The sequence below is a fragment of the Gymnogyps californianus genome, chromosome 3 (genome assembly GCF_018139145.2).
Source record: "Gymnogyps californianus isolate 813 chromosome 3, ASM1813914v2, whole genome shotgun sequence".
Lineage (NCBI taxonomy): Eukaryota > Metazoa > Chordata > Aves > Accipitriformes > Cathartidae > Gymnogyps > Gymnogyps californianus.
In genome coordinates this window covers 73,139,862-73,211,950 of record NC_059473.1, presented here as the reverse complement: position 1 = coordinate 73,211,950, position 72,089 = coordinate 73,139,862, and the positions used below count along the sequence as shown (strand labels likewise).

The following is a 72,089-nucleotide window of genomic DNA, read 5'->3' as shown; positions in this document are numbered from 1 at the left end:
GTTTGTTTCACTTGCCTTCTTTCTTTCCATGTGGTTTTCTCACTCCTGGGTCAGGGCATATAGTAAACAGCTGTCTGCATTTTCTTTAATGTATCTGATCACATGCATTTATGAGCAAATAATGACAGCAGTTTATTCTGCTTCTGCACTGACTCACAAAAATTCCAGTTATTCCAAAGGTTTTCCTCTTGACTTATAGCAACGTAAGGGTAATCAAACTCTGGCCCTGAGTTATGAGACATTCACCTGCAAATATTCATTTACTCATTCCTTTCCATCCAGGTAATGTACCTTAAAGCCTGGCTCCATGGACTCTGGTGTTTCTTTTTCCCTGACTTTGCATATAACTTTGCATATGAACCTCCTGCCAAATGATACTTTATGTTGTTAAATCATAAGATTGGAGCTAGTAATTTCCTTAAGAAAGCCACAAGAATATTCAGCCGTATGCTTCTAGTATAAAATGTAACTTTTAAGGACCTAACACTAAGTATTGCATTAGGGATTCAATGGAAATACAGTACTGATAATTTGAAACTGTAAATTTGTTGTAATTTATGATTAGAAGCAGAAAAGAAACTCTACTCTGGCCAGTCTCTAAGAAGCTATTAATTTCTATAGAAGAGGATTTTACCTACAAACAAAAATCCTTACTTGGTCACTTTGGAAAGTGGAAGTTGACAAAATAAACATCACATATAATTGGTGCATAATTTCGTGTTATTTATAAAAATGCCACAAAATGAGGTGTGCTTCAAATTCAACTACATTGAGTTTACATCACAGTATAGAGTATTTTCACAGGGAAGGGTTTTTATTATTATTGTTTGCTTTCAAGACCTATATCTCATAATTACTGCTAGTGATGAGAAGCACTTAGAAGTGTTACTGAGATAGCTCAGCCTAATCTAGTACTGCAGAATTAACTGGAAGTGTTTGCAAATACCTTTTTTCATTGACACTTAAGTACCAATAGAAACAAATGTATAGTACAAAATGTTCTTTGCTTAAAATTTAGTGACATATTATTGTAACATCGCTAGACTTTCACAGTTATCTGCACAGGTGTATTTCCTGGAAGGTAGAATCAAGCATAAGATTCAGGGGAAGTCTTGAGATACCATCATGTCTAGAAAGCAGCCTTCAATGGATTATGCAAAGGCAGAAAACAGAACCTACCAAACCCGGAGCTACTCTGAGAGCCACAGATGAATTCTAAGAGGCTTTGGGGGATCTGGTGGGAGATGGAGATACTCTGGTAGTATCTGTGTATATTCCAAAGTTACCTGCTGCCGTACCAAAATGGCTACTTCTTCCACCTGGGCTTCAGCTTCCCTTTGAGAAGGACCAGAATAGCTGGGTTTTGGAAGAGGGCCCTGTCAAGCTCAGCACTAATCCTGCAGGTGACTTCTTGTAAATTTACAGTTATGGCAACAGTGCCACACCTATTGAAAGGCTCCACAATCCAAAATGGGTAAAAGAAGCCAAGGGAACTTTGGATATTCTCACTGTTATTCAAAAGAGTGGGATAACACCTCCTCACTCACGACAGGACCTACCCTGACATGAGGGAGATCGCCCTGTTTGGAGAACCCAGCAGCATTCAGATAAAATCCTGTCAGTGTAGCGAAGCTGATGCTTGTGTAAGCTAAGAGTGACCACCCCTTCTCGGATTGTTCCTGGGGAAGACATGAGCCACAAAGAAAGGAAGACGAGCCATAATTTTAAAGCCCTGAACTGAGTGGTTTGTTCCCAGTTCTAGCACTGACTTCTTATGCCTGATCTGCACAGACTTCTGCCATGACTTCCCAACCCTAGTCAGTTGTTCACAGTCAGGTTTCTGAAAGGCTCCTTCCTCCCTCAAATGAAGTAGCACCAAAATGCCTTGAAACTCTAGACGTAACCTTCTTCTGATTCATATATGTGCAAAATAGAGAATAATATTGCCTTTCCATCCAGATCATAAGCTCTTTAGAATAACTACTGTCCTTCACTCATGGTGAACCCCCAGATTGTATAGGGTATTTTGATACAAGTAATAAATAACATAACAACAAGGCAGAAGAAAACAAGCTAAACTAAGCCAAGTCCAAGTCCAAATCAGTGCTGCAATAGAGACACATGCCTTAGTCATGTTTTACTGTAAAGAAGCTGTGTGTTTTCCCATCAGCCTTCATGTTTTGCCTTGTATGAGGTGTCTATTTTAAAAAGTATTACTTTTCACATGACAGCCTGGCAGTACTGTAGAACACCATGGTTGCAGAAGCCTTAACCCACCAGGGAGCTGTTCAGTAGAAATGCCTGTGTCTGCTGCCATCTCCCTTCTACTCAATAGCAGATAGGGTGTCCCATTGCTTTGGCCAACAAGCCACCTCTTGGTTTGCCTTTGTTTTGGGGCAGTAACCAGCATGCTTGAAAGGCTGCCAGGTAGCCCAGCTGCTCCCTCATGGTCTTACTGAAGTCTGTGGGAGCTGCTGTGCCTCACAACCAAGGTTGAAAGGCCAGTTGAAGGCTGATCTACTGAAAAGAAAACCAGGGAGTCAAAGTGTGAAGCTCAGTATATGTTGACTGTAAGCAGAGTTTGGGAATGCTTCAAAACCCAGAAATACCAAGGAAAACACGTGTGGAACTGCTTTCTAAAATCACCACTAAAAAAACCTGTGCAACTGGAAGCAACCATTGTTTCCAGCAGGGAAGCCATTACAAATGTGTACGCTAACATCTTCCAGGCCAGTAAGAACGACTTGTCCCTTGTGAAATCATTTTGTTTTCCATGCAATCAGTTTATGGAGCCATTTCCTTTCGGTAAGATAGACTGCATCTATACTAATAAAGACAGTAGATAGTGCTGAGGTCAAAACATTAAGAAGAGTAAACATTGGTTAAAATTGCCAGCTTTCTAGACCAATAGAACCACTGTATTTAACCCAATGATTTTGGATAACTCAGTTTCTTTTAAGGAAGTAAAAAAAATGGAGCAAAAAAAAAAGAAGCAGGTATTGCATTACTTAATTATCTTTTCAAAAATTCTTCTATTTACTGGGACCCTACATAGCTTAATGTTAAATATTAAAATTAAAGAATGGGAAGGAGAATATCCTTTATTTTGGTTTGTAGTCTGTTATAAAAAAAAACTTAAAAATTAAAAACACATCAACAGTGAAATGGAATTTGAATGGAAGCCAAGCAGTCACATTAATTCCTGAGAAACAAACTAACTTAATTTTCAAGTTCATTGGGTTTGTCCTCTAGAGTGTGTCAGCTGAGCTGCATGATGGGGAGGACGAGTCCTGTTTTTCTCTATCAGGTCACAATATTATAAAGTGTCCCCTAATGTTCTCTGAAAGTTGAATTTTCCCCTGATGCAAATGGCCTTGTTGGAGTACTTCTGGTAGAAAACTGAGGTGCTGGAACATCTGCCTAGAGGAGGGCTGTGACAGTGCCTTCAGCCTCCTGCCTGGACTATCAGGGCAGTCCTGGGCAGCCCCACAGTAATTTCTTTGTCAGAAACTCTTTTAGTCAATAGTCAGTGTTGTGCATGTTCAGTGCACCTCTGCTGTTTATGCTACAATAGTTCTATAAGAAATTAAAGCAGAGTTGTGAAGGGGGAATACAACTAATTTCTACTTGTTTTTTTTTTAGTTCAGAGTAGAAGTTTTTGTTTAATTTATCTTCTCTAATATTTTAATAGATTAAACTTCAAGTCAAATATAATTTTGAAATTAAAGATCAAATGGACTTGACTTTTCTGATGTTGAGGACAAGTATTTTTAGCCATTTTAGCCATATTGTCCTGATTTCATACAAGTCCCTGTCTTGTCACTGTCTTGAAACCACATATCTGAGCAAGTACCTATGTGTTTACCTTCTCCCTAAACACTGATTTATTGAACACAGATAAAGATAATTTGGGGTTGGACTAGATGCTCTCCAGAGGTCCCTTCCAACCTCAACTATTGTGTGATTCTGTGATAATGCTACTTCCAGCGGTGTTTTGTAGGAACGGCTGGTGTCCATAGGTACCAAACTGTAGAAGATCTGAGTGGGATTTGAGGCTCCTCTCAGCACTGGCTACTGTGGACCAGAGTTCTGAGCTCAGTCAGCTGGTCTTGGGGGGACCCTGTTTTCAGGAACCTAAATCTCCTTCAGTTTGTACAGGAGGTAAGCTGCTAGGAGCTCCTTACTTAGCTGTAAGGAGGTCTGCAGGCAAGGGCCAAGATTCCTGAAGGCAGATGATAGGTTTTATGCCTTAGTTAACTCAGTTCAGGTTTGATGCTTAAATATGTTTAACATTGACTCTCAAACTTTCTCAACCCTATGACTCCAGCTCTCAACTGATTTTGTCTTTTTTTTTGAGAATTGATTCAAGGATGTCATTGTCACCCTTATTCTGGACTTTTTTTATTTATTTTGTTTTTCTTTTGAGATCTTAAAAGATCTCAGCTCACCTTACAAGGTTTAACTGATTGTGTTATAAAAGTAAACATACATGTGCAAAGAGAGTACAGGCAGAACAGGTGACACTCATAAAAATTCCTTTCAGATAAGGAAAAGAACCCCAAACAGCAAATCTGCAGGAGTCACTCTGGAGACTGACTTCAATCTTCAGAGTTAAAGACTGAGGAAAAAAAAAGTTCCACAAATTAAAACCATTGGGAATGGTTCCTGCTAAAAAGTTCACTCTTAAAATTTTGTAGAGTAGCATATCACTCTACACACTTCCTACAGAATATTGTGCACTGTTGGTTAAAGAGACCTTACATACACACAAATACTGCACTTTGGCTAATGAGAAAATAGGAAGCAAGACTTTGCTTTAAGTCATTTGTGCTCCCTGACAAGAAATTGTCTTTGAAGACATACCGCAAGAATGGATAAAATCATTAATCTGCAGTTACATGCCCAAGCGTTCTGCTTATCCACATCTTTTAGAAATACAATACAAAGTAGTTAACAGTACATTAAACCATGATTGATCTTAAGTTTGATATTAAATCTCTTTGCAATCACCCAGCCTTTAAAGCTGAGGGTGGTAGAACAACTATAATTACCTTCATTAATTGGAAGAAGAAACAAGTTATGATGTCAGCAGCTGTCCAAAAGACAGTGAGAATTTACTAGAATCGACTAAGGACAGAAAGAAAAAGGCATTAGCTATGTGAATTTTTCAGCTTTTTATTTTACATCTCTCCAGAGTAGATTTTCAGGCATTCAATTTCCTGCAGTTTTCAGGTACTGCCATTGTGACCTATGTTGATGAAATTGTTATTGCCACACTGCAAGACAGAAATTGTGTGATTTCATAGAAAAGCAATGAATTTCTATTTGAAAAAGAAAAAAAAGTTAGCGTTTTCCTAGAGGTATATTTAAATAACTGTATTTTTAAAAGATTACTTCTTTTACCAGTGTTTTCTGTTAGATGGACCCACTTTAAAATCTGAAAGGATAAGCATAAAACCTTGTACTACAAGTTGCTGTGAAGATTTCTCTTGCTTCAACAGCAAAAGGGTTTTATATCATCAGCTTTATAATCCAGAGGGACAGAGAGAAAAAAGAGCTTCAGGAGTTTGAGGCCAGTGCATGTAGTGTTCTCCCATCTGTTGTTTTTTTTTTTTTTTAAATCAGCATGGTTTCCTTCTTTTCACACATCAACTTGTTTACATAGATTTCCATCATTCCCTGGGGAAGTCCTGTTTTCACTTTATTCCTAGTGATAAGAAAAATCATATTTGTGAGGCACCTCAGAAAACCAAAACATAAAAAAAGTCTTGATTTAAAGGAAACTACAGCTGTGATCTCATAACCAATGGCTGCCAAAGTTGTACTATGAACTAACAATAACTTTAATATCCATGCTGGTTAAAATCCTTCATCTACCTCAAATACATTGAAATGCAAATATTACTTTCTCTAAAACTATCGAATAAATGTTCTTGTTTACATGGATGCAGAATTCTTTAACATATATTTTTCTAAGAAGTTGTATGTGGGCAGCAGATTCTTAGACTCATAGAATCTTAGACTCAGCCAGTTTGGGCTGGAAGGAACATTTAAAGATCATCTAGCTCAACCCCCCTGCCATGGGCAGGGACATCTTTCACTAGATCAGATTGCTCAAAGTCCAATCCAACCTGGCCTTGAACACTTCCAGGGATGGGGCATCCACAGCTTCTCTGGGCAACCTGTTCCAGTCTCTCACCACCCTCATCGTAAAAAATTTCTTCCATGTATCCAATCTAAATCTACCCTCTTTCAATTTAAAACCATTTCCCCTTGTCCTGTCACTACAGGCCTTGGTAAAAATTCTTTCTCCATCTTTCTTGTAAGCCCCCTTTATATATTGAAAAGCCACAAAAATGTTCTCATTGTTCTTGAGACAATGTTTTGTTTTTAAAAGGTAATGTCATTATTTCCACATACAAGCATTCATAAATCATCAACCAGGCACAATAAAAACATGATGATGATGATGATGATGGTTGGTAGCATTTCCATTTGTTCTCATTAAAGTCTATGAATATATCTATAGCTTAATGAAAGGTGATTCATAATTACATGATTCCAAGAAGAGAGGCAGTAAGAAAGGTCTCTGCACAGGTACCACATCTAGTCCTATCTCATTAGTGAGAAATTAGGAAACAGAAAACTAAATTCTTTTCTGAATTACACCAGAGTAATTCACAGCTTAATTCTGCAGAGGTGTTTTGGCTACACTAGGCTGGTCTGTACTCTCCAGGACTGAACTATGACAGGTCTCCAGATTAATTGTGAGACTATTACATTTAGGAATGCACCAACATACCTTCACATTCAAAACACAGTGCAATCTGTTAACTACCAAGGTCTTTGAAGACAGCATTTTTAATACATGGCAATGTAACATATGCATTGCATTATTAAGACATAAATGTTAATGGAAGAACGAAAGAAAAGAAATGGAAATAGCTCATCTGCAAGAAATGCTAGCTTTGTATATGTATCCAAGTATCAAGCAAAAGCAAGCAGCTAGAACAAGGAAAACAATTATAGAATTATTTTGTCATGAGTATGACTGTCTATTATATTTTAGTGTTCCTGACACATCATTCAGTATATGTACGTCAAACAGTTCCTTACCCCTCCCATCCTCTGTCGTTGCACAGATCATGCATTTTGATCACAGACTAATGTTGAATGCTTGCTGGCGGACTGATTTAAAACATAAAGTAGTAGAGCAGTAGACAATGAGATGTCAAGTTTGAATGCCAGTGAAAGACTACCTTGTTGTATTTAAATATTCCAAGACTACGATGGCACCATTATTGTTTCTCATGCACGGAAAATCCAAATCCAAAACAACAAAACAATTCAACTATAATCGCAAGTGAATCTTCTTAGTAGTAATTATTATACAGCCTTTATTTTGATACCTAAATGACTAGTCCACTGTTAAACAACAGGCAAAACAAATCCCCTTCCCTACCAGTACTGACAAGAAGTGCTTTAAGAATTAAATGGACTTGTTAATGACAGAACTTTTTTAAAAAGTGCAGTCTCTGAAGGGAGGCAGAAGGAAGAGATGGATGAACATGTAAATTTGATCTAATTTTTTCCTAGTTGCCCAACATGACACTAGATACCACTGAGCCAGACAATGATTGTTGTATCACCTGTCCTACCTCTTATCAACAACAGCAAAATTCCTTCATAATAGGATAAGAACAAGGTGCGCTTATCTTGGGCCTGTTCACCTCTGGACAGTGATCTATGCTAAGAAGAGTGGAATTCTCTATAGCAGTTTTGCACAGAAAATCCCAAACTCTGGCCCCCAGAGGTTACCCATAGTCATGCTTCTCTAGGCTTGGAGTCATCATGCATTTTCTGGTGTAGTAACCACACAGTAATCAGAAAATACAAATTGAAGAGACATTAAAAATTAAAGGGGATCTATTCAAACACATATACTCAGTTTAAAAATAATTTTATTCTGTGAGATAAGTAAAGAGGATAAAAGGAAAATATCTCTGGTTTGTGTTCCCTAATTGGAAAATTATGTTTCAGAAGATTTAACGCAGATGCACCATCACTGGCAATCTCTCTCCTAACCCTGTTTGCACATAAGTACACAGCTTCCTCTATGCTCACATTCCAGATAATATCCTTGTTTGAAGACTAACTCAGGCACAGAAATTTTAAAAGTACTTCTTCAAACTGCCTTTCCAGGACTACATTAATAGAGGGTTTGAGGAAGTTGCTGCTGTTTCAGTAGCCAGTAATGTGCCTGTTGTGAGCTATATGAAATACCAGAGAAAAAAAATCATTCTTAAATGCATATGTAGGTGTTCAACAAAAGTTTCGTATGTGAATTTTAGCATTAGAATTGTTTGATCCCACCAATCCAACACAAAATGTTTTGAAGAAACATAATCTCCAGAGTTTCTCATCATGAATTTCATTCCCATGAGAGCTCTCCTGTTTTCACCAGGTCTAGCCCTTATTCAGTCTGTTTTATTTATATTATTTCCCATTTGTAAACAGTGCTTGTCCAAGTAAGTGCCTTGTTTTTAATGAAGTGTAGCAGTAGCATTTGATTGGAATTTAGATAAACAAGCATATAAATCCGTGTCTGTTTTCTGCAAGTTTATATGCATATATACGAAAAGGTAAAAATGTAGCTAGATAAATACCAAAGGCTGGGGTTTTTTTACCACGTCTTATCATTTTTTACCTCAAAATAGAAAGTATTATTGGATCAACAAAGTTGATTTATAGAATTCCCCTTACTGTTGAAATTGACGTATTATAAGATAATCTTTTGTGGAGTCCTTATAAAGAATAGTAGGAGAGTTGCATGGAAAACTCAGAAAAAACTATGCCTATAAAAACTAAGAACTTCTTTGTCCTCTGCAAGATAATTGTAATGGCCCTTTTCATAAACATCAGCATATACTCTTACTGGTGATATTTCAATAGTTTGAGATTATAAGCATATATAGCATACTAGGCACCACACATAATAAGAAACAGTTCTTCCCCCAAAAGATTTACAAGCTAACTGAACCCAAGGAACCATCTAACTTTATTTTACAGATAAAGCAGGTGACTTTTCCAAGGGCAAATCAGACATGCTGGAAGCAAGCAATAAGACCTGTCTCTTATAGCACCCTTTACCAAGTACCATCGTAATAACCCACCCATCACTTCAGTACGCCATTAACTGGAGTACGTATTAGTTCAGATTGCAGTGGGATGTACTGCTAAATCCTGCACAAATGTTCTGTTTTCTTATTCTGTTGATAAGAAACACAGCAAAGACCTTCCTGATGTTTTCAAAACATGTAGCAGGTTGAACAGGTGGTGTTGAAGGTGTTCTGGGTGAAGGAAAGGACTAGCTGAGGCTGGCTGGGGCTGAGGAGGTACTCAGTCTCCTTCGGGTTGGTGTGTTAGAGTAGGAAATAAGCAAGCTTGCTTATTTAATGCCAGTGGTTTGGAAAGTGCCTTGTCCACCAGGAAGCTGACCGTTACTGAACATATCTAGTATCCCTTTACCAAGCAACTCATATCAACGCAGATCTCTCAGTCCTCTGCAGCACATGGGCTTCACGCTGTGCCCTCCCCAGGGCACGGCTAGGTTTCTGTCCACTATCCCAGGTATCCCAAGGATCTTGTCTTTGTCCAGTATTTACGCTCAGCTGCTCTGAAAGCAATGTGACTGCTTTGTCTTGGAGATAAGAGATCTTTAACAATAAGCAACATCACTTCTCTGACACGAGTATCAGAGTCCATTTTCCTCCTGAGCAGATTCCAGAATCCGTTACCAGCAAGAACCTGTGGTTTCACCTAGAGCACAATACTTCTCTGACTGTGTACACGCGACAAACTGAACTTTTATCTATTGTTTACTTAGCAAATAAGGACTTAATCAACAGCCCATTGAGGGCAGTGGGCAGAATACTATTGCCTTTGGATCAGGCATTGAATTGCTCTGACATTGTCATTAAGTATAATATATATAAAAATGCTTTTAAAAATATTGTCCAAATACGCTATGCAGAAAAACACCATAATTTTTTCTTCTGTCCCAGAATTTAAAAATAATTGGCTATGATATATCAGTTTCTGGCATGCACCATTGTGTCAGTGACAATCAGGGACAGGAAACTGCAAACACTTGGTTCCTAACCTTAGAAAACTCTTGCTGGAATTGTTATAACTCAGAGACTAATAAGTGCATGAATCTCTCTCCGTCCAGGAAACCGAGATTCAGGGCCTGATTCCTGCATCTCAATACAGAGCATATGCTACAAATGGGACTATACAAAAGGGCAAGCAATAGTTTTGTTTCCAGACTAATTGAGGGCCTGAGCAAGTTCCAAGTGAAGGCACTGTCTGTCCCTGAGGCTTTCTGTAGACTGTGGCTAACCAATCTCAAGAAAAAAAGATTTTGTGGAGGAAAAAAGAGAATTATCCAAAGCAACAGAACACCAGACTCAGATACACCCAGTCATAGCACTTAGTAGATTCCTAGTGCAGTGCACGTCTGTTCACGCCTAGCAGGAACAACATTGATAATATTCTATAAAAGATAGTAAGCCAAAACCTGGGATTAAAAAAAAAAAAAAAAAGGAAAAAAGGAAGAAGTTAGTTATACGTTACAGAACTGTAATGTTGCACAGTATCTCTGTGAGATCATTTGTTTAATGAAGGCTGTATAAATCTAATAAACATCTTTTGCCATATGCAGATCACCCATGACATCTATGAATAGGTCTGCGGTTCCACAGGCAGTTCACCAGATCTGACAACTTATTGCTGTAGGACTGAGGAGATCTTGCTCCCCTCCATTCTCACATACCCTCTCCCTCCTCTATCCTACCCTGTCCTCCTTCCCTTTCCCTCAGTCCTAGCTGTACCATCCCACTGATATTCTGGCTCTCATCACACTCCCTGGCTGATTTAAGTCATTGAAATGTCAGAAAGCTCTTCATTGGTTTTTCCTGGTCTTGTTTTCTGTTATTTCAGTGAATTAAACTGACACAGAAGTGTCCGACAAGCGCTGAAGCTTGCACAAGGTTAGCAGCAGGAGTGTGGCCAGGAATAGGGTGGAGAGAGACACGAAAGGGGAAAACAACCTGTTTTCAGCAGTGGTGAGCTGCCTGTGAATGTAGCACTTTAGGGAGCTGTACCCAACTGCTGGCAGAGCCTTTAGACACAGCTTTACATAAAGAGAATAGTCCCTTGACTTTAGTGGTTTGCTTCTGTTAACACCTATTTAGCAGTTATTTGCAGATAGGCTAGGTATACAAGAACAAGTGTTGCTAATAGAGCTGCTTGAAATATCTGCAGAAACTCTCAAAACCACTTCTTCAAGGGTGAACATATTCTCTAACCTCAGCTCTATTCTTGGATCATTCACAGGGAAACTGGAGATGTTTGTATAGCTGCCCAGTGAAAAACTCGGCTGGCCTCCTTACTTTTCTTTTCCTGGATGCTGCCCACCAAAGCGCAGTGCAAATACATGAATAGTGAAGTGGCTGTTCAGTCTGCAAGCTTGTAGGAGCATGTACTTATATGAATACAAACATTTCCTGCCAATTTGGCAAAGGAAAAAAGAATACGTACTGAAAAATGGAGTTTTAAAATCAAGATAAGTAACCTGAGATAACTGTCTAACATCAGCTCGAGAGAGAGGTAAGCATGGGACATTTTTACTTCCATGTAGCTACATAAGGTCAGACTATGAAGTCCTCACCTGCAGTTTACCTCGACTGCCTACAGAGTGTAGAGTCTCCCTGTGTTTGTAGAGGATAAAAACGTGAACTGTGAAGGGGTTAGTGTAATACAAATATATAACGATCGTTTATTTATTTTGAAGTTTGCTCTTTGGGGAGAAAACCAGAAGTGTCCACTTCTATACAAAACAGAATGGGTTTTCATTTAAAGATCATAAGAACAGGACATCAGTAAAATACCCAAATGTAAAGAGACAGACAGACATGTCTGGCTTTGTCAGCTGGAGACGGAGCAGGAAATACATTATTAAATATCACCATCTACTGGATGCCAGCATTTGTTCCTTACAAAGGGAACCCTAAGTTCTATGCTGAATTAACTTGTCAGACAAGCCTCTGCTTTTGCAGATCTGACACTGCTCATACAGTTATTGGCAGGCCAAGGTTTGTGGACCTTTTCACCACCAGATTGGGAAAAGATTTTCCACATTATGAAAACAAACTCAAAAAGTTCAGGATGATATAACACAGGCTGTGAAATTGTTAATAAGACACAATGGGAACTTAAAAAAAGAAGGTGGGGGTGGTCAGCCATGGGAGCAATAGCATTCTTTGGGCAATCAGTTTGTTTACTTGTGGTATGTTTGTGTAGACACACGCACACACGTGCATAGCATGGAGCTGCACGGCTGTCCCCCTGGGTAGCACATGATGACTGCAGTTCCATAGCTTTGAACATTTTCTGCTCAGTCTCTTGGCTGCACGGATAGTATTCAGCCATATTTGTGTGATTGTACAGCATTGGGACTAGCAGTGGGGCTCTCAGAGCTTGCTGAGGGCAAAAGGCACCAGTGCAGGTTGCACTCCCCTGCTGCAGCTGCTGGGCTGGCCCAGCTGGGCAGTGAAGGATGTTCCTTCCCTTCCCTACTGAGAGCAGAAGTCCCTGGCCCCACAGTTAAGGATGGCCATTTCTTTGCCTGGTGCCCCCCCTTTGCATCTCTCCCCACCTCCTTTTTTCTTTGAACTTCAGGGAAGTCACAGCACTGTGTGGCAGCAAAGGATGATACACATATCCTCCTCCACCACCAGAACTAAATAAAATCTTTAGAGAAATTATTTCAAAAACATTGCTGAGGTATAAACACCTTGGGAAGGGCTCAGGAAAAAGCTGCAATAAATGTGCAAAGGCAAAGAAATTTTTCTTATGTTGAGTGATGATCTAAAGCCATCATTACAATTAGTTTATATCAAAAGGAATGACTGGATAACTATTGGAAACAATAAACCTAGGAATATGGAGAATGCTTCAATGCTTTGGCCATTTAATTCATAGATGGATATTTCCCTAAAGAAATTTGTGTGATTAAAAAAACTTCTTCCTGGCTATATTCTTTCAAAAGGCATTGGCCATGACAGGGCTTAATGCACAGGGGCTTTTAGTTTAGTGCACTGATTTTTTTTTTCTCAAAAGCAAAATACTCACAAAAAGTAAACACTGAAATGTGGCAAGGACCAAAAAAAATGGGAAAGCTTTGTTTGAAGTGTTGATAGTTAAAATTGTTCCTTGTAATGAGTCACAGGAAATGAGAAATGGAGCTTTGGAAAGAGCTAGATTCATACTACGTCAAGGCAGAGAGAATGACAAAGACTGATGATAATAAGATATTACTTTATTATTTCCTTGTGAAATACTGGTATGTACTGTACTGTTATTGTACTGTCAGTATATTTGGAAAGAAATAGGTGTTAGAGTCTGCCAAATAGTCCTGACACCAACACAGTATCAGAGCTTCTATGTAGTTCATTTGTCTGGGGAAGATAAGAAGTGAAACAGTTTCCAACACTTATGTAAACATCATGAAATTACACAGGAACAGATCAATAACAAATTGTATTTCTATTGCTGCATTTATCTTCCAAACCTTTTTCAGTTCAACACACAGAATCCTTCAAGTAAATTGTTGTTACTGGCAAGTCACACTGATATAAGTAAAGTTGAAAACCTTCTGTTTTAATGTGCTGTGTTGGCAACAACAAAAAGGAACATTGCAGCAAGATGACATGGTGCAATACCTGAGTGCCAATATAAAAGATATTTCACATGTAAATTATGAACAATAATTCTACTCTGCTGCAGAGCACATGTATCTGAGCATTTACTTCAGATGTATAACAGAATCTGTTGAATTTTGGTGGCATTACACCATCACAAAATTCAACTAAAACTAAGCAAAACTTCCTAGGCTCTCAGCACAGACAAGGAAGAGAAACAGATTTGCGAGAGGATGATTTGTTTCAGTGGGTAATGTACCTGGTATGAATTATCCCTGGGAGACATCTTTTCTTCTGCACTGATTATAAAAGGAGACTGAGGTGACCAGATTAGACTCAGAAAACTAACTTTGAGACAAAGTTAAACAAGATGTATCCCGTGCTTCATGTCCAGGGATAAATACCATGATTGCAATTAACATATATATATAAGTGCAATTTTTTAATAGGAAAATAATAAACAGATATATGTGGATATATATTTTAACAGTTCTGCTTCATAATTTAGATTTCACTCAGTAATGAGCAATATTGATAGGATCCCAATTCTCAATGGACACACCACCAAATGATAATAAAAATTCCTCGGCACTCGCAGTGCTGCAATGTCCATGGTACTTACGGCTCCAGCTAGCCCAGCTCTGCATCTGCCTCCTCCCTTCTGCCTCCCAAAGGCTGAGATCGTACATCTTGGGTGGACTGTCCACTCCAGCAGCAGGGGGTTTAAACAGTGGGTAGGATTGCCCACCTGCCTTAGCTTTTTGTGTCCCTCCTTTGCTCGGCAAAGAGCTGGAGCACACAGAGCTGCCACTCAGAGAGGGTGTGTGGATCTCAAAAGAGGATTGAGCTAGGGAGAGGTTGTGTGCTGGGATAGTCAGTCTCTTAATCCCAGGAACAGTAGAAGAGGACAAGAAGGTCCCAGTGCCCTCTGGTTCAGTTTATTCTGCAGCCTGTACCAAACAATAAAGTCACCAAGAGCTCAAATGTGGAGTTAATGATGAGAAGAAGAAAATGATATCCCAGGCCAACACAAACCACCCTGAGCCTCCCTGCCCTCATCTCCAAACAGTTCAGCAGTGCACAGTACTGTTTGCTTCTATTGTCAGGAAATGTTGAAACAGTGTTTTGCGTCCCCGTGTCTAAGGCACTGCTCAGCAGAAACCAAACTCCTGACTAATACAGGATGGGAGCCGTGTTCCCCGCTTCCTGGGAAACTTGAAACCTACCTCTTCTCAGCTGTGACAGCAAGTGTTCGAAACACAGATGAGAATCAGATTTACCCTTTGGGAAAGGCTTTTCTTTCTTATGGCATTACCAGCTTAAATATCTATTTTTTTAGGCAAAATACAAAATATCTTGCTCTAAAATTACTGCTTGACTCCTAAGACACCTACAGAACACCTACCTGTAATCAACTGAAGTACAGGGATGTTCTCCCCATCTGCTGCATTATTTGTTAGATGCCGCTGTGCTGATTCACGCACAGTGCAGGGAGAAAAGCAGCCCCTGCTGCAGGAGGGTTAGTCCAAGAGCCCATTCTTCTAAGTACATTGAGGCTATAGATGGACAATAGCTTAAAACTTGAGTTAGATCCCGAAGATTTGTTTCTAGCATGGAATCCATTTTGAAAATTTTCAGTTTGCAGCTCAGAGATGTTTGCTAGAAAGGACTCAGAGCACTTTTCTAGCCATGATGCTAGCCTTGGAAGAGAGTACGAGGATAAGAATGCTAAGTGATAATGAAAGCAGTATGTTTTGTTTATATGAAATATGACCTTTCCATCAGGATGAATGTTTCTGAGATTACATCAAACAACAGAAAACTAGGAATTAACTCCTCGAGGTAAAAAGAGTAGTACACAGTGTGCTAGTTACTTTGTAAGAGACCTTTTCAGTTGCTTCAAATCAACACTGTCAATAGGCAAGTGTGACAACTTCTCACATTTGAAGTTCAGTAAACAGGAGATGGACTCGTGATGATTTGCTTATGCTGGAATAGGTACTTCAGAATGCATTAGTGAGGCAAAGGCTCTAGGGAAGTCAGGCAAATAAACAAAAATAATAGCAAAGGTGTCACTGAAGGCAGAGTTGAAGTCTGGCTCAACAGACTGGTAAATGGACTTGGAAATGGAAGCAACACGGTACAAAGAGAATGGTAGGAACTGGATGGAAGCAGGAATGGTCTGAAAGAAGGTAATGAGGGATGAAATACGTAAGATAGAAGATGAAGACCAAAGCTAGGGCAATTGTTTTTGTTCCAAGAATGTGAAGGTATCATGGTTTTTAAGGAAGTTATGAAGAAAATTACGAAGTGGCAAAGAAAATTACTTGAGACTTCAAACCTGTGGACAACTCCCTGAGCTTTTTGGCTGGGTTTGGCAGTCCATGTTGGGAGTTCCACGCTGACAGTAAAATACCACAGATGTACCATGCAGGTACCAGAAATATGACAATTAAAACTACTCTGAGAACTCCCTGAAAGCAAAGCATGACATGGTGACTGCTGAGTAGGTATACTGTGAGGAATGGAAAAGAAATCTTCCATGGTGATACAAAAAGGCAAAAATAAGTTCAAGCAAGGAGAAAAAATAAGTTGAAAAGAGTTGGGAGGCAGGGGCAACACTGGAAGACACAAGGAGATGCAAGAAACTGGTATAGTCAATTTAATTGTACTGGTTTGTTTTTAGTAATGAAATGACAGAGAGTCAGAGAGGAGACATGGTAACAGTCCTCAGATACTGAAAAAATGATGAAAATAGAACAAGAGTAATCATGTTCTTAGATTACCGTTTCTGCTTCTTAGACAGAAAAAAGAAGCAATGGACACAAGCTGAAGAGAATTGTTTGACACTAATAAACATTTTTCATTGATAGATGATCTGGGTATGATGTGACCCTCCATCACCAGAGATCTTTAAGAACAAGTGAGAGAAACGGTTTTGGGAGTCATATAGGTATAACGATACCTGTCTGTAATCCTGCCTTGTTTCCACTGGAAGGGATGGAATGGACAAGATAATCTCTATCAGTCCATTACATGTTTCAGCACTATAGTCCATGACTGTGAAAATGAGACTGAATGAGACTGAATGATAGAATAAGCAAAAATTTCAAGAACATCAACAGGAATAAGTGGCAGAGGATAAGGTACTGAACTTGCAGACTGTATGTCCACATTGCCAAGCACACCTACAGCACTAGTATCAACAGGAGGGACAGGCCCATAATGACAAGAGTCATAGGCTGGCTCAGCTGAGCAGCAGTCCCTGTGACTCTGTAAACAGGCACAGCACCAACCTCCAATTGTAGAAAAATATTTTCTATAAAGCAAAAGCATTTGGCTGTTTTATTGCTGCATTAGTGAACAGTTCAAACACCACAATTTCCCTTTGCTTGCCAGGATTAAGCTTTCTGTCCTATAAATTGCTATAATTGCCAGTGATTTCATATAGAACCTTTTTAAAACAATTTGAGTTTATTAAAGAGCACTGTCTGTCCCCTGTCAGAGGAAAATATTTTATATTTAATTTATTGTATGTTACTTATTATATAAATCCCTTATTTCTATTAATTATAGAGTAGATATGTTTGCTCACATATTGGCACTGGATGATGTACCTGTTCTCGAGCATGCTTTAAACATTATGTGTTTACTTAGGAACACTGGCCTATCCACTTTTCTTTCTTTACTACTGCAAACATAAGCTTAGTTTTATACAAAACTGGTAATACCACACAATGTTTCACTGGCTTTCAAAGAACAAGTAGAGAACAGTTTGTGTGAGCCAGAAAAGGTTACTAGGTCCAAGGAAAACTTCCGTTTACTGAAAAAGCTCTTAAAATTATCATCAGTTTTAGGTAAAGCTAATTAAATCGGTGCCTGGCCCTCAGAAGGGACAGGAAGGGACTACAAATGGTTGTTGCCCCAGGGTAGAAACTAGCTGGTCCCTGGACCGGACCCCTCACTCAGTTAATCCCTGTGTTGATGATGGCTAGAATTCATTAGCGTCATTGAGGATATTCTGACATCATAGCAAAGGAGAATCCTGCTCTTACGCAACAAATAACTACATTTAGCTTCATATTACCAAAAAGACAATGGCACATTGGGTTTTGCTCACAAAAGTTTCAACACAACAATTAGTAGCTGGGAGGTTTTATTATACCGTAGAAATACTGATCCTCGAGGGCCAAATTCTGAAGTACTCAGGTCAGCCAAAAGTCGCAGCGAAATCAGAGGGTCAAATGCCATTTTACCGTAACCTCAAAACAAAGCCATTGAAGCTGAACTGTCTCAGCGAGTTATGCTAAGAACTGACGCACTTGACAAAGTCATGTATGGACATAGGCTTATGGACAAAGTCATGAATGGCATCACATATGGAGTAAGAAGGGGACATGGGAACAGTGAAGAGATGTTTGAATAGAGTAACCAGGAAGGAAGGAAAAATATTTTACACAGTTAAGGGAAGAGGTGTAAGTAGAAGCAGCAGAAAGTTCAGGCTAAATGCCATTTTTGACTCTGGGACTCTCTCACAGGTCTTCCTCATTTCTGAAGTCCATTGTTCATACTTACGATGCAGTTTTGGGCCTTTTGGCAGATATGGGCACACCTGGGGTTTTGTTAATAGCTGATAGCTGGTAGCTGGTCTGATAACGCATCTGTGCAGGAGTGGAAGTGGTAATATGCTGCTGCTTTGTACTGCTGGTGGGATCCATGACTTGAGGCGCAACAGAAGATTGGAAGAGAGTAGAGGGAAGAACAGCTCTTCACAAGGTTTGTGTCTGTGAGAGCCCAAGACTACTTGATGGCTTGAAGAATGCCTCTAACATTCATCTGATGCAGCATTTCAGGGCTGCTTGCCACCACAAGCCATATTACAATTTCCCAGCCCTTATCTGGGAGGAGCACAATGCCCAAGATTTTGCTTTAACGAGGACGTATTAAAACAGTGGATGTTGCGGTGATCAGGCTAATTTTCCATCCTACTGACACCTTTGCTCTCTGGAAAAAGCAGGGACCATCTTTCTGTGATTGTCCCCCGCCATCTCTCAGTCAGCAAGCTGAAATGGAGCAAAGCAAAGACACGTCTGCCAGATCAATGTGATTTATTTGTACAAAGTCAAGATGTTTAGTCCCAACACCCACAAAATTACACTAGGAAATAAGGAAATACTGACAGTAACAGACGGCGCCCAGGAGGGTCCCGCGGCCTGCCAGCCACGGCCGGCTCCCCCTCTTGGCCGTGTGGCTGTCAAGAGGCTGCTGCGAGGAGCCGAGGGCCCGTGGGGCAGCCCTCGCCCTCACCCCGAGGGGACGAGGAGAGCCCCCGCGGCCGCCCTCTGCCGTGAAGAGATGAGGGGAACCCCCGCGGCGGCCCCCCTGCCTTCGCCGCGGTGGGGCGGCGGGCCAAGAGCTACTCCCTCACACAACCGAGAGCCACCGGCGGCGGGAGTTAATGATTAAGTCCCCAGCAGATCCGCTCCCGGCCGGCTCCCCTGAACCTCCCGGGCCTTCAGCCATGCCCCGTCCCCTCCCGGCCAGGCGCGACCAGCCTGACTGAGCGCCGCGGCGGGCGGGGAGGCGGGAGGCAGGGACGGGGACACCTCCCCGCTGCCGCCCGACAGCGACCTCCGGGACCCCATCCAAGGCGGAGCCCCCTCCGCGGGCGCGGGGGAGCTGCCGTGAGGAGGGAGTGGCGCCCGCGGGCCCGGCCGCCTCTGCCCGCACGGGAGCCATGCAGCCTCCCTGGAAGGCACCGTAGGGCACACCTGTCCGCCGCCGCCGCCGCTGCCGCCGCCGCCCCCGCGTCGCCTCTCCTCCCCTCACGCTGCCGGCGTCCCCGCTTGGCTGACACCGCCTCCCGCCGAGGTGCCAGAGCCCCGCACAAACGGCCGGCGCTGCCCATGCCCCAGCGGGTGCCCCCCGCGCCCTAAGGCCGCCGCCGCGCCCGCCCCGTCCCCGTCCCCGTCCCTGTCCCGTCCCGTCCCTTCCCGCCGCCCATGGGCGCCGCCCGCGCCGCGGCGGGGCAGAGGAGGCGCCGGTGAGGAGCATGGCCAAGGGACCTGAGCAAGAGGACGCCTTCCTACACCTCCCGGCCGCGCAGGCAGTGTCCTCCGCCGCGCAGGAGGACTGCTACGCCGGCTTGGTGGGGCGAGGCTTGCTGCCCTGCGCCGAGGAGGGGCTGTGCGCCGCGGCGGGCGCCGAGAGGGGGCTCCCGGAGCCGGCGCTGCCCGCCGGCATCAAGTCAGGTAAGAGGTGGGGTGCCGGCGGCGTTCCCCTTTCAGCCCGCGGTGAGGGCAGGTGCGGGCAGCCCGGGCGAGGCGCGGCAGGCGCCCGAACCGTCGCTGCTGCTGGGGATCCGGCGGGGACGCGAGGTAAGGCGGGTGCGGCCGCCTGGCCTCGGGGCGGGCGGCGGGCCCGTCCCCTCAGGCAGCGGCGGGCAGGGCGGCCGGTTAAACGGGCGCCTGCGGGGCCGCAGTCGCGTCGGGAGGAGGCGGCGTGCTGCCGGCCCGTAACGATGCCCTTGGGTTTCTCTTCTTGTTCCCCCCGCGGCGCTCAGAAACACACTTTAACAGCGAAGCCCTCTCCTCGGAAGAAGAGGATGCAGATGCTCGCGACGGCGCGCTGAAAGCCGCGGACCAGAGCCCGTCTGCGAAGAAGAGCGTCACGCAGATCATGAAGGACAAGAAGAAGCAGACGCAGCTCACCCTGCAATGGTAGGGCTCCGGCGCCGGCGGCGAGCCCCCGCTGCCCGCCCCCGCCCCGGGGCGGCCGCGCTGCGGGGCCGGCGGCGGCGGAGCCCCCGCGCCCGGAGCCGCCTCGGGGCCGCGGGCCTGAGCGCTCGGCGGGGACGCCCCGCGTCTTCGCTGCGCTGCCACCGGCGGGACCGAGCCGGTGTGTCCGTCAGGCCCAAAGGGACGATTCTTTAAAAGCTGAGCCGGCAAGGAGGGTTACCTCTCACCGTTCTTGTAGAAATACTTGTCATTTGCGGGGTTGTGGGATGTTTGGTTCGTTGGCTTTTTTTTTTTTTCGGATAAGCCTCGTCTACAAATAAGGACATCCACCCCCGAATTTCTGGTTTTTTAAATTAGCAGAAGTTTAGCATTTAGCAGAAATCTCTGTCAGATTCTCACAGTACGTGGCTATCGATGAAACGTATTGAAAAAATGTAGAAATGAAACATTACTTAAGAATTACATTTGTGAATGGATGTTTTAATTATCCTTTGAGGCTATGACTGTTAGATTTTCACTGTCTTATAATGTATTTTTTTTACATTATATTCTACCATCGGTGGAAGCCCTAACTTTACTTCATTTTATCTGGGCAAAAATTAACCAAGTAAGAGGTCAAATTCTGCAGGCATTAATTGATAAATGTTTCTATTAAAGCACATGTGAAATTAGGGAGGAGTGCTGTTGAATTAAATGGGAACTTAGTTACCAAATGCAGACTGTAAATCTGTGTTAATTTTCTTACAGATTTGTGTAATTTGAGAAATAAATTTATTGCCCATCATCCCAGGAGTAGCAAATAATGTAAACTGATAAAGAAAAGAAACAAGACAACAGTGAAATACCCAGCTGTTACCAAGAGTTCAGTTCAAGTGAAGACAGCCAGTTTTTTACTTCAGTTTTTAAAATTTTGCTTTAATGACCATCACTAGGCACTTGTATTCTGTAAACTGATTGGGAAGCTACATGAAAATGCATCCCCTTCAGAAAAAGCCAGTTCTTTGCTTTTCAGTGTGGTTTGGTCAAGAAACAGTTTCAGGTCCAGCGCGGAAATTAAAAAGCAAAAGTAGGAAGAAAAGAGACATTAGCCCAGGTGTTAAAGATACAGTGGGACAGAAGATGCAAGTTCAAGCCCCTGCTCTATTCAAAGGACAGACTTAAACCCAAGTCTTTCATAGTTGAGTTAGTGCTCTTATTTTCAGAGCAAGGCTGGCTCTTAGGTGATGATAACTTAATTATTTATATAAAGCAAAAAAGTCCAGACATTGAAAAAGACTCATTAAGAAAAGGGACCTGGCCCCAGGTTTTCCATATTCTGCAACTAACCTAAGCACCAAGTGTGGAGTCAGTCTGTAGTATCTGTGTTATTCAGGAGAAACTCATCTGTGTGCTCTCGTGGAATTCTTCAGTAAAATTAAAAAAAAAAAAGTGCGCAGTACCAAAAACCAGAAGGGAAATAAAATCGGGAGACATGGTGTGTTGCTTCTTACTCTGGGAGTTTCTTTCTCTATGCAGGCTGGAAGAAAACTACATTGTCTGTGAAGGAGTTTGTTTACCAAGATGCATCCTTTATGCACATTATTTAGATTTCTGCAGAAAAGAGAAGCTGGAACCTGCCTGTGCTGCAACTTTTGGGAAGGTAAAGAGTAAATGCCTTCATAATTTGTTAGATTAATTCTTTGATAGAGTCACAATTTAGTATACCTGTGTCAACATTCCTCTCAAATTCACACATTTTCTACTGCTAATGTACATGGAATCAGATTAACTACACTGTTCCATATGAAGTGATTCCATGACATCAGCTTTAGGAGAATGAAACTGAAATTCCCTTTGATTTATTGTTATTTCATACAAAAAAAGGCATTCTCTGAGAGCTTTTTTTTTTCCTTTTTGATGATGACATTAATAGGGTTCTTTCCACAAAACCAGATCTGACATGGAAGACACTTTCAATTATACTAAAGGCAGTGTAAAGTGAGATGTGACACAAGAAGCAATACAAGAAGGGGAATAAAAATTAATAACACAAAGAGCTCCTGAATAAAAAGCTGTTGATTCATCCTCTTTTCTACCCTTCCCTACAATTAATCCTGAAATCATTTAATGAAAGGGAGATGTGAACTCTACACATTAAATCCTGAGTAGTTAGTGAAACAGGAAACCGAAAATGCTTCAAGGATCATCTTTTTTTAAACACTACTGATCTAGTCATTGTTCATACATAGCAAAATGCATTAATTTAATTAAATAATAATAATGGATTTAAAATCCAGTTCATAAAATGTTCGCTTACTACTTTTTTCCTCTTGAACTGGATATACTGAGAAAGTGTATGTCTAATTTTCATTACACAGTTTCAGTACAAATGAGGAACACAACAGCTTTCCATTTAAATACTGTTTTAACAGTGATCTGTCTATTAGATGCATCTATTAGATCTACCTCTATTATTGAATTACTTTTTTACTTAATAAACCTTTTGCCTTAAGCATCATTCTTTACAGGAAGAGTTGGACACTTTTAGGGCACTAATCTCAATCTCAGGAGTCCAGTGACAGAATGTTTTGCTTCACTTGGATTAAATCACATAACATGAATTCTTTATGTGCAGCATAGAGCTAACAGAAACTTTCATAGGGTTTCAGTGAGCATAAATAAGTTTAAGACTGTCCAGCACTTCGATAGTGGAGGACACAGAACTACCTGTGAGGCAAATACTTGCTTGCTTTAACCTTCAGGTCACACTTTTCAAATCAAAAATCAATTTATTTTTAGTTGTTTGACTTGAAAACAGAATAGCTAGAGGCAGATCTTTCCCTGGTTCTGTTTAGATCTCTGAAGCAAAAGAGAGAGTTGTACTTTAGGAACCTGAATGAAACAGGATCCTGGTGAAGAAAACTAGATTTTAAATTGTAGAAGTGAAAACGGAAAGGAAGAACAGGTGGGAAGGGTGGGAAGGAGTTTATGGGTGGGAAGACTGGAGATACACAGCAAGATGCATGAGGATGGAAGGACCCCTGCAGTGTAAAACATGCTTAATTGCTTATGTTGTGACATAAGTGTCACAAATATTTATTCATGGAGTACATTAGACCATATATTTACACTACGATTTTTCTATGAACAGATTGCTAAGGAAGTATACCAGTGTTAGAAATTAATACAGTTATTTTCTCTTTAGACCATTCGCCAGAAATTCCCTCTCCTTACCACAAGGCGGCTTGGAACAAGGGGCCATTCAAAGTAAGGCACAATTATCTGTGTATCCACTTACAGAATACATTCTAGGAATGACATGTATTTCCATGTCTCCATAATAGATACTAATTGGCAGGGGGGTTTATTCAGATGACAGGCTGCAAGTGATAACTTTCATGTACATGACGAAACTGATACAGAGTTTGAGTTTGAAAACATTACTGCAGGCATAATTTCTAAAATTAAACTGATTAAGCTTCTAAAACTTGTTATTATATTTATAGAGCCATGCATTTGTTGCAAATATATGTCAAAATGTCATACATAAAAAACATTATATAATACATGTCTTTGTTATTGCTGCTCATATTTCTATAAATAATGTGCAATTCAACTATGATTTTATTTGCCTTTTGCAAGCCTAACAACTTTCCTTGTGTTCTCTACATAACAATATGGATTAATTTAAAGACACTAGAAAATAGCATTGTCTTAAATTGAGAAGAAGGTATACATCTGCTCTTTGTTGTGGGTAATTTATAAAAACTCTGAAAAATACACAACCTGTAGTGCAGTCATTTCATAAATAATGTATCCAATTAATTTGTATATTTGATCTGTGGAGTATCAGGCTGTAGGAATAGATCACAGATAATTATAAATCACCTGTGGTGAAATTTTTATTAGTTCTGGTTCTGGCATTATGCTTTTGACCATGATAAAGTTAGTGTAACACTGGTGAACAGTGGTAACAACATATTCCCTTACATCCACCCTCCCTCCTATGCCCTGATATCAAGACTGCTGAGGAAGGACTGATGAATTGTCCCCAGTCTGATTTTGTTTTTTAATACGGGAATGCTGCTTCTTAAGGAAATTAAAAACTGTGTGGTGTATTGATGTAAGGAATGTAGACAAGTCAAAATAATGCTCTAGGGTATTGCTAGTGTCAAGCTATAAATTAGGTAATTCTAGGAAACTTCTATCCCTGTTTGGGGAGTCACAAATACAACAGTTCTCTGTATTGCCTGAAACCAAGACTGGCTCTGAGCTTTTCTGACTGTTGTGCTTTAAACTGTTATTTCAGGGTTATCAATATCTGGTTTAAAAAATATTTAAACCGAAATAGTGTGCCCATACCATTCAACATAAAATAGGACTAGTTAAATAATTTTGTTCTTTTAAAGTAACTCTCCAAAAACTTAATGGTTTTCAATCCCAAATCAAATTTAGAACAGATCCTTATCTGTATATTTCTATTGATTTCAAAATAAGTTTTCCTAAACATAAGACATTGCTATGAAGAGCAAATTAGGATAGATATTGTGTCCAGCTTTCTGTGTATACACAGAAATTAAACATTTATTATTAATGCTTATATTTTAGGAGATGCATGCCTTTAAATATATGAGTAGCCCCAGGATTTTTCTCATGCTTAAAATTACAAATGTGTTTATGTACTTACTGAATAAGATTCAAGAAACTATCCTTGACTTATAGAAGAAAGCACAAAGAGTTGATGGTTTACTGAAACAAAACTAAACCCCAGAAAATGAGCAAAGAAACATTTTGCTAATGAATAAGATAGAAAACCAGAATACTGGTAGTAATAGAAGAAACTCAAACATTCTGTTTGTTTGGGAATACTCTTTGTTTTGAACAACTTAGCCTTGAAAGACAAAGTTACTCTTGTCTTTCAGTAATTTGTAAGCAAAACTCAAATGAAAGGAGACTGAAAAGGAAAAAAAACTACAAGACTGTGGTTTTCCTAAGTGCTTTGCAATATACTAGGAATGTCTGAAAGATGCATTGTTTACTTCTATAATTTTGGGGGGTTGTTTCATGTTGTTATGCTTGGTTTTCTTCCTGCCTTAGAAATATGACAAATAGCTGGTTGATTCCACCTTAGCTTTGCTGAAGAATGCATTAGGAGATATTCACAGTCATTTGTGAATTTTAGGTTTTGTCGCAGTATAGACGAAGGTGAGGAAGAATTTAAATTCCAAATTTTTACAAAGACATTCTATTTCTTGAGTATGTCTCAAGTATTTATTTTAAATAATCATTAATAAAAATAATATCCAAAGGAAAGAAAGCCTGCATAGAATATTTTTCCTTTTTTAACAGAGGACTGTTCTTTCGTAGTTTCTGTCACAGTCTTACAAATTTGTAATCCATTGATTTTTTTCAGGAGAGAGTACAGAATCTGCACTGTATAGAGGAAAACTGGAATTGAAGTTCATTTATCTTTTTGCAGATGACCTATAGATACTGAATAAAGGGTTTTTGAGGAGAGTTACTATTAGAAAGGTTATTTATAGGGGAAAAGCGGGATTTCAGGTATTGTCTGCTGTGGTGAAGTTCAGCTATAGTTACAGGCATAAGCTGATGTAGACTTAGTCAGCTTTGCAGATGTACATTTGCTGCTGGTGTTGTGTTTAAGATTTTAGGAGATCCGGCATTCACAATCTGTGCAGGAATATTTGACAACCTACTAACTCATCAATGCCTTGGTTAAGTCTTAGTTAGGTTCATAACCCAACATATTTGGAGAACCACTTTCAGGGTGTAATGAATGAGATAATACAAGGGGAAAAGTCTCCTAAACGCTCATTATATTTTTGTTCTGACATATCTAATGAATTGATAAACAAGATCCAATCAGGATCCGAACTTCCAAAACGTATCTTGTGTCTGCATAATTTAAAGCACAGTAAGTCAACCTCTATTAAGAAAAGGCGTATGTTTCAAATCTCATTTTTGACATGGGAATCTAGCTACAAAATTAATTGTGTTGGGACATTTGTCACCATATTCCCCTTTTCTCTAAGACATTTAACAGTATTAGCACAGAAATACCTCATGTCCGACATTTCTTTGGCAGATCCCATATCCTTACTGACCTTGGTGGTATTATGTGCCATATTTTCATATGGATTAACTGTTCTTGAACAATTTCCTCAAAGGGATGAGGCATCAGCAGGTTTTGTTTGAACATCTGGCATTTGTTTCTCCTTATTTTTTTTATCAGAGTTTTCCTCAGAGGCTTTTCCTCTGCAATTCTCATTTCCATTAAGATACATTTACATTGTTCTTGCTGTGCAAAAAAGGACCTCACAAAAGGCACAAGTGACAATATCTGCAGTTCAGAGACTGAATACAGCAGCAAGTAGTCATACAGAAGTGGCAGTATAAATAATAATCTCTGATTATCTATTTATCTGTCTCTGATGTTGTGGACCATATTCCCCTCAGAACCACAGGCTCACTGAGCTTCTGCTTTCACCAGGTAGCAGTTAGTCACACAAATATCATTTACAGAAGTATTTCCATTAAATTAATAAGCAAATTAAGGGACTGTTCATCAGTTTCAGTAAATGACTAGTTACCCTCTGCTTTTATGTCAGCATGGACTCTAAATGTTGTAAGCTGTTTCTGTGTGGAACAAAGCTGGGTTACTGGGACTGGTAAGAGACACTTTTTACTAGCAATTAAATCCTAGGTTTTTAAGCGTGGTAGCGTAGTGACATTTTTTTATTTCTGTTGTTGCTATCATTATTTCGATATAAGGTTAGTAGGAGCAGTAATAGTACTAACTATTCCTAACAGTGATATTTCATACGGCAGTATTGCCTAGGAGCTCTGGTCATTGTCCAGGGCTCTACTGAGCCAGATGCTGCAAAAGCATGAAAGGAAAAAAGGCAATTCCTCTCCAATGGAATCATTGTTCTTATATTGCAAAGAAAAGCTAACCAGCTAGAAATAAAGTGCCTTACTGGACACTGCATGCATACACAGTAACGTATCGATAGAGCCTGGCTGTGGTCAGAAGAAAGCAAAGAAAATCAGTTCCCTTTTCCATCATCTTCAAGGTGACAGAAATGGTTTTTTTTCCCACACCGAAACAAGGCCAAGCTCTTTCTAGCATTCTCATGAGCATGAATTGGATTTGAGAAAGAACTCCTGTTCTAAGGTGTGGGATACAGGTGCTGTTCTAAGGTGTGAGATATACACAAACCTTAGTTCCTCCTCTGATTCCAAGCAGCATTTGTCATCTCCAGTTCTGGGCAAAGGAGAGACTTAAAAATGGCTCTAATAAATCCTAGAACTTTGAGTCAGAATTTCTCTCTCTGTGTTTACATCCAACAACCCATTTGTACAAAAGTGTCAATACTAAAACACTCATTTAAACATTTGGCCAAGAAGATACAACACATTGGACACAATTTTGTTAACAAAGTTCATTCATCTCTCGTGCCCATGCTAATCACTCCAGATTGCTGAATGTAGGGGAAGTTTTCTATATTCCTGCTGAGTGGAAGAAGACCCAGCACGATAAATACTGCAAACTGCTCTCTTAGATTAGTATTTCATAAGCAACAGTTGTCTGTGCAGCAGGTTCTCAATCTGCCTTTTTGCATAGGTAATGTTGAACATACTGTGTGGTCACTGCTAGAATTCAGTTATAACCTTCACAGTACATGAAAACCTGGAGCAGCTATTCGGGAAAACGTACGTACTGCTCAGTCCACACACATAAGACTGTTTGAGCTCAAGTTACAATTTAATTTCTTTGTAGACTTTGATCAATGATGAATCTTAGCTTTTATCCATCATGTCTGAAAACTATTATCTTATTTATTAGGAGTGATTTAGTGGGTTAATAAAACTGATATGGCAGCTGGCCCTGTGATAACAAGTTATTGCAAGTCCCTGAACAGCTTAAGCCTATCATTTCCTTATCAGCTATCATTTGTGTCAGTGTATGCTAAAATCAGGGCTACTAGTTGCGTAGGAACATATGCTACAACAAACCACTGAAATTAAAAGAGGAAAGCAGTTCAGCTTGCTTTTTAAGAGGTTTGTTACAAAAATTGAGAATAAGATCCTTATGATGACTGGTTTCATTTTATTAATTATACAATAGAAATATAAATAGTAAAATACATATATACTGTACATACACATAGAAATATGCATATAAAGAGACAGAAAGAAGGTACTTGAAGTTGTACATTAAAGATATTATCAGTGTGTCTGGGATGGGTATACTACTCCCAACAGGGAGCCTAAAATAAGCTATTCAGCTAATGACTTTGGCTTGTAAGAGAATAAAAATCTTCTCTACTCTGTGAAATATGCCAGACAGAGCTCAAAAAGTACAGATTATAATTTTTTTAATTGCTTCTGTGTCATGACTGGAAAGCTGTATTTTTTAGTACCAAAAGTTCAACTACACAAATTGCTGAAGGAAATCAGAATGATAACTGCTATGCCTTTAATACACACAGAATAGGTACTGAAAATATCTATTCTCTACATAACAAAATGTCACAATGGTAAATTCTGATATCTTGGGGCATTCCAGAGCAGTAACAAGTATACTGTCTACCACTGGAAACCTGAGAATCCAAATCATACAACAGTTCCAGTTTCTAGCCCAAATATGTTAATATTGAATTAGATGTTGAATAATCTAGATATTGAATCCTAACTTTGTAAAGAAGTAATGCTTTGCCTTGCCTCTGGCCCACTCCAACTTTAGCAGGAGGGAATTCCAAATTTGTGGTGAAAGTGTGAAGTTTTATTTTGAGAATTTAAAAAATGGCATGTGATTGAAACGGGGAGATTTAGGGTGTTGGAATGAGATGTAGGCAACTGCTTGCTTACATGGCCAATGACAAATGTGCAGATAACATTGCTAAAGAAGCAGTCACAGCTCTATGTTGGTTTTTATCCTGTTCAATGCACAACATTTGCAATGTCAAGACTAAGTAAATGCTGTTATTTCAAAGAATCCATACATGTATATTTTCAATACCTCTTGTGTCACATCTAAAATTACTTCATTTTCATGAAAGAAGAAAAAATGTTCATGCCTTTAGCATTTGCGTCAGAACTCTGTCAAGTATTAGGAATTTCCAGATCCAGGTCTTTGGCCCAAGTCTATCAGTTTAATACTCCTAAACCAAAAGTAGTGGTTGAAAACCTTCAGGACTTTAACTCACACCGTAGGTGACACAGTACTGTATGTGAACCGGAGGAAAACAGTCTAGCATTATGACATTTAATGAAAGGTCCCATTGGCATCCTAAACCACCTTCAGGTGTCATTTTGCTTTGATCAGCCAACTCTGACTTTAATGGATAAAAATGGAACTGTTATGAGCAAATGGTCCTATGTCTGAGCTTCTGAGTATTAACAGGTATTTAAAAATGGTCAGTTCACCACATCACCATCCCTCAGAAAAATACACTTAGGGGGCAAGAAAACTAACGGTAAAGAAATAGGAGAGAAACTTTTGGCCTTCCTATGGGTCGCCAGGTACCACTGCGATCTAATGGTATTATGGAGACTCATCAGTTTCAGGCAAACAGTAAAAGCTATGATATTTAACAGCAGCCACTTTCTGTCACATTTCTTGACTGTAAAATCTGGAATGCACACGACAGACTGTCCAGAAGCCGAATGACTATTTCAGCTGAGATTTTCAAAGCTACCTAGGCTAAGCAAATATATCACCCTAATGAACATTTTCTTAAATAGCGTTTGTATCTAATGCCTTTAGTCAGCTTTGTCAATATAAAGCATTTGAGGGTTTTATTCTTATCTGTGACTGTCCCATACAAGAACAAACAGTAAGATTGTGATTATTTTTAATTGGCATCACCAGGAACAGCAGAGATGAGCTGAAAATTTTTGTTTATGTATTCTATTTGCTGGGGTCTTTGTGTCTTAAGAGTGCATTTCTTCAAGCTTTTGAGAAGTTTCAATGAAATTAGTGCAATTCGTTGCAAATTATTACCTCTGTGTTAGTCTTTGTTTACATACAATGTACTTGAACTACAAGTGTTACTTTGAAGCGGTTCGGTTAAACAAGCTGCCATGGTGTTTTCAAGCTAATTTTAGTAAAAAACAAATGAACCTGAGTATACTGTCCATAAGATTCTTAGACAAATTGGTTTAACACAATCAGTTTTTAAATCTGTTGAGTGGAATTTATAAGACAGGGCCTATCACCTTTGATAGATGAACTCAAGCAAACTTTGCTATGACTGGTAAAGAAAGAGCTGCCCCCAGCTTGCTCTCCTGCCCTTCTCCTGAAGGTCACTTCTTTTGTAGCAGAATCAGTGGAAAGCAATAAGTATCTACTGCATAGCCAGTTTTCTTAGCACCAACCCACCCTCTTTAGTGTCTTTGGCTAAGGTGTTGGGCTCAGCACTGCAGAGCCTGAGCAATAGGCATATGCTTACTTCTTCCAGCTCTGTTTGGGAGCAGTAATCTCCAGGAGAGCAGCAAGGGAGACAAATGTGGATAAGAACTGCTTAAGTGGCTAAATAATTCAGAGTTGGTCAGCCTACAACCTGAGAGAAGAATGAATGAATGACATGTTAACATTTTTAGTCATAGGAGGCTGAACACTAATTTATAGGGTACACTGGCGAGTTATTTTCAGCTGAGAAGTGCTCTGTGGGACTGTCTAAATATAACAGTGGTAAGCCTGATAAAATAAACCTGGTAGATCAAATCCAGCACTCTTTCAACAAATGAAGTAAAATGAAAGAGAATGCACATTAGGGAAAAGAGATGGAACGTTTCTAGGAGATTTGCTGTTCCAGCTACATTCTTGTAAGAGAGAAAGTGTTTTAAATTTAAAGAAGATCCTATCCTTGAATTTTGGATCAAATCATGACAATACTGTTTTCTATGAGACCAGATTTTGTTCCATGTCAGTGAAAGGAATTGGTAGACACTGTTAAGAAAAGTTTTCAGAAAGCATTGAAGATCAATTTGACAGTTTGCTTTACTTGACATGTCACTCATTAAGATTCCTCTTTTTTTTCCGCAGGTATCACTATTATGGAATTGGCATTAAAGAAAGCAGTGCGTACTACCACTCTGTGTATTCTGGAAAAGGCTTAACCAGGTACAATAACATAACTTCTAAGACTTAGTCAGTGAAGGTCTAAATTTAACCTTCTCTTAGGAAGATATTTGTAGGACACTAATTTTTGTTGATACCAGAACTAGTATTGCTGCATATCTCAATATCTGGCATTCCCAGATTTAAGTAGCAGTTTGCTCCCTGAAGACACTGATTTTGTTTTGAGAGGTTGATCTAGATCTTTTGCTAGTGTCTTCCAGTATGGCCCCACCGCAGTCAGTGTAGAGCTGCATCAACTTATAACAGCAGAGGATTTGTTCAAGCTTGTGTGAGGCAGCAAAACACCATTTCCAGAACACTTGTCTCATTTTGTTTGCTTGTGTGTCACCCTCTGAGTTCTTTCCCCAGGATAGCTTCCCATTATGAAACGTCTGGAGAATGGTGTGAAGCTGGCACCTGTGGGCAGGAGGGAGGGGTCACTGTAGATTAATATTTACAAGTCCTTTGACTGGCTAATATCAGTTTAAACCTAACCCAGGAAGCTCTAATTATATTTATTTAAGGGACAGCTAGCAGGATCAATACGTTACGATAGCTGCCTGTTGGTTTGCCAAAGATTAATAGTTCGTAAAACAAATGTCTGTGTTCACATATGGCTTGAATGATGGCTTTCATTGTCTACGGCAGTATACCTGTATAAGAAGTGGGGACTCGGAGAAAGGAAAGGAATAAATGAGTTTATAATCATACATAGAAAATTCAGCTGCTGCAGATTTAGGTTATATCCAAAGAAACTTTTTCCAAACAATAGGACAAATGTAAAAATTGAGGGTAATGTTGCCAATGATGCTTAAAAGGAGGGATTGCTCCACTGCAGGACTTAAGGTATAATAGACTGGAATATGCCATTTCCTTGTCCAGTATTTATCCAGAGCTGCGGAGGTGTTGCTGGTACACAACGAGATGAGGTTCTTTCATAATACAGAATTATCTTGAACAAATTGCTCATTTAATTGACTAAAAGGCAGTTATTTTCATTTAAGGGAATAATCACTCTTAGTCCTCAGCTTTATGTCAGCCAGTGCCCTTTTCATGTAAAGCTCTGTTCTTGCACAATTTAGCAGCAAGGAATGCAAAGAAAGCGGAGGTTCTGCAAAATTCCCCACGGCGGGATTTCCGACGGTATACACTCACATAAAGATGGCATAGATACTCTTTAAGATTTTCGGGAGTACTCACTAGATTCACTAGATTCACTCGTTAAGAACCTTTACTTTGTGTTAGGACTTGTGCTCTCATGTATGAGATGTTGAATTTTCAGGGTCCAGCAGTCAAATTGCCTCCCTAGCTGATTTAGAACAGAAGCTCAAATGCTCATTTTGCACAGTCTAGGCCACCACTCTGGTTGGATTTGTCTGTGTGAAGAGAATGACACAGTAGCATGGGGTTAAGAACAAGCTTCTGGGTAAAGAAAGAGTCAGGCAGTGTAGGGATTCAAAACTGAGAGTGCATCTCCCAGTTGCTGGCTGCTGCGTATTCATCATAAAATCTGTCCTTTGTCTGATGTCTGTTCTGGTAGGTGAGCTATAAAAATGGTTCCTGGATCAAGCTTGGGGCAGAAATAGGTGGGGAAAATATATGGGTTGATAATGGTATCAGATCACAGCATGCCCATGCACAAATATAGGCATATGGAGGCCTTTACCACAAGGCTTGCATGTTAGATGGCAGTTTGTCAAAGATTAGAAGGGGCAATGGGCCTCAGTTTAGTTGCCTAAGTATAGGCCTCAACTGCCATTTCAAACTTAATTGGCATTCATGTATTAATATTTAGGTAATTGAGCTGAGTATAATAGTCCTTAAATGCAGGGTTGCAGATACCTGAATCCTTAAATTCCACTGTAAATTTGACCTCCCGGTTCCTTTAAATATCAAGCCTTGCACTGTGAAAGGAGCATACCTAACACCAAAAATCGTTAGTATCCATGGCACTGTGTGAAGGGTAGCTTTAGGTAGCAATTAAGGCTCTGGAGGAGCAATGCTAGCAGATGCTGCCTCGTGTTTTTGCTGTACATTCTGTGTACATTTTGCTGCACATGTGGAAATCCACAGTCCGTAACAAATACATCCAGCTAGGAAGCTAATTAGCTCCACGTTGTAATCAACTGAGTGATGCCTTCTTTCATACTCATTTGTCAACAACCAAGGGAACTCTGTAGGTAACATATGCTGGATCATCACGTGATGGGAACTGTCAGGCGCCTGGCCTGGGCAGGAGGAATTCCACAACCGCTCAGCCTCTGGTTTTCTGTCCTGTCAGCAGAGGATCTCAACAGCATGAAATCACAATATTGCCGCTAATAATTATAAGACTTCATGTTGCCCACAGTATCTTATCAGTTGGCAGCTAGCAGAACAGGAAATAACAATAATCAAACAACATTTATCATTATACTGATCCATTAGAATCTCTATCATTACACGTTCTCTAGTTTAGTAGTTGTAATTTAAAACGTGTACTTTCTAATTTCTGCACTGAAGAGTTGCCTGATAGTCCAACGACTTCGTTGGGAATCTATCAATTGGACTCTTAATACGACATTCACTATACTGCAACACATTTTTGCCAGTTAATGAATCTTTGATCTCAGAAATGCATTTCACCTGCATCAAAATAATACTGTGGTGAAAAAGAATGGAAAATCACTATGATTTCTTCATCTGAGAAGTGTAAATTCTAGATATATTTTTTCTACTCTGAATTTACTCATCTGTATAAAAAACTTTACGTATTTCCTGGTAAAGACCTTATGGACTTGCACCTATGCTGCCCTTTTGTTATTTGTGAAGTTGCAAAGATCCAAAGAAAAAACTGAAACTGGCTTTTATACTTTACTGTTTGGTCAATGATCTGAATCTTCGTGTTTTAGAAGACATCAGTAAGTTTTCTGATATCCTCAGGCACTTGCAAACCAATGGAAGAAGTTAAGAAAAAACCATGGTTTTTATTATAATTACATTTGGAGAAATGTGATAATTTTTCTAATTGATCTATTTTATGTATGTATTTTATATGTGTATATATATACAAACTCTAAAAATGTTCTGCTTATGAAAAAATAATCAAATGTGTTTATTTTCAAAGGTTTTCTGGAAGTAAGTTAAAGAATGAGGTAAGTGCTGTAGTCTGTTTCCTTTCACTTCTGTTATAATCCAAATATTATCTGACCTGTGGTTTTCTTCACATTCATTTCTTTGAAAATAACAACAATATTTTTCATTAAAGATTAGACTGCATAACCTTTTTTCATGAAGCTGAGTATTTGCTCCTCTAAATATTCAAAGAAAAATAAGATTAGAAGGCACCTTCTGGGGTTCCTGTTCCAATCCAGTTCCCCATAACCACAGAGGTTCATAATAGACCCTCTTAAGCAAAGGATTAAGCTCTAGCTTAATGTTTTGCATCCATTACTTTTGCAGGAGGACTTTTTCAGAATCTCATTTGTCTGACTGGAAGCCAAAAGTTTTTTTTTTTTAATAAACTGAATTTTATACCTCCTGGTCAGGATTGTCTTTCTCTATTTTTTGCTCTTCGTGACATTTTCCTGTGGTACGTCTTTTCTCTGCTTTTGCTTGCTAGATGGAACAAGCAGCAGCTTTTAGTCACTTCTGATCAGCCTTATAGCCTTTCACTGTACTTGCTCTGATTTGAGTATCTTTACAGAAAAAAAAATCATAAAGTCTTGTAAATGGCATGTCTCCAATTTCTATTGGAAATATCCCTTCTGATGAGCCCTAGAACTGTGTTTGCTTTTTGTTTGTTTTTTTTTGTTTGTTTGGTTTTTTTTTTGTTTTTGTTTTTTCCACAGGTAGCCTACATTTTCATTACTGTGTACTATGGTATAATCACTGTCATTCTGGTCATATTTATACTAGAAAATTATGGATTATTGTACATTAAGCGTTAAGGATTGCTCCCAGGATTGTTCTTTGACACTGAGTTCAACTGGCATGGAATAGCCTGCATCCATATTATTAAACTCCTGAACCTACAAAACAACATAGGCACATCTCAGCCACATTGCCACGAGAAAAGTCCCTAGCATGCAGTAACTGTTGAAGCATGACTAGGAATTGTTTGGGAGACTGCTAATTGGCATGGGCCAAAAGAATGCCAGGGGCCATTCTGAATAATAGTTCCAGTATTGCCTGGGAATGTTTCCTGACACCATTTAATTTACTAAACTAAATATACCCTCTGTGATCAACTGATACACAGCAAGTCTTTCTCCTTTTTCATTTCCAGATAAGCAACTCCTAGCTGATAGCAGAAATTCTTATTTGTCCCTGAGAGTGTAGCTTTGCTCTATTGATTTTCATCCCCTTTATTGCCGTTATCTCAAAACCATCCAGATCTTTCTACATGACCTCTTGGTCTTCCTCTTTATTGATGATTTCATTAGCTCATGTCAGCCAATTTAGTCTATGAAATGTTCAATGAGATCAGCCCCAAGTCTGATCTTTGAGAATCTTCACTTCAATCCCTTTTCAACCCAGTAGTTTCCCTGTCAACACAACTTGTTAGCATTTCAGCTGGAGTCAGTTTCTTAAACATTTTACATTCTTCTACTAATCCCCATTCTCACCAGCATAACTAATCATTTCCCATGGTGACACCACATCAAGTATTTTAGTGAAGTTCAGATAGATTAGATCTGCTGCATTTTCCCTGTTCAGATAATCAACTATCTTCTCAAAAAAACCTAGTGCTATGCCATGGGATATCCCCAACATATTCAAGGATTCATGAGCACTACTACAGCATTCATTCTTTCAGAGTTTTGGGATGGAAAATGTCTAGTTCCCTTGGCATAAATGAATGCACATTTACTTCCATCTCTGATGTGGCATTCCCAGTCTGTTTGGGAATTGACAGTCCCATAAACCTGTCTTGTTTCTGCCCCAAAGTTCAATACCTTTGTCCTCCCAGAAAAAGAATCACAGAGAAGTCGGTGGAAATAAGTGAGAAAGGGCACATCAGTATCAGTTTTTGATTGTCTAGCTCTGTGTTGTCTGAAATTATTCAGGCAGGTCTTAACAGAAAAAAAAGTCTTTCATGGTCAAAACTGAATTTTAACAATCTCAGCATACTGAAAATTTGGCATCATACTTTCCATTAAAGTGAACAGGTGAGATATACTTATTCATTCGCTTGAAAGTGCATACAATTAGGTATTCCAGAAAGATTTACAATGGTTGCATAAGGTGTAATTCTCAGTAGGAACATAAAGACATTGAAAAGATGTTAAAGCACTGATTGTCTAAATATACTGAGTAAATGGCATTTGAATGAACACTTATTGAGTGCCAGGGACACTATTTACTTCTGGTATGTTTTATCACATTTTCTAGTATTCTTTCTGTAGGGGGAGATATCAGCAAATTCTTTTATCTAAACCAGTTAGTGCACCATTAGAGTCTGCATGGTTAATTAGGCAGATAATATTACTGTCATTATCTTAATGTTAAATGGCCATTAGAAACAGATGGCATTAAATTGAAAGGGCAAGTGGCAGTGGGTTAAAATATTAAGCCTAGAACTGAGGCACAGTCATATAAGTCCATTAGCAAGGTAAAAAACATTGCAGATTATCTTCTCTTAAACCTCCCACCACCATCACTGCCTTCTTTTAAATGAACTAATCCCTTTTAATCAGTTTTTAATATATTTCATGGGTAATTGCATAATAAAATCATTAAGATTACTCCTGTTATTAAAAAAAGCAAACCTCCTGATACTGATAGGCAGTTACAACACCGCAAAAGTATTGACACGAAGAAGTACTAATGTTTCTAAATTTTTAAAATTTCTTTGACTTAGACCTTCATATGTATTTGAATAGTAGATAGCACAGGCAAAGTGTGTTTACATAATGTATGCTTTCGTTCCTTGCTGTCTGTTTTGGCAGACATATCACCCTATAAAAATAGGGATATATGTATGGTGAATAAGTCAGTTACAGCTATAGTTTTCTGAATTCAGTATTTGAGAGAATTTCACTTGAAACTGGCCTCCAATTCATGAATCGAAATTTGTAGGAAAACACTCCCCTTTGCACACTTTTACACTGTACGTTACACTATATACGTACTATTCCCACTTCAGTGAAATCTGACTGTATGCAAAGGGGTAGGAAAAGGCCACTTTAAGTACCGCTCAAATGCCTTGTGCATGGTCATAAATTCTGTCCATTAGTACAAAGGGAATCTGCACAGAAGTAATGGATTTACCACAGGAATATGCAGAAGGCCTGCTCAAGGCTCTGTACACTGTCTTGACATAAGGACTGGGTGGGCTACAACGGAACAAAGAGTTTCAGCCAAATAGTCTTCTCTAGGTTTGAATGCAATCTTACGAGAATAAGTACAATTCAGTCAGTAAGGACAGAATCATAATACAGATTTTATTGCTTCTCTTGAGGATGAAGGTTTCATCTTAATTATATCATTTGAGAGCTTAATAAGTGTAATGTGCTGTGCATTATAAATATAAGCATAGTAATACTATATCACTACAGAATGTTACTGCTCAGCTTTACTGAGAAGTGGACTAAATTAGATTTTATGAGAGTATTAGGTTAGGAGTCTAAACAAGGGTTGATTTACCATATATTGCTTCACGGTCAGTATCCACACATACAAGGCTGCTTGCTGTTTCATCCTTCAATCCCATCTCTCCAAAGGCTAGCATCTAATTCTTATTCAAGATCTTTTCTCAGTCTGTAACTAGTACAAGAAGTGTCTACAATATTTCAGATGTCACAAGCTAAAGTGGCTTAAGAGGTGAACTCTAAGAACTGAAAGAAACTCTCAAATCAACAGTATTTAGCATAATTCAGGAGGAATTTATCTTGTCTCCATGTCAGCATTGACCGCGTCTCAACAAAGTAACTGGAGAACACTAAACGGCTGGGAATATCATTGTTACTGAGATATGAAACTGAGGCTTCATGTCAAGTCCGCCACAGTCACACGAGAGCTGTATAATAAATACTTAGTTCAGAAGTGTCCATAGACCCTACATACCATCACATCCATAACACCATAAAATATTACTAAACTTTGTGATAAACTAAAATAATGGTTACCATAGTAAAACAGCAGAAATCACTATTGCCGTGCTAGCAGAGCAGGAAGAGAGCAGGGGAGAACAATAATATCTCTAGTACCCTAGATCCTTGCACTAGAAAGATACCTATTAAATAAAACTTAGGGTCTCCCTGAGGATATCACAGTCCATACTGTAGAGGAGAGTAGTATTCTACTTTAGTTTTTAAACATAGATTAAATCCAAACCTTGTAGAATTCCAAAAAGTAACGAGGCTCAAAGGCTGCATCACTCTGAAAACTGTATTTGGCCAAGTTTAGATCTAGGCACGTATTTAATTACTTTCCTGAGCTGAAATCCAGATCTGGATAAGCATCAATATTTTGGAAGAATTATCTGAATGTAAATATTCTGGAACGTTGAGAGACTCATGAGATAATATTCAAGTTTAGCATGAATTGTTGGTTTTAGTTGAATCTATATTAACTATTTCAATGTTCCTGTTTTTTTCCTTCCATTTCAGGGTGGTTTCACTCGTAAATACTCTCTGAGTTCCAAAACTGGAACTCTCCTCCCAGAGTTTCCAAGTGCTCAACACCTTTTGCTTCAAGGGTGCATTTCTAAAGACAAGGTAAAATGTGAGCTACTTCTCTTCTGACTTACAGATCAAAAATTGCCACAGAATGTTTCTTCATATCTTAGCCTTTGAGGTATTGACATGAAAGAGCCAGAAATGTCCATAATCAAACAGAGGTGACTGATTTATAGAGGGGGCAAACCTTTACTAACACCGATTAACTGGCTTTCCACTGGAAAGGTGGTTGAATTATTTACCTATTAACTGACCTCGTATTTTACAAACTGATGGTATGTAAGACGGGGAGAGCAAAACAAACAAATAACTGAGAGTTGTATTCATTCCAAATGCCTTTGGATTTAAGGTAAATTTTGTTCCGATTAGATCAGAACAAATAATTCACGCCAAATAATTAGATGAACTTTACTCTCTTTCATTAATTGTTTGAAAAGAGACTGTGAAAATCTGAGCATATATTTTTTTTTAAATTAGTCAAATCATGTTCCTCAAATCCATACTTAGTATTGCTCATCCTAAGGGTAACTGTTCAGTTAGAAGCATTGCTGGCATATGTTTTACATCTCTGACTCCTTGCCTGTGTGTTACATCTGTGTTGTTTCTGGTCACATTACAGGCTGCTACATCCCTGAACTGTGCTAGAAACCTTTTGATACACATTGTGAACTCTCCAATTTAGCCTCCAGGACAGGTCATGATGGTGGCTGTCTTGAGATATATTGCTTTAGAGCTTTTTGTTTCAGAAGCCCTTCCTCTTAAGTTTGTTCTGTGAAAGTAGTGAAGCCCAGGATTCCTGTTGTGAGGAGCTAAACAAAAGGAGCCATCTGTAGTACAGAGATCTTAGCTGGAAATCTTACAGTTCCTAAAGAAAGCCCAAGAACTGATGTACCCAGCAGTGTGCATCACCTGCTGCTGTAGTCTCCATCAGTGAATTGACATCTCTCATATATACAGCATTCTCATAACATCTAAATCTGAAGAGCATTTGAGGTTCCTTGCAGACCCAACACAGCAGTGTAAGCAAAACTGAATTTTACCACTCCAACAACGAAGAAAAAGATGCAACTCATTTTCTCTTCATTTTTGGATCAGCAGCATGTAATCGCTCTGATGTTGGAACCAGATGATGGGAGGGCCAAGCAGGGCTTTGTGGGTGACTCTCTCTGGGGACAGACTCATGGAGTTATAAGAAGACTGTGGGAAGAGAGATGAATTTCTGTGTGTCTTCCACTCTCTCCTTCCTTGCTGCTCTTTCCTCATTCCTTGTTCTCTTATTTCCTGTTTTCTTTCCTTACTGTTTTTCCCCTCCTTCAGCTTATCTGATCAAGGGTTATTGAACCTAAGATATTTAGGTACTCTGTTGAAGAGAGCCCATACATGAAGTTTGACTCCTGCATTAAACTCCTAAGAAATTGCACGCAACTGAAATCTCTGGAGAGTCCATAAGTGTAGCAGTCTGCACGAAAATAGATTGATAATTTCTGCATTTTATGTTTCTGAAGAAAACTCACCCAAACTTTAAACTTCCATCCCCTTCCAAAAAAATTATTTAAAATGTTCTTGGATCTCACACTTTGCCATTGTTTTTCGAAGAGATGTAGTTATAGAAGCAGCTCTGAAAGTCAGCAAGGTCCATTTTCAAATGAATCTGTATGCTAAACCTATTGAAATAAGGTGGTACTAGGTTCATTCGAAACCTGGTATTGGTTTGCCGGAGAAGTTCACAAGCTGTGACAAACTTTCTATGATTCTGGACCATAAGAATGGGTTTGCTAGCATTTTTCTTTCCTTAAAATACTTTACAAATTTCTTGTTTTATAATTTGCTACAAATTTAAAAATTTGTAGCATTTACTACCATTTTTACAAAGTCTTGTAATACCTCTGCACAGTTATCAAAATAAGGGAACACTCCACTCAGATAAATTAGCCTGATGAGATGAAAGGGAGTTCTGCTTTTTAAAGTTCAGTTCATGTAAGGCAGTGATTAAACTTTGACCAAATGACTGGCAGCTATTTTCTCATTTGTCCAACTAGATGATGTTTCAGAACACTCATAGACGCCTATAGTAGCCTAATGATTAACTTGCACTACTCTTTGGGATTAATCTTAGCTTCAGAAAGGTGAATTTACTTTACCATTTGACTGGCTAATCTAGCTATTGCCTTACTTTGATATCCACATTTTCACAGCGTATACAGACTCAGATGCTATATTTCTGACAACAGCATGGAGACTTAAAGATGTCGATAAAAACTAGAGATGAGTGACCTCCTCATCAGTTCTGGATATACAGACTGCTTATTTGTAAATATGCATTGTGATACAGTTTATATTCTATATTTAAATACTACCTACAGAAAGCAGAAACCTACATCACTATAGCAGTAAAGAAGAGAGCTAAGAAACTCTGTTTAATCTTTCTTTCTTCCAAAATAGGTAGATACTCTTATCATGATGTACAAAACACACTGTCAGTGTGTCCTTGACAATGCAATTAATGGGAACTTTGAAGAGGTAAGGTTGTTTGAACACACATTCTTGGTATATATGCACAGGGAGCCAAGAAAGCATTATTTATGTCCATGAATCTGGTTCCTACTCCTTTAGATTCAGCATTTCTTATTACATTTTTGGCAAGGAATGCCTGACCATCTTCTTCCCCTGCTTGAAAATCCCATCATCGTTGACATCTTCTGTGTTTGTGACTCAATACTGTATAAGGTAAGTTAAGCATTTAGCTATATGGATGATCTCAACCATGTTACAGCTTTTGCTTGTGTAAAAACAGCGTTGAAGTTAGAATAACAGGATGCCATGACTGCTTTCTGCCTCTTATGTGTGTAAATCAGCAAGGATTCCATTGAAATCAAGAACATAAAACTGGCAGGTGTAAGAGTTGAACTCCAGTCTCAGCTCTGTTGCACGCTTGGTGTGTGACTACAGGCAGCACACTAATGGTGAAATCCTGACCTATTGCTTGAATGTAGCTAAAAGACATGCTTGTGTGCTTCACTGACGAGGCTAAGTTAAGCCTGAATGAAAACTGAAGCCTTGTTTTTAACTTAAAAGATTATTGCAATTTCTGCCAGCAAAGAGAATCTGAGGCAGATCAGCGAGGTGATTCCACATGCGAATCTGCTACTCACAGGTTATGTCAGGCCATGGTTTCATGTTACAAAGCTGGAACAATACTGGGTTAAGATATTCCTGCCTCTCCTGCCTGCTACACTTCATTTCTGTTCCTGTGCTGCGAGATGTACCAGCAAAACTGCTGCACTCTGAACTGGTTTGGGTTTAAAAAAAAAAATCTAAGGAACATTTGTTTTGCAGTTTTTGTGCCATATGAGTTCTTTGATCTAGTTCAGAGCATATAGTTGAAACTAAGTGAAACTAAGGAGTATTGCAAGGTCAGGATTAAGATATAGAGCACTGGGGAAAAAATAAAGTAATGCCACCAAAGTTTCCTGAGTTTTTAATTTGGAAAATCAGATCAGATCATTAATTAATAGCTGCAAAGTTCCTCTGATAGGATGTGCCATATAAATAGAAAAGGATTGTCATCCTCTGTCTAACACATTTCACAACCACATATCGATGGGAAGAAATAACTACTGGCATAACAGTAAACACCAAGTAGTCAAAGCAAGAGACTTGGGACTGTTTAGCAGTGAGTGCCGTATTGTCATCTATTTGTCATTCTTTACTGTACAAAAATATGGGGAAAAAATCCAGAAAAGATGAAAATACTTATTTCTTAGAAGCATATCAAGCTGTAAAGTAAGAAGAGATGTTTTAGTTAGCAGAGTGAAGTAAAGGTGATTAACATCAAAGATCATAATTACTACCCTGGAGATGAGCCATTAAGCCTCATTTACTTGTAGAGGTTATATTGTACCTGGAGTTTATGAGTTTTTTCCTGCTCTAAATGTGCTGTCCCAATAGATCCAATATTAACTTTATTTGTAATAAACATTTAATGTGACAGAAGAAGAAATACTACAGGAGCACTAAATTATAAATTGAATGAGACAGAATTTCTCGAAAGTTCATAAATTTAATATTGTGCCTCTTCTTTGTCTCTCATTGTTTCTCACTTATAATCATGTTAGATATTCTTGACAGTACAGCTGCCAGAAAGAAGGAGGAATTTTATTGCATTGTTATCAAACCTTTTACATTAGTAGTGGAAACAGACTTTTGGGATACAGGCTAGCAACTTTGCCCTCCGCAATAACATTCCCCAGAAGGCATGCCAGATGGCACAGGTTTTTTGCCAAACAGTTCCACACCACACTTAGCTATAGGGGATTTGTCCTCAACTCTGAACACCTTCAGTGCTACATCCAGTATGGCAGAAAGAAGAATCAAATGGCTAATAGCACTCGAGGACTTGGGAGATGCTTGAGTATCTGCTTTACTGAGATCTTTTACAAAGATGTGCTTTACTTCACAGTGATGGTAGAAAAGCCAAAGTGTTCATGCATGTCACTTCTACTGATTTCCCTACTGTAAGGCATGAGTGATAGCACTTTCTTGTTTTACTGGCATGCTGGCATACATTAAGAATGGGAGCTATCTAGGTATATAAATATCTCATATGTTCCTATCTAACAGCGGTGGGAGAAATCTAGGTATATAAATATCTGGACAATAAGTTGAATGGCTTTATTCTGTATAAATTTCCTGTCCTTATCACTTTGCAATCTAAGTAGACAAGACAGACATGAATGAATAAATGCCCAGTGGAAGCTTGATATAATTTTCTGTTACCTTTTTGAAGGTCCTTACAGATGTACTCATCCCTGCAACAATGCAAGAAATGCCAGAAAGGTAGGTATTTGACAATAATAATGCTACATTCTGTTTGTTAGGCATATTCCAGGTAAATAGCAGAAATTCTGTATCCTAGAGAAATTTCCTCACAATATTTATGCTCATTTTTAGAACAGTAGAGTATGTATGGTAAAATACTGTCAGCTCTGAGGACGACTATAGAACCACCTTTAAATATTACGCAGTATTTTAATCTCCCATTTTACTGGCTTGTTGGATATTTTGAAGTAGGTTTCTTCTACACTAAAGCCCTAGAAGATAAAAAAAGAAACAAATGTATTTGTGTTGTTTAAGGAAAAATAATTGTTACCTTTTTTTCAGAATATTTTTCAGGTTTGTATCCTATGCATCACCATAATATCTAAGCATTTTCTCAACAAGACATTAATAAGAGGATTATTATGAGTTACCTCTGAATCTTCTTATCTTTCCTTTCCCTTGAAGGGCATCTTGCTTGGGGTTTTACGTCTGACTAAGGCCTTTAGCTTCAGATATCTCTAATGGTTCTTGGATTTCTTACCGTTTATTCTTAAAGCTAGTGTTTTTCAACCTATTTCAATTGGCAGATGGCTTACAATTTTTCTCAGAGGAGGTACAGATCAATATATAGTCAATTTTAGCCTTTTGATGATTGGCCATTTCCTGTTTCCTTTTGGTGACACCTGAGGAGTAATTCACAGATATGTCCAGGAGTCTGTTAATCATAGATCGAAACTCAATTATTTAAACTAATGCAAGACAATTTTTATTGATATTTCTCTAAACCACATTTTTTTTCCTATAGTTTACTGGCAGATATAAGAAATTTTGCAAAAAACTGGGAACAGTGGGTTATTTCCTCTTTGGAAAATCTACCAGAAAATCTGACAGATAAGAAGCTGCCTATTGCACGAAGATTTGTTTCCTCCCTGAAACGACAGACGTCATTCCTACACCTAGCACAGGTAAACAGAATAAAATTATACATCCAAAAAATTGTCGATCACATTCAGTGCACCTTGCTGGCTATGAGATATAATGCATTATTTTTTCAAGGTTCAATTTCAGCCATGGAAGACTTACATCTTGTAGTTTTAACCGTGCAGGAAGGAAGCGGCCATAAATAGATCTGACCAAAACTTCAAACTTTTCTAGTAGCGAAGAGAGAAATGACCATGGTTATAATGAACTACTATCATGGGAACTTTTGGCAATCAAATGATGAAGTGGATTATATGGGTATTTGTTTTAGTTCCAAACTGGAAAATATCAGATGATCCTTCTTGCCTAGCAAAGGTTCGCTGTCTTGTCCATGCTGTCCTTTAGTGAGCTTATTTCTTTTTGAGTTTTGACTGAAAGGAGAACATGTGAGTGACAGGTAGCTGAGGGCTCCAAGGCTGTGTTGGCAGGATAGAGGTATCTGCAATTAGGAGGCACCTCCATCTGACGATTTGGTAGATTATACAAAAGGATACAATGCCTTTTGGGGAGCTTAAGTGCTAACAGCTTGGGCTTTGAGGTGGTAGTCCTCATGGATAACTGTAGATGCACCATATATTCATCTTGACTTAGTTTTCTCTTTCATAAATTTAAGACAGAAGTAGCACGTGGTGACATCATGAAGATGATCTGATAGGAAGGCACATTAGAAGAGCATTAGAAGTCTAATGGAAGGGAAACATTATCTCATCTGATCTACGAAAAACCCAGCCATGATAAGAAAATTAAGCAGAATATGATTCTTCTCTGAGGAGTTATTCAGGTGATCCCCAGGTGTGGGTCTGTGCTGGTTTTGGCTGGGATATAGTTAATTTTCTTCATAGTAGCTCGTATGGGGCTATGTTTTGAATTTGTGCTGGAAACAGTGTTGATAATACAGGGATGTTTTTGTTATTGCTGAGCAGTGCTTACACAGAGTCAAGGCCTTTTCTGCTTCTCACACCACTCTGCCAGCAAGTAGGTTGGAGGTGCACAAAAAGTTGGGAGGGGACACAGCTGGGACAGCTGACCCCAACTGACCAAAGGGATATTCCATACCATATGATGTCATGCTCAGCAATAAAACTAGGGGGAAGGTTGGCCGGGGGGCCGCTGCTTGGGGACTGGCTGGGCAATGGTCAGTTGGTGGTGAGCAATTGTTTTCATTTGCATTGCACTCGTCTTTCGTGGGTTGTATTTTCCTCTCTTTTTTTTTTTTTTCCCTTTTCCTTACTATTATTATTGTTGTTATTATTATTGTTGTTATTATTATTATTATTATTATTTCTTTTTAAAAAATTATTAAACTGTTTTTATCTCAACCCATGAGTTTTCTTACTTTTACACTTCCAGTTCTCTCCCCCATCCCAGAGGGGGGTGGGGAGTGAGCGAGCGGCTGTGTGGTGCTTAGTTGCTGGCTGGGGTTAAATCATGACAGGGTCTCAGCATTTAACCTTGCCTTCTCTTACAGATTGCTCGGCCAGCCCTTTTTGATCAGCACGTGGTGAATTCCATGGTGTCGGATATTGAAAAAGTTGATTTGAATAGTATTGGCTCTCAGGCACTCCTTGCAGTCTCAGGGAGCGCAGACTCTGATGGGGAGGCCTACAGTGAATGTAAGTCCGTGGTGATATATCTGTATCATTAAAAGTAACTCACTCTTTCATTCCATGCCACACTAGTCTACTGGGAGATGGACTGAGAAAAGGCACACATAGACACTGCATTCTCTAACCTAGCTCAGAGTTAAATTCAGTAGCTTAAGAAAAGCAATTGGTTGCTCTAGCGTGTCCTACAAGAACAGAAGCTTGCGCTGGAAAGTCATCCCAGCTAGATGACTTTAAATGGTTGCTGAAAAAATCATTTACATGTCAGTTGCTAAGTGTAATAAAATCTCTTTTGAAGTTTTGTCCTAATCATTTGGGGATATTAGCACAGATCAATTCTTGAAAGATGTCTCAAAAATTTCATATCATTATGGCTTAATTTAATGGATATTTGAGCTAGTTTACTTTTTTTTTTGCATGAATGAATTTTTTTTTGCTGAAAGTTGATCTTTAAAAAAATACATAATTTTCTATAAAGTGTAACAGCTATTTTCATACACAGAATGGAGTGGAGTAAAGTACAAATTTTGAGGGTATTAATTTTCATATACATACTTGTTAAAAAAAGATATAGCCATTTTCTCTATTAAAAAGAACTTTTGTCATAGGAATCATGTTGATCAGAGTTTGGAGAGCTGAAAAGAATAGGAATGTGTTGTCCTCTAAATATTGTTACTTTGATCATGAAAGTTTGTTCTCTTTAATGGTTCACGATCCTATTCACATTTTCATTTGAGTTGCCCATTTCCTACTTTTTGTGTAATTGTTTTCTATTTTGTTCTTTGTCTTCTTTCATACTGGTTAAAAAAAGAAAAGAAGAAAAATAACTAGTCATTCAGGCACTTTTTTGAAAACAGGCATTGAGGAAGTTAGCTTTCCATTATATTGTGAGAAACTTGTAAAATATAAGGGAAACCTAAGACAGTATACAAATCTGCCACATTACAGGTAAAGCTTTACTGCTAAACACTAATAGAAAGGTTTTCAAGGCTGAATCTTAAAAGGAATGGAAAATATCAGAATTTTTTTTTACTTTTATTTTCTTGTAAAACTTATTTGTCTTACAACCTGTATCATTGTAATGCTTAAGTAATTAAAATATATATGTGTGATGGATGTGTGTGTGCTTGCTTTGCTGGGGAATTGCTTATTTCTTCACTGCTCTAATTCTTTGCTTTTCCTTTCCATGCTACAATATTGTCATATGGCTGGTGAGTGGCTTTTTCTCACATTCAGAGTAGCGTGCAATGATATGTTCTCCTTTTTACATGGTAGATGACTCTATTACAGTGTTCCAAGAACTGAAGGACCTTCTAAAGAAGAATGCCACTGTGGAATCATTTATTGAATGGTTGGATACTGTGGTTGAGCAAAGGGTTATCAAGGTACCTTTCAAATGTTCTGCCTGACTCAAGACCAAATCCTACTCCCCTTACTCTTTACACAGTCCCTTACTTATGCAGTCCCATTGGTTCCCCACATGGAATTCTCATCTTTGCTCCCATCTCCTTATTGTAACAGGGGAGTTTTTCATTTGGTGTGAAACGTTCCAGTACCGTTAGTTCTAATTAATCATGTTGAGTGCTGTTGAACAGTCTTATGTGTGTGACAAACTAAGAAGTATCTTAACTAAAACATTAAAGTCAGGACTGTCATAAACTGTACATGAAAGAAACCCATCCACCTTATCTGTGCATGCAGAATCACAGAGGTATTGCTCAGTGAGTAAAGTAAGCAGTTGTTGTTCCTTAGAGAAGCAATTCTTTCTTTCATGGTATTCAGATGGTGCTGTATGTGGTATAAGTTAATGTAGCAGATGGATTCAGAAGTAGCTAACCTGTAGAAGGATTTCTACAGACGAGGATGGAAGATAGATACAGTTTTGTAGCTTTATAAGGTGCTTAACGCAGTAATTGATGGTTTTGATGGGATTTCCCCCCGCCCGATTTACAAGATGCTTTATAATCACAAGTATTTTATATGCATGTAGTTATACAGGAATGATTACACTATAGCTCAGAACAAAATAATTAAGTTCTGAGTTATAGCTCAAGTAAGAGATATTTACACAATTTGTGACTAATGAGTGTAAACTAGCAGAATAAAATGTTACATGTTGCTTTCTAGTAGCTGAATACTGATCTTCTCATCAGGTCTTGTTCTATCTGGAAATGCAATATCTTATCCATCATTTTAGGGAGCATCTTGATATGAATGGATGCAAGAGGAGGAAACAGTGCAGTTAGCTTTGACTGGCTTGCAGAAGAGTGACTCTGCCCCTTACAGAATAACAACTGGCATGTCATTTTTCCTTTCTTCACCTGTTTTCCCAAATTTCAATGGAGACAGTGATAATTTCTTCCATTTTAAAGCACTCTGAGCCTCCTAACATTTGCTGTTATATGTGAGCAGCACAGTGAGGAGCTTTGGATGATTTAGAGCAGCAGAGCCAAAGCAAGTCCTCATACGCACTTACCTAGACGCAAAACTCCCACTGAAGCTGAGCAATCACAGCTTATTTTAGAACTGAATGATTATGGTCTAAAATTGATTCCACAATTTCAGAAGACAATTCCTGATAAATAAGCCAGGCAGAAAAGGTGAAGCACTCTCCCGTTCAGCATCTACTATGTGATACTGTATTACTAAAGTTAACAGGTATGGTTCCTAGCATTGTTTTCCTGTAGTTAAGGGTAAGAAATACCAACAAGTCCTGATACGAGGCTAGGTCAACTAAGCAGAAGCTAATAATTTACAGAACATGTAATCCTTCCATTGCTGTCTGCCTTCTGTTCATGCTGAAGTGTGGTTACTGTCCAACTCACACAACAACTTCTTTCTGCTTGCTGTTTGAGAAAGCAACAGGGCATACGTTACTACATGAACAAATCACTGCCAGGGCAAAGTGACAGTATGAAATGAGCAGCATTAAAAGCATCAATGTTACAATAGTAAACATACCATTTTGTAAGAGAAAGTCTGGCCAGTATTACACAGATTACATTAAAGTACAAAGACTAATTTCTGTTCCCTGTTTATGTGGAGTAACATAGTGCCAGAGGGTGTTTTTTTTTTCTTTCTTTCTGCCCTGTACACCTGTATATTTACAGAACAATTTGGCACCTTTAATACTAGACTATGAGGTAATTTATATACCTTCAGGGCACAGCAGAGCCCAAGCAGTAAGCTGTTTGCTTCATCTAACATTGTCAGAGCTCTACTCTGGTTGCACTGAAAAGAGTGAATGCTGCTCTTCTTTATCACTGTAGGACACACATTATGAAGACAGTTTGAATCAGGCAGCTTGATCCACCCTGCCACATCAGCCTGAGTCAAGGGGTCCTTGAACTCTCAAGCATATTCAGTTCTCCTTTCTTCCCTCCTGTGTGAAGAAAGCAAGTTAGCATACTTAACAGTATTTTACTATTCTCTTTCAGGCAAGCAAGCAAAATGGGAGGTCATTAAAGAGGAGAGCTCAAGACTTCCTTCTCAAATGGAGTTTTTTCGGTGCTCGAGTGATGCATAACCTAACTCTAAACAACGCGTCAAGTTTTGGTACCTGGGCTTTGTAAAAACACTCATATTTTGTACATATGTGCTAGCACTTACCAACTTTCCACAGCTTCCTGAGCAGAGGAACCTGTCCTAGTCTAACGATTCTTTGATCAAAGCCACAAATGCTGTGTAACGTGTTTTTCAAACTAACTTTTCACAGTAAATGCTAGCAATATTTTGTTGGTGACCTGTGTCACATGTTCATTTTTAAAAGGTATTTTTCTTTTGAATTGCTGTTTGATACTGCTTTGCCATTTAAGAGCTAGAAGCTCTGTTTGTTTTGATATGGCAACGGAAGTGTAACTGCATATCTCGGTATAGGAGACAGAAGATTTAAATTATAGTTTTACATGTAGATCAGTTTGATAAAAAATTACTGCTGTATAGAGGTTCTTGTGCATACTATGTTTTCATAAAAGCAAAAGGAATTTGGCAGATCACCACTCATTAATTCTGGGATCAGCAGACAGTCAATTCAACAATGTTTGTGGCTTTTAAAAATGAAGGTTCACATGTCCATCTTTAGAAATGTTTACATTTTTGGGGACTCTCAGAAAGAACCTTTTATAAAATAGAAGATGGTAGAGCAAGTGAAACTCACTTTAAATCTAGTACATAATTTCCTAAGTTTAGTCGTAGGTATATTGTTGTCTAAAATTCAGAGGGTATTCGAAATGGCTGTAAGGAAAGACGTTTTTAATGTGATATATCCTTGAAATAAGGTCAAAGACTTCACCAGTTATTGTCTGGTTATTTAGCACAAGACAAACAGAAATAGAGCAGAGGCATTCTAGCAGACTTTGGCCTTATCTAGCTCCACTGTGTGCCCTCTTCAAGTATAAAGCATGTCTCACTTTCATCAGTATTTTTCTTTGATGTAATTAGTGGTCAAATAGCCTACAGGACAGTAAACAATTGAGCTAGGTGGGCCAGTGCAAAGAGAGATTAGAGCTAGAAGTTAGGCACTATTCCTTGTTGGTCTTGCCAGGTCATTTAAAGTCCACAATTATTTGTTTGTTTCACTCGCTTCTTGTAGAGTGGTGAGAGATGGTCACAAAGATAACTCAGCTACTCTCTCTCTTTCTCCTCCAAAAGGTTCTTTTCATTTGATCCGCATGCTACTAGATGAGTACATCCTGCTTGCCATGGAGACACAGTTCAACAATGACAAAGAACAAGAACTCCAGAATCTACTGGACAAATACATGAAGAATTTAGGTAACTAGAGCTTGGTTCTTTTGAATGTACTCCTGTATTTTTAGAAATTGACATATTTGTTTGACTTTAAACAGAAGCAGGCTTACTGTCTTCTTCTGAAGGTGTGCAACATTGTCAAATTCACCTGAAAAGCTTGTGACCATTCACTCAGCAATTCATTCCCGCCCTCCTACCATAGTTCACTTAATAGCATTTTGTGGGAATGTGAATACACTGGGTCACTGAAATGATCTTGGATGCAACAGACACTTGTAAGTACATCTGAAAGGCCACAAGCTGAAGTGTGAAAAGAGATATAAGTAGCAGAAAGGGCAGGAATTCCTAATCCAGTTTTTCTGCCAAAGCTTAAATATTTAATTACACCTTGAACTAGGAATGTATTAAATGCTACCAAAATGCAAATATCCCTGCAAGGTTGGAACACAAGTTTGGAGCCCTAGTTAGCATCTGGCTGAAGTGCTACTGTATGGAAGAGAAACAAAATGAATTTAAAACAGTATCATTAACATTTTCCATCTACCAGACTTCTTCAAGGTTAGACAGTTTGAAGTCATATGCTCCAGGTCTTTTGCTATAAAAAGAATGAAGATTTATTTGGATCAAACTCTGGTCCAAGTTAATCCCTAAAAATCCAGTGAAACTCGACTGGGTTCTGCTGAATTATTTTTTATTAACATTAGCACCAGCAATCAATCTTTAACTTTTTGGTTGTTGTTACTCTAAATCTGCACTTTGCTGCAAGAAACTTGCATAGAATTTGTCTGGCAGTAGATGCTGCACTTTTTCTTTTAATTTAGCCTTCGGGAAAAAAACTTGTCCTACGTAGTAGTTGCCTTATCCTTGGATACTTAGGTGAAGTACTTGAAACCATAAGGTAAAGTCATGGCTTCCACTGAAGAATAGCAAAACTTCCATTGACTTTATCAATAGTCTGCAGAAAACTGAAGAACTACTGAGTATAACAAATGCTTTTCTCTAGATATCAGTATGAAAATAGAGTTCAAGCATTCTGAAATTCCCATTGTTAATTCTTTAGAATGAAGTGTCATGAGCCTGATTCACTCTTAGTGCAATTTACTTGACTTCATTGCTGACATTTACTTCAAGGGAATAAATCTGATTCATACCTTCACTATGATGGCTTCAGTAAGGAGCTGATACTCTGTGATGTAGGTCTGTGGTCAGGGAATATGATACAAACAGTTCCACTGGGAAGATCAAGACTAGAACAATATTTGTTATTCATTGGCTACCTGCAAAATGTGGAGGCTTCACTGGGTTTTAAAATAAGCAACCAAAGATACAAACAAATCAGGCAGCTCATATGCTATCTATATGCTAGTGGTGAATTTATGTGCAATGAGCATACATAACAGCCATCAAGAGTTTTCACTTACTCTTCCAGATGCAAGCAAAGCCACCTTTACTGCATCACCAAGCTCTTGCTTCCTAGCAAATCGTAACAAAGCTGCTCCTCTGCCCAGTGACACTTCAGTCAAAAATGAGTGTCTAGCAGAGCAAACCTACGTGTCCTTGTCAGCTAGCCAGCCCAGCAGTGTACCTTCTGGTCTGAACGCCTTCGCCACAGGAGACAGTGAGACTATGCAGCTGACAGGTATGTATCAGTTCTTCTAGTTTCTCCTTCTCTTATTTGCTTGTTAGTCTTTCAGTCCACAGTAACACATTGCTGTAGGAGCAATGACCATATGCATTTATAAAGACCTCTAGTAAATAACGTTTCTTGAGCTTACCCTCTGTGCTGATTTATAGAAGGTGGCAATTGTAGAGTCCTGCCAGTAACAGATCCTCTTGGAACAATGGTAAAACTAGCCTATACCTCTTGGCTTGGTGAGGTTCTTGTGAGGAGAGAATGAACAGTAACACCTGGAGCACATGAGGCTTGTAACTGCTGGAATTTCCCAGTGACTGTGGCAGCCTCCAAGCTGGAGAATAAAAGTGGGAAGCTTTATAGCCTGAAGCCATGGACTAAAGAAAGTGTGTTGTATAGGTTGGGGCCAATGCATATCCTTTGTAAAGGTTTCAAATGGTAATGTACACTTCACTAGAGGGTTAGTGTCTTAACAGATCCGCTCCATTCAGCAGTACTGCAGTATGAACGCTAATCATGGCTAATGCTTATTTATTCCAGGTCAGATGGAGCTGTCTCAAAGCACTGGTCACCTGATGACTCCACCCATTTCACCAGCCATGGTCAGCCGAGGAAGTGTTATCAACCAGGGGCCAATGGCTGTGAGACCCCCAAGTGTAGGTCCAGTGTTATCCACACATTCACAGTGCTCTTCCTACTCAGAACCCCTTTATCAGACTTTGTCACAAACTAATCAGAATTACTATGGAAACAATTCCAATTACCAGGCTATGTTCAGAACTCAGGCCCATTCCACTTCAGGAGTTTACCACCACAGAGCAGAGCACAGCCAATTCAATGCCTTGAGTGAACAGCAGTTCTCCAGAGACTACTTCAGCAACAGTTGTGCTGTGTCGCCATACAATGCCAGATCCCCTTCCAGCTATGGTCCCTCATCCATGTCTCAGGACACACACAATATGCAGTTTCTGAATACTGGGAGTTTCAATTTCTTGAGCAACGCAGTGTCTACATGCCCAGGAGCAGCATATCCCACTAATGCTTCCAACGGTATAAATATATATTTTCTTTTCCCCTTCTGTTTCTTTCCTTGCTGGAGTAAACCACTTTTTCTCTGCTTTTTTCTATGGAAGAAGTTTTTCAGCTCTTATTTATACCTTCCTGTTTTCCACTTCTCTGATGACACACAGAGATGTAAAGAAGTTTAACAAGCTACTTAAGGATTTATTTTCCTCTGGTGAATCCTCAGTTGACCTCAGATGCATCTGCTGCATCTATGCTAGTCTTCCTTCAGCACCATCGCCATGTCTTGCACAAAGGAAGCAAAAGCAGGATGACCTTGTGATTTAACAACCTCTTGAAAAGCTCCCAAAACATCTACTATGAAATAGAGTAGGCATAAGCTAGCTTACCTCTGGGACCAGCATAATGGACCATTCTAGTCACAGGGTCAGGATGGTGAAACGAAGTATAAAAATGTGCATTAGCATTAGATTGAGACTTTGGCCCTAGTATTTCTTGTGCTTCAAATGTAAAGTTATTGCCACAATCTGCTTCAGAGATATGGTCAGCGAAAACACCTCCCTTTTCTGGAGGAAAGACACAGTGAAAATGTTGCTTTTATATGGATTTGTATATGCCATAAGTATGTATTACCATGCAGATTTTCTTTCCACGTATACTTTCCTTGATTGTGAGCTTCAGAAGGGAGCACTGAACTGTGGATAGGAGTCCCCATGGTGTCTGTTATGGCCACTGATTGCAGGCTACTGATTGATTCTGAACTTAGAATGGAAGGGCAATTCTCTACTGAAGGCATGCCTGAACTCTTAGGGTCTTTTTGCTCCCTTGTTAGCACCCCTCTTTTGGGTCAGTCACTGCATATGTTACTAATGTTACTAGGCTGTATGTGTGCATAAATAATCTTGTTCTCAACGGACTCAGCCAGTAACAATTACCTTTTGTCCTAGGTTATCACAGGCTCCTACCCTACCCTTTCTTTTCAACAGTAGTTTCACTCTGCTTTTTTTCCAATCTCCTGTCAATAGGATATTATGGAAACAATATAAATTATCCAGAATCTCACAGACTTGGAACAATGGTGGATCAACATGTTTCTGTCATCAGCAGTGTAAGCAGCATTCGATCATTGCCATCATACAATGATATACATGATCCACTGAATATCTTGGATGACAGCGGAAGAAAAACAGGCTCATACTACACAGAGTCCTCACCGTCAATCGTCTGTCGGGCTCCTATGCGTAAGTATAGCCAACAACTGAGGAAGAGCTATGAATTTTTTAACATCCTAACAAGTGCTGAGTATTAAACTGTAGCTCACACATATAGTATATAAGATGCAATATAGAGATAAAGTAGCTCAATACCTAGGATGTGTCATAAGATGTGTTTTCCCTAAAATTGTAGGATAGTGGGTTTAATAACTCTTCGCTCCCATAAGGAGGACTATGATCCATTGTCCATGATGAGTGGAATGACTGGCCTGAATTGCAGAAAAATCTGTATTAGGAAACACTTGCTAACTATTAAGTGAGCTAATAACGGACTGGGCTCTTCTAAGGGCTGTTAAGGATCCTCACTGTCAAATGGATCAAATGAACCCTGGGTCAGGGATGTCTAGATACGTACTTCCTGTGGTATAGTCCCTTCCTGTCCTGTGCTTCAACAACTGTGTGTATTAGGCAAAGCTCCCACTGACAGTGAATTTTTGGTGAAATTACCTAGCCCCAAAGGGTTTGTTTTGGTATATGCATTAAACAAATGGCGGCTGAGTTTGGTCTCGCATTCCAAAAAGGATTGCATGGAAGATATAAACTAGGGCACTGTTTGTTTCTCCACAAGATTACCTCTTCCTACTACTTACCTGTTAACCTTGCACAGAAGATCAATTACTTGCCTCATTAAGGCTCTGCAAGAATTCAGCGCTCAGTTCTTTAAAGGATACTAAAGAGGGGGGAAAAAACCCAGCACCACTACGCAGGGACTGTGCCCATCAAATATCTTCTCTATTCTATGTTGATATGTGCCAGGTGGTGGCAGTGGTACCACCAGGGAATATGGACCTGAATGGTGCAAGATATGGAAAGGCATAGCACAGATAAATAACTTTGCACAATTTTCATAGAAGATGGCTCATACGCAAGCCGTAAACTTCAGGCCCGTAGCTGGCTTTTTAGCAGAGTTTGCTTATACATGGGTTTTGACCTATTCCCTGATGGTGTGAGGAGCCACTGAAGAAAAGTTATGGAAGTATAGGTAAATTGAGTGAAGTATAGAAGCGTTGACACTTCCATCCTTCAGATGGTGTGCCTCGTAGATAAGGGTTTCCATCAGATGAAATTGGATTGTGTTTTTTGTTAAATTCAATAGATAGAAAACTTGCAATGATGGTAACCCTTTTTTCCCACAGCTTCAAACATGCAAACCACATCTTCTTCCCAGTGTATGTATGGAACATCTGGGCAGTTCCCTTCTCAGGAAAATCTGGAGTCTCATGGCCCACCAAGTAGAGATATGGTGTCATCTTTACCACCAATCAACACTGTCTTCATGGGAGCAGCTGCTGGAGGAACCTAACTAGGAGAGACATGTCAGTGCCTTAAACTTACTTTCCAAATCCAGACATTAAGGCTATGATGACAATCCCCTTCAAGTTGGTGGAATAGAAAAGTATTACAGATAGGTGTTAAAGGAGCCATTTTAGAGATATTAGCAGCCCTCTACACAAAAAAATAGCTGTATTCAGATTGGGTCCTGCCTGTGATTCACTCAGGATTGTTCTCACCATTACAGCTTTTCAGTCAGAAACTCAGAGCAGAAAGAGCCAGTGATTCTTGCAAGCAAGACTAAGTTGTAAAGAAATGATTACATCTATTCCTAATTTATTAAAAATGCTATTTTAGTCTTTGACATATCTTTTTGTATAAAAATGTTTATTTAATGCCTGTGTTGCTCATTATTTATTAGGACCACAGAGTAACTGTTTACTTTCTCTTATTTGACAGATTGTCAAATGTATGTATCCTACCTCCTATGGAAATGTTTACAAGGTCAATTTTTACTGTTTTAAATGAAACTAAGCCAAATTCTTAAGTTTTTTACTGTTGTGCTCTGGAAAGACAATTTCAAATGTTTAGTGCCTACTTATGTAAGTGGAAGTCCTCAGGAAATAAATAAAACATATTGTGGGGATTTTTTTTTTCTTTTAAAATAAACCACTTTCTCTTAAAATAAAACCAACAAAACATGCAAATATCATAAGCTAACTAATTACAGTAGCCTGCTACTGTAGCTGGATAACTGAAACAAATGAAACTATGCCACAATGCCATGGGATTTCAAAATTACTTGTGATATGAGCCCAAAATTTCTACTGGTGGAAATCCACAAAAAGATGTCCATCAACTTTCATGGGTTTAAGGCAACTGCGTATACTGAGACCAAAAGTAATAAAGATGATTAAAAAATATTGCAACCCTCCAGATCAGCCATTTTAATTAAAAAATATTTTACAAGTGCCATGATATTCTGTATACAAACACGCATTTATGTATGTTTCTGGAGAAGCCAGGTGAAGAATATTCACTAATGGTATCAAAGAGGACAGAGAAGAGAACACGCTTACAAAACAAGCTTCTTGCTACACATTCATGAAATAACAGGTGTTATTTTATTATCAGATTGTCCCAACATTAGATTCAGATTTGGATTTAAATCCAGTCTTCGGGGGTTATTTGGTGTCCATATTCCCATTCAGTCCATTGAACAGATGCTGGATATTGTGGAATTAGATAGTAGGGTATTTTTGGTGGAAGAAAATGGATGATACCATGATTAAGTTTTTATTTCTAATCCTGTATAACTTCCTTTAGTGTTTTCTATCATGAGAAGTCTGACTGCAGCAGAAAAATAATAAGGACCATTGCCTGATATGAAATACTTTATGCAGAAATGAGACCCCATAGTTCAGTAATTGAGGTGTAGAAGACTCAGCTCAATTGCTTCCTAATTCAGGGTGAAGTCTTACGCTGTGACCAAAAATGCCATAATGATGCAAGAAAGTTTTGGTTTCAATAAAAATTCCCAATAACATGTAGTGGTAATACTGGCTGCTCAAACAAGTATTTATTGGGCAAGGCTTTACAGCAAGTGAAGTAAGTACTGCAAAAGAGTTCTTTCTTCTTGATTACTCAGAACAGGATATGTTTTCTCTTAAAGTTAGTCCTATAAAAGTCAGGTTCCCTATCTAAGTGGAAGCGGGTCGCCTCTATAGTCAGTGAAGAGAGATAGATCCCTCCCATTCCAAGTGAGATAAGATGGGGAAGGAGACTACAAAGGTAAGGGATGTGTCACTGTCCTGAAATGCTTGGCTCCCTCTGCTGACAAATGGCACAGCATAAATAATTACTTTAAGCTGGAAACTTCCAGATTGTTGAACTTACATGAGAGCATGTCGTGGTTTAACCCCAGCTGGCAACTAAGCACCACACAGCTGCTTGCTCACTCCCCACCGCCGGGATGAGGGAGATAATCAGAACAGTAAAAGTGAGAAAACTCATGGGTTGAGATAAAGGCAGTTTAACAACTAAAACAAAAGCCACTCATGCAAGCAAAGCAAAACAAGGAATTCATTCACCACTTCCCATCGGCAGGCAGGTGTTCAGTCATCTCCAGGAAAGCAGGGCTCCATCCCACATAACAGTTACTTGGGAAGACAAACGCCATCACTCTGAACGTCCCCCGCCTTCCTTCTTCTTCCCCCAGCTTTATATGCTGAGCATGACGCCATATGGTATGGAATATCCCTTTGGTCAGTTGGGGTCAGCTGTCCCAGCTGTGTCCCCTCCCAACTTCTTGCCTACTCGCTGGTGGGGTGGTGTGAGGAGCAGAAAAGGCCTTGACTCTGTGTAAGCACTGCTCAGCAATAACGAAAACATCCCTGTATTATCAACACTGTTTCAGCACAAATCCAAAGCATAGCCCCATACCAGCTACTATGAAGAAAATTAACTCTACCCCAGCCAAAACCAGCACAGAGCGATATGTAGAATTTAGAGCAAGTAGGCAGCCACTAGCAGACAGGGTCTTAGTCCATCAGGCCCTGCATAAAAAGCACAGTTCATGGTACATAGTGACTCATATGTGGTTTATATGCATCATTTCCTGTCATTTTCTTTTTTTCCACATGAACGATTTTGCATTGTGGGGTTTTTTTTGGTGTAAATTACTTGATCTGCACTTTATCTGAGATGAGAAACAATATTATATCATTAAATGTGCAGATTCTCGTGATAGCTGCAAAACACAGAGTAGCATGAAGTATCACTGTTGTAAATTGCAGTTCATTATCAATAGCAAAGAGCAGTAAAAAAAAATCCTAATATTCAAATAGCCAGTTAAGAGAAATCTCTCATAGTGTTGCAGAACAAAGCAAACCCATAATAATTGTAACTAGCAAAACCAAATGAGAAATTTCCATTTTGTAACCCATTAGTTCAGTCAAATATGTGGTTTGATGAATTCAGTAAGCTTTGTCTGTGGGAAATGAAGTCATTCATAGCTTTTGTGGATACCCCATGGGAAGTTTTTTACCTTTGGTAGTATAGCAGCATTACAGGAAATAATATGAAGAATCAATGGGGTCGCCGCTTGGTAGTCTTATATTACTCAGTTCAGTTGCATTTTTGTGGATGCATTAATATGTTGGTTTTAATATATACATGCCAGAAAATCTGTGATAAAAAATTGTACATATTCAGTACAATCAGTGTCAAATGAATATTCCCTAAAGGAAAAAAACACTTTTTTTTTCTGAGAAGGAAAGATGAAAAATGAAATCCTTTTGATCTATTTGCCAATATCAGTGAATTTGAACTGGTGCTAGAAAAGGCAAAGGCTGAACAGGTCAAATCTGCTTCGACTTCTAAAGTAAAACTGATTTTAATACCGATTATATCAACCAAGATGAAGCAATACTGGAGAAGAACCGTTTGTCTTGTGTGCCATGAGCCCGTGCCTAGCAGCGCAGAATTCGGCTGGAGGAGAAGCGCAGTTCTTCGACTCTGAAGGCAATCAGGACCATGAGAATTTTGCTCCAGACTCAAAATTAGCAAAAGAAAATTTGCTTTACCTTTAAATGTGTAGTGAAAACACGGTGAAATTACTTGTAAAAAGTAAACCTGTGTATCATACTGTCGTCCCACTTGCCAAATGCATCTTACTGGTTGGATCAGCATCCTGCCAGCTATCTCCGTCTAGTACATGAGTGATCAGTGGTCACAGAGAGGAAGGGAGCCTGCAGTGCAGTGGGTAGAGATGAGCCATTTAGCAGAACCTTATATTTAAGACAAACTATTAGAAGATCACAGATATGCTGGAATAGGAACAGGTGCTTTATATGATGCAGCACAGTGCTGTTTCCCTCAGTGTGGGATCAGAACTGAGTGGACTTCAGGCTTATGGAGCAAGTGGTCCAAAGAAGAAACAATGACAAAAACACCCTGCTCTTAGAGTACTTAAAGAAAAACTGCAGAGATGTTATCACTCTTGGAAAAGCAGATATTTGACACTGAAGAAACTAAATCTGTTAGGAACAGAACCAAAGATCAGGCAGAGAAATGCAAGAATCTGTAGAAGCAATAGAGTAACAATACAGGTCATTAATGCCATACCTCTGGACAAAGACGTACTGCTACAGGCTGGGAGTCCCACAGCAGCCAATACTACTGTGCAAAAAAAAAAAAGGGGGCCATCAAACTAAACTTAAAATTGTTAAGGCTGCCTGCTAGTGATTAGACCTAGGTAATGCAGGAGGCCTTACTTGGTTTTGATAACTGGGAAGAGATACATTAGAGTTAATTTTAGGCTGATATGCCCCAGGTTGTAAGTAACAGCCTTTGGGCTACGGTTTAATTGGAATCACTAATCTAGCTTTAGGGATTGGATTAAATTTGATATTAGCCTTGGAGATGGAGTCTGGGCAAGGGTGGGCTGGTTATGGGCCTTATGACTGTTGCAAATAAGAGCCTGTAAAGCTACACTAAATTGCCTGTCTGAAGCAGGTCACAGGTCTAGTTTTTATGATGAACTCTGTTTGTAGGATTTGGGAATAACTATAACCGGGTTTATGGGCTTGGATTCAGGCTACTATGTTGGATGAGCCTGCATAATGCCTGAGCTTGGCTTATGGCTCTTGCCAGTAGGGCCTGCATGGTATGTTTAACTTAACATAGTTAATTCAGGAAAGTTTGCTGTTTTCTTAGTGATGTACTCAGGGTGGAGCTTAAATCTGAGTTAGCTTTGGCGTTAGGGTTAACTTCAGGGGTTGGGTCAACATGAAGATGAGAACATGAGTCAATATTGGATTTAGAAGTGGCCATCAAACTTGGCTTAATGCTGCTGTTTAGAGGGACCCACAAGCTATACTTAGTTCTAGATAAAACAGAATGTAGGGAGACCAATATAGATTAATATTATAGTCAGAATTAAAATTAAGATTTACTTGGGCACGAACTGGTGAAAGTGGGTTGTTTCTGCATTTAGTCAGGGGTTGTTGAGCTTATATGAAACCTACTGCCAGACCAGGTGATCTGGTTATGATTCCTTCAAGGTCTAGTCTTAAGAGCAGACTTAAAGTTGATTTGAAATTTACGTTTGGAAATGAAAGAAGATGAGCCATTTAGGTTAAAGCCAGGTCTAGAAGAAATGAGTAAGACTAATTTGAGGTTTTAGGTGATGGAGACCACATTGTCAATCATACTTCTGAGGCTGACATTGAGGAATTTAAAGTCATGGTTGGGGCTCAGGCCAACGTGAAGCAATGAATCTGAACTAATTATGGATTTAAGACCTGCAAGGATCTATGCTCATTATTGAAATTAGTAAGAGTCACTGACATAGTCATTAGCTTCAGCTAAGAGTTGGAATAAAAGGCTAGGACTAAGTCGGAATAAAAGGCTAGGACTAGATCAGTAATTGTGTAAGCCAGGATCAATGCACATCTAAGTAGTCATTAGCGGAAACCTCTGTGATGGAAAAGACAAGACATGCATCTTTCACAGCCTAAAAGATGAGAATGATACCCTTAATGGAAGGACCGTAGGATCTGTAGCTTCTAGAGAGATGCTGCGTCATCGCTAATGATTAGACCTCAAGTAATCGACATTACTGGGATGGTGAAAGATCAGAAAAGCAGGATCCTACCACAAACTATACTGCTTCCATGGTCACCAGACATTTGCAGCAATTACAAGGCTCAGCAGAATCACTTCTTACCAGGACCTGACCTTGCCAACGGAGGCATGAGCAGGCAAAACAGGAGAAAAGCAGGGCTGGGATCTGAAATGGAGGGAGGCAAAATATCGTGCCCATTGCATAATTAGTGACACAGAATACCATTTCTCTACTTTTTGAATTCTTTTTTATTTACACAGTTTTTCCCCGTTTAACAGTGGCTGCATGTTACAATGCTGCATGGAGCAATGGTTACACAATTGGAAACATGTAAAAGATTATATTAGCAGCTGAACTAGGAAAATCTACTTCCCTTCCTTTTGGCTTAGTTGATTATTATCCTTGATCAAATAAAGGGCCACATGTTCATACTGCCCTTGTGCCCTGGTTGCTACAGTGAAAAGAGACATACAGTGAAATTGTACATTTAGAGTTTGATATTATATGGCTTTTTAATTCTTGCCATATTTAATTTTCTCATATCATTCAGTTTTGTTCAGAAGCTGACTTTATTGATTAGTCACCCGTTTCACATCAAGATACATAGAGACCACTCAAAATTTAATTAAAATGACATGTTTTAGAAAATCTCCACTACAGTAAAAATACCAACTCTATGTAATACAGATGTGGACAATAAACAGCCCTCCCTTTCTCTCTAATACAGTCTTTACCAAGTGTCATCTTCAAAGTATGATCAGCCTTCAAAAACTAGCCCAGACATACAGCATCCTCTAACAGCATCTTTACTTTGACTCTACATGGTTTTTCCCACATAGGTGTGCCATCCACTGACAGATATACTGGATCTGTCCTCCTCCACACCCAATCCACAGCAGCTGTGAGTTTCTGACAGCCCCCAGCTTTCAGTTCTTGGTAAGTACTTTAATTTTAGAGATCACATGGCCAGTCTCCAGGCGTGCTTAAGATAGCAGTTATCCAGCTTCTGGCTCCTGAAAAAGACTTGATGAACCACCTTCAGTGCCCTAGATGTAACAGTTCTCTTGCAGTTCCATTTCTGATACTACCAAAATACTCGTCATCCTATAATTGATAGTATGGGTAATTTTAAAAGAATTTTAGAAGAGAATATAAAAAGCTACCTACACTATTAAGTTCCTTCTAAAACTGACAGGTGAATTTCGTTCTAAATGAAAGGTATGTGGAAAATTCTAGGGAAATTAATTTTTAAAAGAGTAAAATATTGAGGATGAGACTGAAATGGACTCAGTTCATTGTACTGGGGATGTAACACTTTGCTTAAATAAATAAATATGAACCAAGCCACAGATTAAGTTTGATATTGAGCTATTCCAGCTGATCATGGTGTTTGCTCATTTGGAAGAAAATCAGATCTCTGATCCTGCTCCAAAGTTTACGTGAAGTGGAACAGTGCCATCAGAAGAAACTAAAGACATATCTATATAGTCAGCTTGGTTTGCTCATCTGCTTTGCAGAGTGGTCTTTATCTCCTGATTATACAGTCCATCCTGTATAACTGCTGGAGTACACCCTGGCTTCACCCTCAAACCAAGCAGTTCCTCTGCAGGAAAACAGTAAAAATCAAAAGTTTGTCCACTCCAGGATCCACATCTACTCTACATCATTGATGTGAACAAGATTTTCCTCCCCAGCCCTTCACAGTCTTCCAAGAGTAGCCTTGCAGGTCTCCTGCTCTCTTCAAGGAGCTGGGAATGAGGTGCACGCTACTTCTGCCAGCTGTCAAGGCATGATCTATCACTGATAAGTGATGTTCCCTTCAGTCCTGGACAACTCAGACACAAGCAAAGCTGAACTATTTAGGCCAGGAACTGTCTCTCTCTCTCGTCTACCTCCAGGCAAAGTAGAGTTTGGCAGGTGGCTGTCCCTGAGGGATGCTTTTGCTCAGCAAATCCCTTTGCTTAGCACTTGTTGCTCACACAGATTCTTAGAGTTGTGGCTCACATGATTTCCATGTGAAACACAAGCCTTTCCACGCATCCTATGGGGATCCTAGATGCCTCAGTTGAGGCTGAGAAGTCTGGTTGGCAAAAGGATGTGTGGTAGTTATGCAGTAGAGTACATGACAAGCTTTAAGTCCCTTCATGGCTGTTGGCCCTGGAAAGTCTCAGTGCAGTCCGAGAGGTCAGGGCGAGATGTTTGCCCACCTGCTTGGGCTTACTCTGTGAGCCCCAGCCCCAGGCTGGCTGCAGACCTGCAACAATGCAATCAATGAGAGTTTACACCAACCTCCAAGAAATACTAGTCGCTTAGCAAAGCAGATTGAACTGGGCATCACACAGCTGAAATTGGATGATGTCCAGCTAGTGTGCAGTGGAGAAGGTGTGTTTAATAAACATCTGGCTATGCGTTACATGTCCTGGGGGCTAAGCTGAGAGGTGACCAGGGAGATAAGCTAACAAGTGCCTGAGCATTTTTGAAAATGGAGTTAGGAGTTTAGCTTTATTAACGCTGATGGGTGCAGAGAGCTTTTGATACATATGAGGTCTAATCCTTAATCCTGTAGGTAATAGAAGATACCTTCTAAAAATATCGAGGCACTTACTTAATTTCCAGAAAACTTACTTCTATAGCAATACTTACCTATCTATCTTTAAAGAAACAGATCTTCACCCTTGCAATGCTGAGCAGAACAACACATGAAAACATGTAAAAAACCCATGCATTGGGGTTTTTTTGGTTTGGACCCAACTCTGGGTCCAATGCCTGAAAATGCTAGCCTCCGTTCTTTCAGCTTATTGACAATCAGAAAGGTAAAGTAAGGCTTCCACATCTGCATTTAGTTTCTCAAGTAAGCAAACAGTTCTTCTGAAGTGTTGCGCACTCAGCAGTTCCTGCTGACTGGCATTAACGAAATGGCTTTGCCAGGCAAGTGCATGCTGAAGAGCCACAGAGATAGATACAAACAAAATTCACAGAGTGGGGGTGGGCATGGGGGAGGGTGGTCTTGCTCCATGTCACTGGCCTACGGTAGCACCAGGTGACATGCTACACTTTTTCCACAACAACTACAGCATGGTACAAGCGTCCTAGTTTAGGAAAGGAAATAAATAGAAACATGCCATTTCTTTAAGAGGGGGATAGAAATTAGTGAAATCCGGTATCATTGATAACAGTAGTTATTGCTGTCAGACAGGATTGAATTAAGTGGAATTTCTCACCCACCTACAATCACGCTGCATTGACCAATTTTCTTTCAGCCTCCAGGAATTTTGAAGAAATCGTCATTTTCCTGAGACAGGTTCATGAAGTGAGTCGGTGGGGCAGGCCATGTAAGACACACCAAAGGGTGGCCAGCCTTCTGTCTACACATGCAAACACAGCCTCAGGAGTCCTGGTGTGCTTGCACTGCTTAACGCAAAAATCTGCCTCTCTCAAGCACTGCTTTATCTGCTGTCCCCAAAAGGAGCTTCAGAAGCTATAATGCCAAACAAACTTGGGCTGAGATCAAAGCATAGGTCTACACAACGTGTGTGACAGGCACGATACATGGGAGAACAATTGGATCCGATATTTAGGTCTATAGAACATTTGCTGTCTGATTTAGCACTTTCATCTGTCCTGAAAGAAAATTCTTCTTTGGCAAACTAGAACAAGAGAAAAACAGTGAATTCTCTTCAATACAACTGGGAGGATTCCCTACCACTTGTATGTCTCTCTGTTTTTTCAATACCTCAGGTTTATGTGACAAGATGTGAGAGTGTGTTTCTCTCATGCACTGGTCAAAGAGCTCTGCCGAGCTGACTGCCAGTAAGAAAATGTAGGTGAACACACAAAACTGAGGCAAGACAAAGCAAAATTAAAAGACATTTTTAACTAAGGGGTGCACAAAGGTGTCTGACCTAGTGATTTAAATTCAGAGCAGCAAACCAGGAATCAAGAATCCAGACTTCTGATTAACTTTATACCTGTAAAATAGGAAACCCCCTACTTTATCTCAGCACACATTCAGCATACATTTGGATCTGCTGAAACTGCAGACCAAACCAACCCGGTGAAACAAAACAAAACAGACGAATCCCACACAACTGGGAGAAAGGAAAAGATGCTGTTAATTTGTTTTACCAACGCAGAGAAAGACAGCCCAAGTTTTAATACCTAGCCATGTTACTATCATCATAACTGTTTCGTCTAAGATCGTCTTTTTTGCATTGACTTAGTTTCACTGGTGAAAGTCTAGAATTTGGTGTTGCCAAGTGTTAATGTTCATTTCACTGGGAATGCCGGATTGTTATCCCCCTGGAATGGTTTGCTATGGCTTTCTCCATACTGACTTAGTGCAACTTGCAGGAGTAGGCAAATCCTGAGGGATTTGTCCAAGATTACACAGGCAGCGGTGCTACTGTTTGAGCATCATTCAGAACTTCAGATACAAGGTGTTGGATGTCCTGGTCAGCAAGGGAGATACACAGGTAGGTCAACAGACACAAATAGCTTCACAAAATCTGCTGCTCTGTCTTCTGCCTTAACCCTTTCTTCTGGTTTTTTTTTCCCTAAGCACAAAGGGCTCAGTGATTCCCCACATAAGCAACCCCGCTTGCCATGCTCTACCCTGGTAGAGCTCAGGCTCCATCCCCTTTCCTTACTTGTCCCCATGGAAGTCCCTGGCGAGGGCCAAGCAGTCAGTCAGGAAAGGGAGGTGCCCCACTAAGAAGCCCTCTACTTTGCTCCTGGGACCAGGGGACAGGAGGAGCCAGGAGTGGAAGTCCTATGTGCACCTCCCCTCGCAAGGAGCGAAAGCTCCGTGAGCTTTTGCACGTTGTCTTAGAAAAAGGAAATGATCCTCATTTTCCCTTTCTACCCACATCATAAGAGGGGCTTTGCAATTAAAAACATGATGGCGTTTTCTTCCCGGAGAGGAGGGGTGGAGCGGGGGGTGGGGAAATCGCCCATGTACCATAACAGATGGTTTAAGTACGGTGATTACAAAATCCTGAAGTTAAAATAGTTTAATTACAAAGTCAATACTGCCTCCAACCTCTGCTAAGCCTTTAGTGTAAAAACAACAGACGGTATAGTGCAAACGGTAGGACAATATTTAACCAGAACTTTGCATTAGCTACTGCAGTACAGCTCTCCATCAGGCCTTCAGCAAACGGAAGATCAACTGATTTTCCCAGCTTGTATTTGTTAACCATCTCTGCTTCAGTATCAATGGGCGGCTGCGAGAGAGCCACAAACAACCCTAAGGAAACAAACTGCAATACTATACTGCGAGCTGAGGCTCGGCAAGGTTGTATGTAAAGTCCAATATTGCAAACGTACAACTGAGACAATTATTAGCACCTTACCAGGAATGAATACAGAGGTAAAACAGATGAGCGGGTAAAGTTATTTATATATAAAAAGAAAATAAAATTCAATGAAATAAGTAACATTTTATTTTAGACTCTGGATTTTACAGAAAAAATAACAGGACATGAGAAGGCACAGGGAAAGAAAATTTGGGGATGATTTCAAATGGCACAGATTTGATCTTTCACATGCACGGAAAGCAGCAACTCCATACAGCATGTTGTAGCAACATCTCACTAAGCTGTGCTCTTGCAGCTGAGAGCCTTGGTCTTGGTCTTTACTGAGTGCGTACGGATTCTACATATTCTTTAATAGTGACAAACCCTCCCTCTGTTGGCTTACGTCCCTTATAAACACCAACTCAATCATGGAGCCCAACAAGTCAGAGGAATTCTGGCTCTACTTTGTCAGCAATATGCTAAAATCCGGTCCCATCTGCTTCCATCACAACACAGTGTAAGACAGCCACCATCCACACTACATACGAAGCACTGTGAGGCACTGCTCTGTTACCAAGCTGGATGGGTAAAAGAAGGGTCTGGCAAGCTGGTGACCAGAGATACAGACTCATGAAAGTAAAAGCAAAAATAGACAAACGGGAGATCATCTTCAACACCTCTTCTCACCACTGACCCTCACTGACCCCTGCGCAAAACCAGAACCTAAAGCAAGAGGGAAAACGGGCTCCAACAGTGACACTGCAACACGGAGGAGTTCTCACAACTGTGTCACCCCTTTATAATTTTTTTAACAGAGTTTGAGAGATGAAGAGTAACTTCGGGTGTCTGAGATCATATTTGCTAATTCAAAGAAGAGTTTCTCGTGGGTGATCTGTTTCCCTGGGGTTCTTAATAAATAACAGCATTTGGGACAGAGAGCTGCACTGGCTAAAATGGGGGGGAAGGGACATCCTAGTGAATCTAAAGGAAAATCCTCTTTAATCATTAAGAGGAAAGAGGACACATTCCTAGGGCCTGATCCTTCAGATTGCTGCATATTCCAGTTCTGCTTTTATTAAATTAACTTTACATATATGAGTAGATTCATTGACTTTCAATTAAGACTAAGTGCAGGCTGAAGTGCTTCATTTCATTAGCGTGGAACTGATCCTCTGTAATAACAGAAAAAAACACGAACTAATGTTCTGTTGGAAATCATAGCATGACTGGCATAGGACTGACAACACAAAAGCAATTTGAGTTATTTCTTTATGCGAATAGAAGATATTTGTATTTTTTCCTAGAATATGATAATAAATGGTTTTGTTACTATCTATAATAACAAATATCCCTTTAGAGCATATTGTAGAGGCCTTCTGAATTTCTAGTAATTACTTTTATTCTCATGCTTGCCTCTCTTTTTTACCCTAAGCATGTACTTTTAAGTAGGAAATCAATCCAAAGAAATAAAGTATGGTCATAGCATTTAAAAAAATCTTAGCCCAGGGCAGAACCCACAAGTTTGTATCAGATCTCAGCCTCTCTCCGTAGTGTGTGTGGGACACAATTGCCATGTCTGCTCTTGGGATAACTCTGTATTTAAGCCAGTAACTCTTTAATGACTGCTCTCACCCAGAGCCACTGGGCCTGACGCTCAGCGCTCAGTTCTGGGAACGGGATTCTTCTCCACCAGGAGAGGCAGTTGACTGTGGGCCCCCCTTGCCCGGGCAGATACTTCGAGGGAGAAGCTGTGAAGTGAAAGCACCACCTCCTTCTCCTTCTGAACCCCAACAGGAGCTAAGGACCAAGGCTGCCTTCTGTGAGGAGCCGATTCCTACAGGTGTACATTAGGTAGATCACATACATAGTGATACATAGGAGTTTGGGTACCTAAATTCCCGCTGGGGTTTGGTACCTAAGTGCTCCTCATCTCTCCTGCACTGGCATTTTACAACTGACTCTGTTTCTTTGCCCCAATATCACATCAAATGTCCACTTTTTGGAAAGGGCCTTGTATCCTGAGCAGGGTATGAGAAAATAGGTTGATTCAAGTGCTTTCAAGCTTAGAGCAGATACTGCTAATCAGAGGCATGCTATGAATACTACAGTTCAGCTGGGAATTTTGGCTGTCATTATTTCTAGATAAGCACATCACCAGGAAAAGCATGCTAACATAGCAGTGATAATGTTTTTCAAGAAACACAACTCTTTGGAAGAAAGTGCTCCTGGTGATCAAGTATAATAGTGCTATTAAGCCAGGCTGCCCACCAGTAGCTGTTTCACACAACGCACATTCAGGATAACCTCTGTGGGCCAGCTAGAAACCATGGCATCCAAATTCTGCCTTTCTCTGCCACACTAAATATTGATTTCAGTAGGGATTTCATGAGTAGATCAGGCAGAATTTGGTCCTAATGACCGGAGTCTTGACTTCACACACTCACAGGAGACTATTCCTGCAGCAATAATTCTTTGTGGGAGGGAGTTCTGCACTCTGAAGACAGCTGATTTCACTCCAAATTCATTGGCAAGGCTTTGGATACGTGCTGCCGGCACAAGGACTATCAGTGCCGTCGTCGCTGTTATCGGTGCTCTCAAAGCACTTGGTGACTCTGCCTGGGATTATGGCCCTGCTGTGCTGGCAGCTCCTCGGGCACAGGGAGGAGGAGGAAGGCAAGTTGTCACCACCCAAAGCTCACCCTCTGAAAGTTTGGAGGTGAAATGGCAGCGCAGGCTTGTTCAAGGCCTCATCGAAAAGCAGGGGATCTGAACTCAGCCTGAAACATACCTGTGCGTTAGAAAACAAAATACATTTTTAATAGAGGAAGATATGTTTTAAAAAGCTAAGCAGTGGAAACCTGTTATTGTAGACCTGACCTTTTTTTCTCCCAACAAACATTTACCCAGGGTTGTCTCATGACTGGTCGACTTTTGTAATCCATTAGAAAGTGATGCTGTTCATGACATGATCAAACACCAAATGCAGCAGAAAGGCCATAACTATATCTAAAAAGCCTTTCTTTGTCAAAGCCTTTCACTAATGCTGGCAACAAAATTATTGAGGTCTATAATGACCTGATCTCTTGTCAAATAAGCCTTCTTATGAGCAGTGTTAAACTTTATATCTGCTTTTAAATTAAACACTTTGGGTTTATTAATGTTTCCTTTCCTCTCCAAATTTCTCTGTTGAGAAGAGGTGCCAGAGGAAATGTACTAGCAACAGTAGGATGTGAAGTATAGTTTAGAATACATTAAACATACGATGATGGGCCCATTAGCAGAGTTTATAGACACCACCACCTGTCTCTTATTCTACTTGCCATTACTTTAGTGACAGAAAACATACTGTAAGAGAGGTGGCATGCTAGCATTAAATCTTTACTCCTGTATTAGAAGGAACATAGTAGTAAATTCATGCCTTATTGCTAAAAAGATTTCCCAATAATGGCTCACTTACTGAGATAAATAAACCTGAACAAATAAGAGGGGTAGGGGCTAAAGAATAAATATCACTCTGGTTTTGGATGCAAGAGGGCCACTGAATATCTGAGAGGGAAATACTTTGCCATTATAAATGTACAGCGGAGCAGTTAACATTTTACTTGTTCCTTTCAAGCTAGCAAGCGTATCCCTTAAATCCTTACTGCAAAATGCACTCTTAGACCTGCGAAATGTAGGTAGGGTTGTTTTGCCTGAAGGCAAACCAAACCAAACCAACCAACCAAACAATAAAATAAAATAAAATGAAATAAAATAAAATAAAATAAAATACAATAAAATAATTAAAGGTAAGTAAGCGCTGCCATCGCAGGCCGCCGGGGCAGGCGATACCGCCTCGGCCCTGGGGCGCCCCCTGGCGGGCGCGGCGCGCCGCGGCGCGGAGCGGGCGCGGAGCGGGCGCGGTGCGGGGCGCGGTGCGGGGCGCGGTGCGGGGCGCGCAGGACCGTGCAGTCGGCGCCGCGGAGGAGCCGGCGGAGGGGCGTTTATTGCCCCCGGGTGCCGGTGCCTGCCATCTTCCCGACGGGCCGTCCCAGCGTTATTGCTGCCGGGGGGGGGGGGGGAACCCGAAAAGCGCCTTTGGCGCGTCACGGGAAAAAGGGACGTAGCAACGCGGTTACTCCGCGCAAGGGAAGGGAGGAGCACAAGTGGTAGGGAGGCGGCTGGTGCAGCATCGTGCAGCCGCAGGGAAAAGAGAAAGATGAAAGTCGCGGAACTGAGGTGGGGAGAGGGGAGGAGATCGGGCAAAGACCTGCAGGCCTCAGAGTTGTACCTTGGGGGTGGGCAAATAGTGAGTGCGTCAAAAAAGGTGGGTTTGGACATGTCAAAAAAAGGCCTTCCTAAAAATCTAGGTTGAATTTCCCAAAAACTTAAGTTCAGAAAATGTTCCTCATCTTCCCAGAATGGGCAAAGCCTTTGCCCAGCCTCTCCTGCACCTGCCGGGGCAAACTGGGGAGAGGCCTGAGCAGGAGCACCTCCCAGCAGCTCTGGTCCTCCTCCGAATCCAGCCTCAGTGCCAGGCTGCTTACGGG

The 72,089-nt window shown here is 39.9% G+C and overlaps 1 protein-coding gene across 1 annotated transcript; it reads left to right on the top strand.

The window, feature by feature from the left end:
• Positions 1–19,815: 19,815 nt before the first annotated feature.
• On the top strand, positions 19,816–56,671 carry RFX6 (regulatory factor X6). Its single transcript, XM_050892969.1, has 19 exons — positions 19,816–20,014; positions 20,326–20,482; positions 22,016–22,139; positions 23,685–23,746; positions 31,551–31,628; positions 34,732–34,759; positions 39,218–39,325; positions 41,729–41,806; positions 41,900–42,013; positions 44,073–44,122; positions 44,910–45,069; positions 46,554–46,698; positions 47,965–48,074; positions 50,127–50,244; positions 51,340–51,462; positions 52,868–53,077; positions 53,612–54,121; positions 55,120–55,335; positions 56,505–56,671. The coding sequence occupies exons 1-19, from the start codon at positions 19,816–19,818 to the stop codon at positions 56,669–56,671; spliced, it is 2,757 nt and encodes a 918-aa protein (XP_050748926.1).
• Positions 56,672–72,089: the final 15,418 nt, after the last annotated feature.

What these genes read in the sequence shown, in the direction of transcription:
- RFX6 (XM_050892969.1), top strand. Translation starts at nt 19,816, where the DNA reads ATGGCCAAGGGACCTGAGCAAGAGGACGCCTTCCTACACCTCCCGGCC. An exon ending in ACGCAGCTCACCCTGCAATG is followed by an intron (nt 20,483 to 22,015) that starts GTAGGGCTCCGG and finishes TTCTCTATGCAG; the next exon opens with GCTGGAAGAAAACTACATTG. An exon ending in GGAACAAGGGGCCATTCAAA is followed by an intron (nt 23,747 to 31,550) that starts GTAAGGCACAAT and finishes TTTTTTCCGCAG; the next exon opens with GTATCACTATTATGGAATTG.